The sequence below is a fragment of the Nomascus leucogenys genome, chromosome 4 (genome assembly GCF_006542625.1).
Source record: "Nomascus leucogenys isolate Asia chromosome 4, Asia_NLE_v1, whole genome shotgun sequence".
NCBI lineage: Eukaryota > Metazoa > Chordata > Mammalia > Primates > Hylobatidae > Nomascus > Nomascus leucogenys.
In genome coordinates this window covers 19,791,634-19,863,722 of record NC_044384.1, presented here as the reverse complement: position 1 = coordinate 19,863,722, position 72,089 = coordinate 19,791,634, and the positions used below count along the sequence as shown (strand labels likewise).

The 72,089-nt window shown below is 43.6% G+C and overlaps 1 protein-coding gene across 1 annotated transcript; it reads left to right on the top strand.

Annotated features, from left to right (window-relative positions):
* Positions 1 to 47,793: 47,793 nt before the first annotated feature.
* Positions 47,794 to 51,822, top strand: PMAIP1 (phorbol-12-myristate-13-acetate-induced protein 1). The gene is made up of 2 exons (XM_030810090.1): positions 47,794 to 48,031; positions 50,439 to 51,822. The coding sequence occupies exons 1-2, from the start codon at positions 47,974 to 47,976 to the stop codon at positions 50,543 to 50,545; spliced, it is 165 nt and encodes a 54-aa protein (XP_030665950.1). The 5' UTR covers positions 47,794 to 47,973; the 3' UTR covers positions 50,546 to 51,822.
* The last annotated feature ends 20,267 nt before the right edge of the window (positions 51,823 to 72,089 follow it).

Below are 72,089 nucleotides of genomic sequence, written 5' to 3'. Positions count from 1 at the left end.
TATTGGTCCTTAGTGGACCAATCATCAATAATGAAGGGTCAGGCAGGAAGGCTCTCGTCTTGTGTCCCTTGACCACCTGGGCTGTGTCAACCTTCAGCTCCCGTTACAGTGCTTCCCACTTCACGAGGCTGCCTCTCTAAGACACAATGTTCCCTAGGCCCTCCAAAAACTATCTTTGCAACTCCCAGAGAACTTTCTAAATTTAGCTAAAACAGCAACAGATACAGAAATGGACACCACATTGATCATTTCTGGTTACGACCACTCAGGCAAAATGTTAGTACAGTACAAGAAATGGCAGGAGGTGGTGTCACATAACAGCCACCATCGGGAAGGCCAACCCAGGGGTATCCTGAGCACTTGGCAGAGCACAGGATAGCTGAAGAGGAAGAGACTACTTGGGATTCCATATTATACATATTTATACTGCCTGCCGCCTGCTCCCCCTTCAGGTGAAAGTCAAACTGGAATATTTAGATCCGTTCCTTGAGACTGGGGGAAATTCAGGAAACTGCCAAGCCTCCATTTCTTCATCAATAAAGTGAAGCAGAATATTTGTTGCATGAGAAAACATCCCTAAAGTTCTTTAAGGATTGATCCCTCCCTCCCTTTCTCCTTCCTTCCTTCCTTCCCTCCCTTTCTTTCTTTCTCCCTTCTCTCCTCCCTCCCTCTTCCTCCCTCCCTTCCTTCCCTCCTCCTCTCTCCCTCCCTTCCTTCCCTTCCTTCCTCCTCCTCCTCTCTCCCTTCCTTCCTTCCTTCCTTCCTCCCTCCCTCCCTCCCTTCCTTTCCTTCCCTTTCTTTCCTTCTTTTCTCCCTTCCTTGGCCACTAGGTCTGGCGCTGAAAACTTTTTTGTGCCCTAGACCCAAAATTGAGTTCCTATCTGATCCCCAAGATCCAAACAGTGTTGCCTAGATGAACCACCCCCATTACTGAAAGAATAAACTCCAAGTTGTTTAAGGATTGATCCCAAGATGTGGTCCCTTCTTTTTTCTTCAGTCCTGGTAACTGGGTCTCCATCTTTCATTCTGTCTTGAATGTCCGGCCAGCACTCATCTAAAATTCCCTTGCTCTGCTCTTGTCATTCCCTGTTCTAGAAAGGAAGTCCTGTTTCTGACACCTGGATGGTGGCCCCGCTACCTGCCACACACTCCACATGTTGCTTGCCTGCCCTTTGGCCTCCTGAGTACTGATTGCTCTTCTTCAGCTATCCCTGTGCTCTGCCAAGTTCTCAGGATACCCCTGGGTTGGCCTTCCCAGTGGTGACGGTTATGTGACTCCACCTCCTGCTATCTCTTGTACTGTGCTAACATTTTGCTCTAGTGATCATAACAAGAATTGAGCAAGTGTTTCAGGATTCCTAGGTCATAAGCTCCTTCACGTCAGGAACAGACTGTCAATCAGCATTTTATATCCAGGGTCTGAGTACTGGGCTGACCCAAAATAGATGCATGAACTCTTGGCTTAGGGATGGAAGAGTGCTGTGATTATTGTGTTCTCCCCAGGGCCCACATCTGGGTCTTTCATGCAGGAGTTTCAATGGGGTTCTGTTGTTCTGCTTAAGTAGTGCTATAATCAGGCTTCTACATACCACTATCAAAGCACTCAGTAGACAGGAATAAAACTCAATGTGCTCATGGGCATTCGTTTATTTTACAAATATTTACTGAGTGTTTGTTGTTATTGTTTGTTTTGTTTTTGTTTTTGTTTTGAGATGGAGTCTGGTGGCCGGGCTCGGTGGCTCACACCTGTAATCCCAGCACTTTGGGAGGCAGAGGCAGGCGGATCACCTAAGGTCAGGAGTTCAAGACCAGCCTGACCAACATGGTGAAACCCCGTCTCTACTAAAAATACAAAATTAGCTGGTTGTGGTGGCACATGCCTGTAATCCCAGCTACTGGGGAGGCTGAGGCACGAGAATCGCTTCAACTCGGGAGGTGGGGGTTGCAGTGAGCCGAGATTGTGCCATTGCACTCCAGCCTGGGCAACAAGAGTGAAACTCTGTCTCAAAAAAAAAAAAGAGATGGAGTCTGCTCTACCACCTAGGCTGGAGTGCAGTAGTGTGATCATGGCTCACTGCATTCTTGACCTCCAGGGCTCAAGTGATCTGCCTGCCTTAGCCTCTCAAAGTGCTGGGATTACAGGCCTGAGCCACTGTGCCTGGCCTTGAGTGTTTTACCGTGTGTCAGGTTGTGCCAGGTATTACCTGTGTAAAATTATGTGTTCCCTGATAGCGGAATTGACTGGAGCAGGAGTTCTCAAACACCGGAATCAACGGGGGATCTTGTGAAAATCAGATTCTATTCTGCATCTCTGAGGTGGGGGCCAAAATTCTGCATTTCCCACAGATCCCTGCTGATGCTGAGGCTAACTGGCATAGACAGGATCAAAGTGCTCCTCATAGTATGCTCTCTGGAACCAGGAGCTCCCTGGACCACCCGGGAGCATGTTAGAAATGCAGATTCTTAGTTCCCATACCTGAACTACTGCACTAGAAACCTGGCTGTGGAGCCCAGCAAGCAACCTGTCCTGTGATTCTGATGCACACCGAGTGCGGGACCCCTGGTCTGGAGCCGAGATCCTCAACCGGGGCTGTGATGCACGCCGAGTGCAGGACCCTTGGTCTGGAGCCTGGTTCCTCAACCTGGGCTGTACATTAGCATCACCTGGGGGAGCTTTCAAATAATGCAGGCCTCTAACCCAGGCACAATGAATCACATCTCTGTAGGTGAGGTCTGCCGTCAGAAATTTTTTTTTAAAAGATAAGCTCTCCCTCTGTCCCGGGCAGGAGTGCAATGGTGAGATCAAAGTAGCTCACTGCAGCCTCAAACTCATGCACTCAAGCTCCTGCCTTGACCTCCCAAGGAGCTGGGACCAGAGGCGTGCCCCACGATGCCCGGCTAATTATTTGGTTTTTCTGTAGAGATGAGGTCTCACTATGTTGCCCAGGTTGGTCTTGAACTCTTGGGCTCAAGCAATCCTCCTGTCTTGGCCTCCCAAAGTGCTGGGGTTACAGGAGCGAGCCACCCCACCTGGCTGATACTCTATTGTTTAAGTTGCCTGGTTTGTGGCACTTTGTTGTGGCAGCCCCGGGAAACTGACACAGCACCCCTGTGTTTAATTCCCAGAGTGCCCTCTTGTCACTCTGTGTTACTGCCTGTTGCTGTCTGCTTCTCCCAGCCCCTTTCCTTCTTTCCTTCTTTCTCTTCTCTTCTCCTTCCTTCCTTCCTTCCTTCTTTCCCTGTCTCTTTCTCTCTCCTTCCTTCCTTCCTTCCCTCTCTCTTTCTTTCTTCTTTTTGTTTTTTTTGACAGAGTCTTGCTCTGTCACCCAGGCTGGAGTGCAATGGCGTGCTCTCAGCTCGCTGTAACCTCTGCCTCCTGGTTCGAGTGATTCTCCTGCTCAGTCTCCCGAGTAGCTGGGACTACAGGTGTACACCACCGTGCCTGGCTAATTTTGTTTTTTTGTTGTTTTGTTTTTTGTTTTTTAGTGGAGATGGGATTTCACCATGTTGGCCAGGCTGGTCTCGAACTCCTGGCCTCAGGTGATCTGCCTGCCTCAGCCTCCCAAAGTGCTGGGATTACAGGTGTGAGCCACCACACCCAGTCTAGCCCATTTCTTGAAAAGGGCTCCACCTTTCATTGCTACATCCCCAGCACCCAATTTAGGGCCCAGCAGCAGATAAACAGCTGCTGAGTAGCTAACGATTGGAAGGGGAAGAGGGTACCATTTTGAGGAAGAGAAATACAGTTATTCTGTGAGGCTTCAGCAGGTGCCGTCAGAACAACGTGGTGGATGTAGCGGAGACTGTTGAGTGCCGGCGAGTGCTCCATTTCACAGAGTCCTGACTCAGCTTACAAGCACCATGGCCCTGGGTAGATCCTATAGCCCTGCTGAGCCTCCGTTTCCTCATCTGTCAAATGAAGCAGATGATCATTGCATGACGAGTCACTGTTAAACTTGATGATTTGTCGCTACAGAAGATCATAGAGGATGTAACCAGAGGCTTAAAGGATGTAACTAGTGAACACATTCTGCATTGGACACTGTTTTGGACAAACTTGGATGTTCAGGTCCATTTAGGATGTTCCAATACTAGGGGATACACACACATTCATGCGTATACACACACACACACACACACACACACACACACACACACACTCCCCAAAAGGTGATCATTCTCTAAATATGTTTTGGCAACATTTTTAAGTTTATTGAGATAGAATTCGTATACCATTAAACTCACCCCTTTAAAGTGTGCAATTCAGCTAGGTGCAGTGGCTCATGCATGTAATCCCAGCACTTTGGGAGGCTGAAGTGGGCAGATCATGAGGTCAGGAGTTCGAGAACAGCCTGTTCCAACATGGAAAAACCCCGTCTCTGCTAAAAATACAAAAATTAGCTGGGCTTGGTGGCGCACGCCTGTAATCTCAGGTACTTGGGAGACTGAGGCAAGAGAATTGCTTGAACCTGGGAGGCAGAATTGCAGTTAGCTGAGATCGTACCATTGCACTCCAACCTGGGTGACAGAGCGAGACTCTATCTCAAAAAGAAACAAATTTTAAAAAGTGTACAATTCACTTTGTTGCTTTGTGTATACATACACACACACACAGACACACAACACATGGTTAGAAACAGTGTCCACGAGTAAGGGCTCTAAGGTGTAATAACAGCGATCTGAGTGTCTGAGAGGTGAAAGATTAGTGGTCTTATTTTTAATTTTATGCCTGCATTTTCCAGTTTTCTATGATGTAAATGTTCTGTTCATGTAATAACAAAGAAAGAGTTCTAAAAAATAACTCAGACGACTTAGGAAAATAATCATGATTTATGTTCTAAGATTGAAGTAAAGAAAAGTAATATATAAAACAGCACATGCAGAGTGAGATCGATTTGTAAAACACACATACACTCACACACATACACATAAATGCAAAGAAAAAAGGAAGGAGAACACAGCACTCGGTAAACTTAACAGGAAAGTTGAACAATGCAATTCCAGAAAGGAAAACATCACTGACTTCTTTCTTGAGCCAAATGGTTGAAATCTCCCAACAATTTTCTTATAACATGCATTTTTTTAATATACAAAAAAGACATCAAGTTTTGTTTTGTTTTACTACAGGATGGCAGGGTTAGGTGAGACTTATTTTCTTTTGACATCTTTCTGTATTTTCTGACTCAAGTGAGGATCTTTTATTTGATTTTTAAATGTATTTATTTATTACGTTTTAAAGACAGGATACTGCTCTGTCACCCAGGCTGGAGTGCAGTGGTGCCATCCTAGCTCACTACAGCTTGGAAATCCTGTGCTCAAGTGATCCTCCCACCTCAGCTTCCTGAGTAGCTGAGACTTCAGGTACGTTGTGCCCCTCTCCTGGCTAAAACTCCTCCTGCTTCAGGACTCCTGAGGCAACTGGTTTTGCGTATCGGAAGGGATCACCCTCACTAGTGTATGTCTTTCACCTTTCATCAGCCACTTCCCCTCTCTTGCCGACGCGATAGCAGAAACCATTTCTGTCCCTTTGAACTGGGCTCTTTTTTCCAGGTAGCCACGGATGAACATGAGTTGGACGAAACCAGGAATATAGCGTAGAGCCCTCTGTTGCAACTCCTCAGTGTCATCAAGACAGGGGTTGAAGCTGTCCCCACTTTGCAGTTTCCTCTTTCCCCTCATCACAGGGGACTGTGGCATCCGCAGGGGGTGACAGAAATCCCCTCAAGGAACAGAGTAAACCAGGTCAACCAAATCAGAGGGAAGGGTCTGTATGTGTACATTCCGGAAGGTTGACAGGGGAACTGTGAATTCAGGTTCCTTTCAAAGGCAGTGGTTTGGGTGAGGTGAGCCTGCAGGGATTTTGCAGCAAATAGTTCTAGTATATTGTTCCCAGCACCACAATCTTCAAAAAGCAATACCTGGCTCGATGTAGTGGCTCACGCCTGTAATCCCAGCACTTTGGGAGGCCAAGGCGGGCAGATCTCTTAAGGTCAGGAGTTCAAGACCAGCCTGGCCAACATGTTGAAACCCTGTCTCTACTAAAAATACAAAAATTAGCCAAGCCTAGTGGTGCACACCTGTAATCCCACCTACTTGGGAGGAAGAGGCGCGAGAATCACTTGAACCCAGGAGGTGGAGGCTTCAGTGAGCCGAGATCGTACCATTGCACTCCAACCTGGGCGACAGAGCAAGACTCCATTTCAAAAAAAAAAAAAAAAAAAATGTAATGGCTGACAGTTGCTTAATATGCAACATGCAACCATTGTGGAGAAGGTGACCTGGGTGAAGGGTACAGAGAAGCTCTCTGTTTTTTTTTTTTTTTTTTTGCAACTTCCTATGGATCCATAATTATTTCAAGATAGTTAAAAAATACTAGGTGGCTGGGTGCACTTTGCCAAACTCTGATATAGGTCATTATTTTGGACTCTATGCTGAAAACAAGAGAGACACAAAAGTGTCTGTGTGCACTGGGCATCTGGATATGCTTCTATCGTGCTCTTTTCACCCTATCTTCTGCCAGCATCTACCACCCTACAAGACAGCTGATTGATATAGGCCATGCTGTTAAGTTGCGGAGGATGCAGTCCTGCCACAGAAATAAAGAAGTCAAACTTTCTTTCTTTTCTGTTTTTTTTTTTGAGACGGAATCTCGCTGTGTCGCCAAGCTGGAGTGCAGTGGCACGATCTCGGCTCACTGCAACCATTGCCTCCCAGGTTCAAGTGATTCTCCTGCCTCAGACTCCCGAGTAGCTGGGACTACAGGTGCATGCCATCACGCCCGGCTAATTTTTGTATTTTTAGTAGAGATGAGGTTTCACCATGTTGGCCAGGATGGTCTCGATCTCTTGACTTCGTGATCCACCCACCTTGGCCTCCCAAAGTGTTGGGATTACAGGAGTGAGCCACTGCACCCGCCCAGAAGCCAAACTTTCTACAGTCCAGGAGAAGAAAAAAGAACAACTCCCCTGCCATTCTTTAATTCATATTTTTGCAGGTGTTTTTGTTTCCCAATTTTTTTATGGGGTTAATTTGTTTAGCAGCAAAGATTTTTTTTCAAAAAAAAAAAAGTGGGGGAGTAGGAGTTGCAGTGGCTCACACCTGTAATCCCAGCATGTTGGGAAGCTGAGGCTGGAGAATGGCTCGAGCCTATGAGTTCAAGACAAACCTGGGCAACATAGTGAGATCCCATCTCTCTTTTTTCCTTTTTTGAGATAGAGTCTTGCTCCGTTGCCCAGGCTGGAGTGCAGTGGTGCAATCTCGGTGCACTACAACCTCTGCCTCCTAGGTTCAATCCATTCTCCTGCCTCAGCCTCCTGAGTAGCTGGGACTATAAGCGCCCATCACCATGCCCGACTTTTCTATTTTTTTTTATAGAGACAGAGTTTCGCCATGTTGGCCAGGCTGGTCTCAAACTCCTGACTTCAGGTGATCTGCCTGCCTTGGCCTCACAACGTATTGGGATTACAGGCATGAGCCACCGTGCCCGGCCCAAGATCCCATCTCTAAAAAAAAAAAAAAAAAAAAAAAAAAAGTCAATAGCTGATTCTGGAGACTGAAGAAGCTCAGAGATGTGGCATCTAAACAGCAACTGGTTTAAATGACATTAACATTAGGCCCATGTTGTGGGTTGAGTTGTGTCCCATCTGAATGATGGTGAAGGCCTAACCCCCAGCACCTGTGAATTTGACCTTACTTGGAAATAGGGTCTTTGTAGATGATATTGTTCAGATGAGTTATCAGGGTGAGCCCTAATCCAAAGTGCCTGGTATCCTTATTAAAAGGGGTACTTTAGACAAAGAGACAGGCACACATGGGGAGAAAAGCAATGTGAGGAAGCAGACAGCTGTTGGAGTGATGCTATTAGAATCTAAGAACACCCAGGTTTGCCAGCAAAACACCAGAAGCTAGGAGAGAGGTATGAACAGGTTCTCCCTCACAACCCTCAGAAGGAAACAACCCTGCCAGTACCTTGATTTTGGACTTCTAGCCTCCAGAGCTCTGAGATAATGCATCTCTGTTACATGAAGCCACCCAATTGTAGCAGCCCTAGCATAAATGAATACAGCCTGGCCCACCTGGAAGCCCTTAGCAGCCTTCCTTCCTTTGTAAGACAGCACCATCATGATCTATGCCATCTGTCTTCCAGGACAGTGTGAAAAATAAAGTCTTTCTTAAGCATGTATCATTTGAGGCATTGAGATAGTGAATAAGAAAGTATTTAATAAGAATCAAAGAGCAGACCATAAGATATTACTATTTCCTTTTACCTCAACTGAGCCATAGCAGAGAATGGATGCAAGATGCAGATAAATTTAAAATTAGGAGGCCAAGCATGGTCGCTCACGCCTGTAATCCCAGCAATTTGGGATGCCAAGGTGGGCGGATCACCTGAGGTCAGGAGTTCAAGGCCAGACTGGCCAACATGGTGAAACCCTGCCTCCACTAAAAATACAAAAATTGGCTGGGTGTGGTGGCACACACTTGTAACCCCAGCTACTCGGGAGGCTGAGGCAGGAGAATCACTTGAACCTAGGAGGTAGTTTGCAGTGAGCTGAGATTGATTGTATCACTGCACTCCAGCCTGGGCGACAGAGCAAGAATGTTGCAAGAAAAAAAAAGAGATTAGACTTAGGGGCAAATTCCAGCAAATATTCTTTATAGGACAAGCATTTTCAAAGTACTCCCTGTAACAATGATAATCCCAGGGGCTCCCGAGCACATGTTATGTCCTAAGTGCTTTATGTACACTACGTGCATGATCTCAACACATACAGCTGCCCAGTGAGGTAAGTGCTGCTCTTATTCCTTCTTTAAGACAAAGGAAATCAGGATTAAGTAGTCTGTGCAAGGCTGCAGGGCTATGTCATGGTTGAGGCATGATTTGAACCCTTGCCTCTGAGGACATTCTATGAACCTCTGTGAGTCTTGTTTCTCCAGCAGCTTAACAGCTATAGTTAGAAGAAATATGCAGCAGTAGCAATACTCTAAAAGTGGAATTTAAAAAAACAATCTATACACATTGTTATCAGTTCATAAATTAATCAAGGTTCCTGTGACTACACAGAGGGTGAGGGGTAAAGCCTTCTTCCTAGAAAGAGAGGGTTTCCCTGGATTAAATTATCTACTCTGTTTCAGGAGTGAGTCACCCCAGGGTTAGGGATTTGAGGCTGAAGAGAGATAGCAGCTGAACATTTCTGGACTCTGGCAGAGACAGGTAGAAATGAGGTCATTCTAGATTCAAGATTATTTTAGATCTTTGTAGGGGCAGAGTTAAGAGACCAACACTCTTCTCAGGGATTCACTGAGGGAAGACCGAGGCCAGCCATGGGGTCTGATCCAAAATTTCTTACAGTTCTGCAGACTTTTGTTAGCAGCTGAGAGACTAAGGCAGAATTAGGGGGAACAACTGCTATCTCAGACAATTTCCGTATACCCTTCCTTTACCTGTCTCAGAAGGACAAACTTTGAATTTCAGTTTGGAAATGCATGATTTTTCCCCCAACTTGACATCAATACTTGATTGTTTCAACTGCTTTTTAGAATTCCAAGGCAAGAGGCAGGCGGGGTGGGCAGCCAGCAGCCTTCTGGGTCACTGGCCTTCAACATGGTGTCAAGGGTCCAATGTCCAGGCTAAGGGGAGACAGCCAACCAAGGACTTTGCTGCCACCCTGTAGGGCTGTGCAGGGACTTTAAGGACAAGAAATTCACCCTCCTCTCCTGAACTTTCCAGCACTGCCTGTTTTACTAGGTTATGCATTGACTGAGTTTTCCTGACTGCAACCTCATCTTGTGCATCTCTAGCAACTTCGGAAAGGTAGTGTGTAATCTAAGGAAAGCTCCAAGGGCTTTGGAGACAAACCTGTCTTAACAGGTTAGATAAACCTAACCCCAAGGGCTTAGGAGACAAACCTCACAGCCCTGTGCCCCTGCCACTCACAGCTATGTGGTTTTAGGCAAATTGCCTAATTTCTTTTTCTTTCTTTTTTTTTTTTTTTTTTGAGACAGAGTCCTGCTCTGTCGCCCAGGCTAGAGTGCAGTGGCATGATCTCGGCTCACTGCAAGCTCCGCCTATAAAGTGGTTGGTAAATAGGTTTCCAGGTCCCGCTCAAGCAGAGCCAAGGTCCTAAAGAGGCAGCCATTAATGAAACAAAGAGAGGGGCCTGGTTATCTTGAAGACCCAAAGACATCTGGCCGAAGTAGTCAAGAAGAAGCTGGGACTTCTCCAGTCCCTGAGGCACATTCGGCCTGAGCTGCACCCAGTGTAATTAGCCTCAGGACCAGGCCTTTCTGGCTATAACCACAGTGCTTATCGGTGACTCTGTTTATGTCTCCCCAGACAGTAGACACAAACTTTCATTTGGCAAAAGGCAACATTACCCCCAAATATACTAGTAAGAGTCTCCCCTTTGCATTGAGAAAGGATGCATCACCCACTTAAGTGCTCCCTTCCCAGTATCAAAAGGAAAGCGGTCAACAAGTGGTACTCTCCTTTCAAAAGTTTCAGACCTGGACCGGGGCAGTGGTTTAGGTCTGTAATCCCAGCACTTTGGGAGGCTCAGGCGGGAGGATCCCTTGAGCCCAGGAGTTAGAGACCAGCCTGGGTAACATCGAGATCCCATCTCTGCAAAAAATAAAAATTAAGGCCACGTGCAGTGGCTCATGCCTGTAATGCCAGCATTTTGGGAGGCCGAGGCAGATGGATCACTTATGGTCAGGAGTTCGAGACCAGCCTGGCCAACATGGTGAAACCCCGTCTCTACTAAAAATACAAAAATTAGCCGGGCGTGGTGGCACGCACCTCTAGTCCCAGCTACTCCAGAGGCTGAGCCAGGAGAATTGGTTGAACCCAGGAGGTGGAGATTGCAGTGAGCCAGGACTGTGCCAGTATACTCCAGCATGGGTGACAGAGCGAGACCGTGTCTCAAAAAAAAAAAAAAAAAATCTGGGTGTGGTGGTGTGTGCCTGTAGTCTCTCAGCTACTCAGGAGGCTGAGATGGGAGGACTGCTTGAGCCGGAAGGTTGAGGCTGCCATGAGCTATGATCATACCACTGCACTCCAGCCTGAGTGACAGAGTGAGACCCTGCCCTCCCCTCCGCCCCCCCAAAAAAAACCCAAACCCAAAAACCAGAACAACAAAACCGTTTCAGACCCACAGAGGATTTTTAGAACAGTGAATATAGTGTGTATACTACAATGGTGGATATATGCCATGATACATTTGTTCAAACCCATAGAATACACAACACCAAGAGTGGACCCTCATGTAAGCTATGGTATTTGGGTTTTGATAATGGCATGTGAATTCAGCCATTGTAATTGTAACAAACATGCCATGCTGGTGCCCATAGGGGAGGCTGCGCAGGTGGGGACAGAGGATGTGTGAAAGATCTCTGTACCTCCCTCTTAATTTTATGTTGAGCTTAAAACTGTTCTAAAAATATAATCTTTTTTTTTTTTTTGAGACGGAGTCTCGCTCTGTCACCCAGGCTGGAGTGCAGTGGTGGGATCTCCGTTCACTATCAGCTCTGCCCCCCAGGTTCATGCCATTTTCCTGCCTCAGCCTGCCAAGTAGCTGGGACCACAGGCACTCGCCACCACGCCTGGCTAATTTGTTTTTTTGTATTTTTAGTAGAGACGGAGTTTCACTGTGTTCGCCAGGATGGTCTCGATCTCCTGACCTAGTGATCCACCCACCTCGGCCTCCCAAAGTGCTGGGATTACAGGCATGAGCCACCGTGCCTGGCCTTAAAAATATGATCTTTAAAAAAAGCTTCAGACCTCCTCGAGGAAAGGAGGACAGATGTCAGTTTTGTCCCCAGTTGCTGAATAAATGCCCTTTGCTAACTGTCTAAATCAGCTGGAAGCGATTTACACAAAGCCAGGAGGTTTCTGCATATTCCAGGGACTCCTGGCTGCACCTGCAACCATCTTTAGCAAAAGTTCATCTACATAACAATGCACCAAGGCCCGGGGAAGCTTCTGAGACTGTCGTTGTTCTGTTGTGTATTCACCTTCAGTTGTATGGGAAGTGTTTTTCTATAAGGGCAAACACTTTGTTTACCACCTGGTAACAAACCTTCTGGTAAACAAAGTTTGCATCACAGATTGGATTACTCCCACTCCCTGCTTTTCAAAACCAGCTCAGAAATGGTGTACATTATCTAGCAATGACTAATTGACTTTATGATACAAGTCTGAACAAAAGCCAAAGCAAGAGTTAAAAAATAATATGTCTGGCCAGGCACGGTGGTTTATGCCTGTAATGCCAGCACTTTGGGAGGATGAAGTGAAAAAAAAAAAAGTCAGTAAGTTTTAAAAAAAAAGAGAAGGAGCAGGGAAAACACTCCATTTTAAAACAGTGCAAGTGAGATGTAAGGCAAGTGAAAAGCCTAACCATGTGCTATTTATAAAGTGATTATGTGGCTACACAGTTGACTATGAATAAAGAGAACTTGAGAAACTATTAGTAAACATAGTTATTATTACCTAATCTTGTTCCTAGAAAAGCCAATGGAAGTTTAGACTCAATATTCATGCTTAGGTATAGAATTAAGCATCATTAAAATTCTGAAATTATGGAGGGCGCCTGTAATCCTGGCTACTCAGGAGGCTGAGGCAGAAGAATCGCTTGAACCTGGGAGGTGGAGGTTGCAGTGAGCTGAGATCATGCCACTGCACTCCAGCCTGGGCGACAGAGTGAGACTCTACATAAATAAATAAATAAATAAATTCTGAAATTATAGAAGAAAACCTGAGATGAGATGGGGAAAGTTACACAAAATTTTACAGATTAAAAGTCATAAAAGATGGAATAGTGGTTTGCTGCTTTCTGTGTAAGACACTTATATCGGGGGATCGTCCAAGTTCAGCATGCATTAACTCTTGATTTTACACTGCTAGTCCAAAAAAAGTCTTTATCTTCAATAGTACAGACTTCCACAGTCGCTCCCCTCACCTGTCCTGGAGTGCCCAGCTTTATATCCCTGCAGCCCCCTAACTTCTCACCCCAGCTAGTGAGTCACTCAGGGTCAGGCAGGCGTAATTAAGTGTGGCTAGTGTTTCCCTACATGCACAGACTTAAGTCTCTGGATCCAGGGAGTTTAAGACTCTATCCTCAGAGTGGCTTAGTACTCACACTATGTAATTATGCTTTTCTATCCTAACTATGGCATAAAGAAATGAAGATGCCTTTCTCCTATGTTGCTTTGGAGAGAAATAGAGGTTTGTGCAGTGTTTCTAGAAGGTTCTACATGTCAACAGCAGCCAGTAGGCTTATCTGCTTTCCTACCATGCACCTCTGTCTGTTTCTCCTCATTCTCTTCCCCTCCTTCTGCACTATCTTTCTTCCCCTTGACTTAACCTCATTGTTAGATAAGACTGATCACATTTGAGCATCACGGAAAAAATAGGAGGTGAAACAGAGGCCACAAAGGTTTTCATCTACCATCTGGGAAGACATAAACAGAAGATATAAATGTGCTTCCCTCATAACGACATAGTGATGCCACCCACACTTTTCTACTACTTGATTTGGTGAGATTGCCCTGTACTTCCAAGGTGGTGGAAGATCACGAGTCTTCCCTGAAATGTTCCAAGCAGCATAGAGTGTTTTGTTTACCTAATTCTATTTAGCATATACTATGTAGACTACTAGTAATAGTTCTAAGGTTCAGGAATAAGAAAAAGACATCAGCCACGACCATTACACTCCAATCAATTTGCTGTTGCTGGTCACGGTTGTAGTGGGATTTGTAGTGGGGCTGTAGTGGGACTTGGAGTCACAGCAGGGATGCACCGAAATTCAGTAACTATAAACGTGAATGGATATACATTGATTGCCATTCAGAAAGTTTTCCAACCATTCTACTGTAATAATCAGATAATGTTAAGTAACAGTGTTACTGTATTTATTTATTTATTTATTTATTTTTGAGACAGAGTCTCGCTCTTGTCGCCCAGGCTGGAGGGCGGCACACGATCTCGGCTCACTGCAACCTCCACCTTCCGGGTTCAAGTGATTCTCTTGCCTCAGCCTCCTGAGTAGCTGGGATTACAGGCAGCTGCCACCACGCCCAGCTAATTTTTGTACTTTTAGTAGAGGCAGGGTTTCGCCATGTTGGCCAGGCTGGTCTTGAACTCCTGACCTCAGGTGATCCGCCACAACCCCCCCATCACCTCTGCCTCCTAAAGTGCTGGGATTACAGGTGTAGGCCACCGTGCTTGGCCAAGTAACAGTGTTATTAGTAGGCTCATAACAAACAAAAAGTTCAGCAAATAATGACAAAGGTCAAATAGGAAGACTTTATCTGGCATGAATATGTTGAGGCTATGTTCTTATAGCAAGTGTGAAAAGGAGCTATTTCCCGGTACAGCGGCCTAACATTGAGACAATGTGCCAACATCAATGGCAACGGGTACAGTGGGATGGGAAACATGTTCTTATTACCTATGTGTCCACATTCTAATAAAACATAGAAGTGCTGATGATGATGTCACACATAGCTAGGTGTCCCTGTGAGAGTCCAGACCTTGGAAACAGTGAGATGCAAAATCCCGAGTCTTGAGATTTTGAGCATTGTAGGCAAGGCTTACAGATGAAAACAATTTGTTTTCTGTTTTGCCCTGATTCCACGGTGAGTAGAATACACTGGTGTCCGATTGCTGGTGGTGGGGGTGAGAGGAGAGGGTGTAATTTGGAGCCAAAATATCTTTATGATCCTAGAGCTCTGGCTTAAGGGAAAAAAAAAAACCACATTTCTATGACATTGCACAGTATTTTATGTATATAATTCTCTGTTCTCATCCATGCGTCACATGGATAAATCAAAGCAGAAACACAATGCACTCTCTCAGTCTACAGCAATCTCCAACTGTGCCCCAAGAGCATGTTATAAAGTATCATAGGCTTGGAGAGCCCCCAAGACCTCTGGGTTCTCTCTCCTTCTTTCTAGCTCCTCTTCTCCTCGGTCTGTTTTCCCAGGCTGTTTTTGTCATGAGCCCACTGGACTCATACACCTGAAGACACCATCAATAGATGAATACTAACATGAGAATGAGTCATGCTTTGTGCTTGCGTGTTTTGCTGTTTGTGGACTTGCTTTGTCTTGCTATTTAGCATAAACTCCTTGGAGAGTTTTCTCTACCCAGCACCGCCCCCTCACGCCCCCTTCGTGTTTACCTCTGGGCAACAGCTAAAATTGCACAATCTCAGGGATTATCTCCAGACTATCACATACAGTTTGGAATACAATTCAAAATATTTGCAACAGATACAATTTAAAAAGGGTCCATATCCTTCACATTCTTCTGGATCTTGTTCTAAATGTATACGAAAATACGACAAACTCTTGCAAATTCATTTTTTTTAAAGCCCAGGAGATAAATAAACCAAGCATGTAATTAAATACTTTTCAAGAGAAAAAAATAATAATTGTAAATAAACATATCTTAAAAGGTTGGGCCAGGCATGTTGGCTCATATCTGTAATCCCACCACTTTGGGAGGTCAAGGTGGGTGGGTTGCTTGAGCCCAAGAATGTGAGACCAGGCTGGGCAACGTAGTGAGACCCCATTGTCTACAAAAATTAAAAAAAAAAAAAATTAGCCAGGCTTGATGGCATGCACCTGTTGTCCCAACTACTTGGGAGGTTGAGGCAGGAGGATTGTTCGAGCCTGAGAGGTAAAGCCTGCAGTGAGCTGTGATCGCATCACTGCACTCCAACCTGGGCAACAGAGAGTGACCTTGTCTCAAAAACAGAAACAAAAAACAAAGGATTGGTTTTGTGAAAAACAAAGAAGATGTAAAGTATAAGAAGAAGGAAAGTTTTTTTTTCTTTTCAAATTGACAAATAGTATAAAGAAAGACAGTATGCAGAATATTGGAGGACTGTGAGAATTGATATTGTCATTCACTGCTGGTGGGAGCCTTTCTGAAGGACAGTTTATTTCAAAGTGTTTTCCTCTGCAAAGAAAAAGAAAGAAGTAACTGCACAGATGACCTTAACAACTTAAACAGGTAACAAACATTTCATTTGTTATATAAAAATGTAACAAGTAAAAATGTAACAATGTAACAATATAGTGGTAGAAAACAGGCATTTGTGGGTTTTTTTGAGACAGTCCTCACTCTGTCACCCTGGCTAGAGTGCAGTGGCCAATCATAGCTTACTGCAGCCTCAACCTTCTGGGCTCAAGTGATCCAGCCCCACTCAGCCTCCTTAGTAGCTGAGACTACAGAAGAACACCACTACACCTGGCTAATTTTTTAATTTTGTAGAGATGAGATCTCACCATGTTGTCCAGGCTAACTTTAACTCCTGGCCTCAAGTGATCCTCCTGCCTTGGCCTCCCAAAGTGTTGGGATTACGGGCGTGAGCCACCATGCCCAGCCCAAAAGATTTTTACAGCTTGATAGAGGTAGGACCTGCTTAGAATAGCACCAAGGCTAAAACTTATAAATGGAAAGAGACAAATTTGACTACCTAAAAAACTCTAAATGGCAAAAATATGAAGTTAAACACAAACATCAAGTTAGAGAAAATAATTTTTGCAATGTGTATGAGAGACAAATGCTTAGAATTTATCTACACAGGCCAGGCACGGTGGCTCATGCCTGTAATCCCAGCACTTTGGGAGGCTGAGGTGGGTGGGTCACTGGAGGTCAGGAGTTCAAGACCAGCCTGGAGAACATGGAGAAACCATCTGTACTAAAAAATACAAAATTAGCCAGGCGTGGTGACACATGCCTGTAATCCCAGCTACTTGAGAGGCTGAGGCAGGAGAATCGCTTGAACCTGGGAGGCACAGGTTGCGGTGAGCTGAGATCGTACCACTGCACTCCAGCCTGGGCAACAAGAGCGAAACTCCGTCTCAAAAAAAAAAAAAAAAGAATTTATCTACCCAAATGTATGTACAGAAGTAGGTAACTAGGTTCTTAAGATAGGAACTAGGTTCTTTAGATATCTTAGGAACTTAAGATAACTAGGTTCAAGGATGTTCTTTGTAGAACGTATATAATGCGAAATACTGAACACAAAATGTTCATCACTAGTAGACTGGTTATTAATGATTGCATGTTCTGTTACGCCACTTAATGAAACAGACATATGGAAAAGATGTTAACATATATCTCTAAGTGTAAAAAAAGTCTACTAAACAAGATATGCAGAATAATCTATTCTATTAAATATATATGTATATGTGCATATATGTTTGTATATTAATATAAACAAGTCTAAAACTATATACTAAAAATAATAAGTTATCTTTGGTTGAATGGGATAACAGGGGATTTACTTCTCACTTCTTACATTTCTATGCTTTTGAGTTTTCTGAACAGACAATAAAATGGATTACATATATATGTAATATACATATAATTTCTTTAGAGATGGGGTCTTGCTATATTGCCCAGGCTGGACCTCAAACATCTGGGCTCAAGTGATCCTTCTGTCTCAGCCTCCCAAGTAGGTGGGACATTAAGCTTATATAATGAGAAAGTATATTTACATTTAATTTTTAAAAAATGCGAATATAGGATTCTGTCTTCCCCCTAGTCTTTCTTCTATTTTGTATTTTACAAATTCCTGTTATGCATCCAACAATAATGCAACATTAGCGGACACAGGAAATGGGTTTTTGTTTTGTTTGGTTCTTTTTTTTTTTTTGACGGAGTCTCCCTCTGTTGCCCAGGCTGGAGTGCAGTTGCGCGATCTCGGGTCACTGCAAGCTCCACCTGCCGGGTTCATGCCATTCTCCTGCCTCAGCTTCCCGAGTAGCTGGGACTACAGGCGCCCACCACCACGCCTGGCTAATTTTTTGTATTTTTAATAGAGACAGGGTTTCAGCCAGGATGGTCTCGATCTCCTGACCTTGTGATCTATCCGCCTCAGCCTCCCAAAGTGCTGGGATTACAGGCGTGAGCCACCACGCCTGGCCTTGTTTTGTTCTTTTTGAGACAGAATCTCACTCTGTTGCCCAGGCTGGAGTGCAGTGGTGCGATCACTGCTCACTGCAGCCTCAGCCTCCCAGACTCAAGGAATCCTTCCATCTCCAGCCTCCAGAGTAGCTGGAATTACAGGCATAGACCATCATGCCTGGCTAATTTTGGTATTTTTTGTAGAGAGAGAGTTTTACCATGTTACCTAGCCTGGTCTCGAACTCTTGGGCCCAAGTGATCCTCCCACCTCAGCCCCTCAAAGTGTTGGGATTATAAGTGTGAGCCACTGCACCTGACCAGTAAATGAGTTTCTCCAAATTTCATTTTAAAAGTGTAAGTTATGGCTGGGCGCGGTGGCTCACCCTTGTAATCCCAGCACTTTGGGAGGCCGAGGCTGGCGGATCACGAGGTCAGGAGATCGAGACCATCCTGGCTAACACGGTGAAACCCCGTCTCTACTAAAAAATACAAAAAATTAGCCGGGCGTGGTGGCAGGCGCCTGTAGTCCCAGCTACTCGGAGAAGCTGAGGCAGGAGAATGGCGTGAACCCGGGAGGTGGAGCTTGCAGTGAGCCGAGATCGCGCCACTGCACTCCAGCCTGGGGGACGGGGCGAGACTCCGTCTCAAATAAATAAATAAATAAATAAATAAAAGTGTAAGTTAGAGATCACAAATGAGAGGAGAAAGTTCATGTCACCAGCATCTTTAGTATTGAATGCATGCAACAGTCTTTAATTTTTTATTCAGTTTTTCTTAGTTTCATTTTTTGTTACATATTTTCATTTTTTAAAACCAACATTGTTGTTAAAGAAAGAACACACACTTTCAAGTAAAGAGAGCATGTGGAAATAAAAAGGAATTTCACTACTGTTGAACTTGGCTAAAAACATCTCAGTATTACTGAGTCATAGCTATTTTATGACATGAGAGTGGGGTGAGGTAATGAATACATGTCAAGAAAAGGGACTCCCTCCCTTTCCCTTCCCCTCTATATCCTCCTCTTCCAAAAAAAAAAGAAAAGAAAAGGAATTGCTTTAGCCCAGGAGTTTGAAACCAGCAGCCCTGGTAATACAGCTAGTCTGTCCCTACAAAAAATGTAAAAATAGCCAGGCATGGTGGTGCAAACTTGTAGTCCCAGCTACCTGAGAGTTGAGGCAAGAGGATTGCTTGAGCCAAGAAGTTAGAGGTTAAAGTGAGCTATAATTGCATCACTGCACTCTAGCCTGGGTGACAGAGCAAGACTCTGCCCCAAACAAGTAAATATAGTTCAAAAAATATTTAAAAAACAGTAGTTACATGGGCCCTTTTCTCACAGTAAATTTTGATGAAGACTTTTGCTGTATTGGAAATTGCTCTTAGGGCTGGGTGTGATGGCTCACGCCTGTGATTCTAGCACTATGGGAGGCCGAGGTGGGTGGATCGCTAGAGCCCAGGAGTTCGAGGCCAGTCTGGGCAACATATTGACACCCTGTCTCTATGAAAAAAATACAAAAATTAGCCATGCGTGGTGGCACTCGCCTGTAGTCCCAGCTACTCAGGAGGCTGAGGTGGGAGGATCACTTGAGCCTAGGAGGTTGAGGTTGCAGTGAGCGGTGATTGTGCCACTGCACTCCAGCCTGGGCTATAGAGTGAGACCCTGTCTTAAAAAAAAAAAAAAGAAAAGAAAAAGAAAAAGGAATTGCTCTTATTGTAACCTGCAACCTGAAGACTGAGAGTTCTATTTGCAAAACATTTTTGACTGTGAAGATGAGGAGTCTGATACTTTGAATAAACACAACTCAGGTCCTGGCAAATATGTATTCAACTAAGTGTTAAATCACCTGTAGTTCAGACACATCCCTTGCCTAAGATCACACGCTGAGTTAGAGTCGGGACTAGACTCTAAGGCTCTTCACCCTAGACTTGTTTCCCTTTACTCCCTTCAGTATTTTATGAAATGATTTTTTTTTTTTTTTTTTTTTGAGACAGTCTCCTTCTTTTGCCCATGCTAGAGTGCAGTGGTTATTCACAGGCTCCATTACTGCACACTGCAGCCCTGAACTCCTGGGCTCAAGCGTCCTCCCACCTCAGCCTATGGAGTGGCTGGGACTAAAAGCACACATCACTGCACCCGGCTGAAATGACTTTAAGCTTGGAATTCAATGCCTCTTTAAAACTTAAGTGCTAACCGGGCACTGTGGCTCACACCTGCAATCCTAGCACTTTGGGAGGCAGAGGCCTGAGGATTTCTTGAGCCCAGGAGTTGGAGACCAGCCTGGGCGACAGAGTGAGACTCCGTCTCAAACAAACAAACAAACAAACAAACAAAAAAACCACACACAAGTGTTTTTAGGTATAGCTTCTCACTATTTTCTTTTTTCTTTTCAAAGATTAATGAGTTATATACATTTTATATGAAGTTCTGAAATGTATAAAGGATGTAAAGGTTTATTTTTCTTGAAATTTTGAGAACTCCTTTTTATTGTATACCACTTAAAATGGTAAACAGGAGACTATTTGCTGAATAACAATGTAGAACTGAACCTTGTGACTTAAAAACAAATCCTCGGCTGAAAATAGCATCTAGGCGAGATTTCCCTGCACTGGAGAGTGACATCAGAAACTACAGCCACAAACAATTTTCTCAAGATAATGGAACTGATAGGGGGCAGGGGAGGTTCTAGAAATCTCACAAAGGAGAATCTCAGAAAGAGATTTGGGCTCATAAATGTCTATTTACAAACCTTGCGTTTGAAAAATACACTCAGTGAAAACATGTTGAATTTTGTAAAGGAAATCAGCCAATCATAAAGGATTTTGGCACAAAGCTGGCTTTTACCTTTTTTTTTCTTTTTTCTTTTTTTTTGAGATGAGTTTTGTTCTTGTTGCCCAGGCTGGAGTGCAGTGGTGCAATCTTGGCTCACTGCAACCTCCCTCTCCCGGGTTCACGCGATTGTCCTGCCTCAGCCTCCAGAGTAGCTGGAATTACAGGTGCGTGCCACCATGCACGGCTAAGTTTTGTATTTTTCGTGGAGACAGGGTTTCACCACGTTGGCCAGACTGGTCTCAAATTCCTGACCTCAGATGATCTGCCCGCCTCAGCCTCCCAAAGTGCTGGAATTACAGGTGTGAGCCACTGCACCTGGCCTGGCTTTTAGCTTTTAAAGCTAGATATTTGCATTTCTAAAATTCTTAATAATTTGCCTTATTTGAATAATTATGCTACTTCTTGCTATTTTGTTCAATGCCACTGTTAGTATTAAAACAGAGTTCAAGCCACTTGAACTGATAACTAATATCCAGCTAGTAGATCTATCCCAATATTGAGTGACACAGGGCCTTCACGATCAAACCTTTGGCTTTTGGCCAGGCGCGGCAGCTCATGCCTGTAATCCCAGCACTTTGGGAGACCGAGGTGGCCGAATTGCTTGGGCTCAGGAGTTCGAGACCAGCCTGGGCAACATGGCAAAACCCTGTCTCTACCAAAAATACAAAAAAATGGCCGGATGTGGTGGCATGTGCCTGTAGTTCCAGCCATTCAGGGTGCTGAGGTGGGAGGATCGCTAAACTCAGGAGACAGAGGTTGCAGTGAACCTAGATCACTCCATTGCAGTCCAGTCTGGTTGACAGAGTGAGATCTCATCTCAAAAAAAAAAACAAAAACAAACAAAAAAAATCTTTGGCTTTCACTCTTGATTCTTTTTTAAAATAGACAAGCACAAATTTCCAAGCTTCTTCTGTGCATCTGGGGCAGGAAATGATTATATCTGACGTTGATCTAAAAACAACTGGGTCACATCCTTATATGTATACAAACATTAGAAAGGAGTAGGCATTATGGAAAGTTCAGTCTGTTAGAATGAAAGTCCAGATTTTACTCCAAATTGTGTTCTGTATCTGCCACCAAGAATCCTAGAAAACAATGTGAAAAAGCCTGAAAATTTTCCAGATAAAGATGGAGGAAGCCACCAAAACACTTCCTACTTTAGAGGCTATTCAGAAAACTCTGCTATTGGGTGAGATAAATCCTTTTGGGACAAAACTCTAAATGGATATGATTCCATTAGAAAGTATTAGATTCTTTTAATTACAATATCTATTTGGAATGACACTTTTACAGAACAGCTCCAATTGAAGACTGAAGAAACAACAAGCAACTAAAACCAAAATATAACTGTAATAAATCCGTTTAATTTCATAAAATTGTCTTAGGGTTTACGAAGGGATTTTACACATATTTGGTCATTTGAGCGATCAAAGGAGAAATTACATCATGCTGGTTTGTTTTCAAATGGCCTGGACTTCATCTTCCTTGTTGGAATTCATAAACTACTGATGTGACTCATCATCAAAGGCTGACATGTCTCATGCACCCAGAACACACTGACCACTGTTGCACACTTTACTACTGATATTCAAGTTTAGAGGTAGATCACCTCTCTTTAAGAGTTGCCTGAGACAAATCCATGAAAACAGACTTGAGAGGTGGTATAGACCAGTGCAAAGAACGTCGGTGTCAGGAAATAGCCTGAATTTTTTTTTTTTTTTGAGATGGAGTCTTGCTCTGTCACCCAGGCTGGAGTGCAGTGGCACGATCTCGGCTCACTGCAAGCTCCGCCTCCCGGGTTCAAGCAATTCTCCTGCCTCAGCCTCTCTGAGTAGATGGGACTACAGGCACCCACCACCACGCCCGGCTAATTTTTTTGTATTTTTAGTAGAGACGGGGTTTCACCATGGTCTCGATCTCCTGCCCTCGTGATCCGCCCGCCTCGGCCTCCCAAAGTGCTGGGATTACAAGCGTGAGCCACTGCGCCCGGCCTTAGCCTGAATTTTAAAATGAAAACCTCTTATATTTATCTTGTTGGGTTTTGGTTTTACTCCCCCAGCTTTACTGAGGTAAAATTGACAAAAAAAAAAAATTATATATATTCATGGCCAGGCGTGGTGGCTCATGCCTGTAATCCCAAGAATTTGGGAGACTGAGGTGGGAAGATCACTTGAGATCAGGAGTTCGAGACCAGCTTGGCCAACATGGTGAAACCCTGTCTACTAAAAATACAAAAATTAGGCTGGGCATGGTGGCTCACACCTGTAATCTCAGCACTTTGGGAGGCCGAGGTAGGCAGATCACCTGAGGTCAGGAGTTTGAGACCAGCCTGCCCAACATGATGAAACTCTATCTGTACTAAAAGGACAAAAAATTAGCTGAGTGTGGTAGCGGGCGCCTGCAATCCCAGCTACTTGGGAGGCTGAGGCAGGAGAATCACTTGAACCCGGAAGGCGGAGGTTGCAGTGAGCCGAGATTGCGCCACTGTACTCCAGCCTGGGTGACAAGAACGAAACTCTATGTGGAAAAAAAAAAAATTAGCCTGGTGGGGTGGCACATGCCTTTAATCCCAGCTACTCGGAAGGCTGAGGCACAAGAATCGCTTGCACCCAGGAGGGAGAGGTTGCGGTGAGTTTGCACTCCAGCCTGGGTGACAGGGAAAGACTTTGTCTCAATTTAAAAAAATAAAAAATAAAATAAAAAAAATATATATATGGTTTACAACATAATGATTTGATATATGTATACATTGTGGAATGATTACCACAATCATATTAATTAATACATCCATCACCTCACCAAGTTACCATTTTCTGTGCATGTGAATGTGTGTGTGTGCGTGACAACACTTAAGCTTACTCTCTTAGCAAATTTCAAGTAATCAACACAGTATCCTTAACTATAGTCACTATGATATATAGAATGTATTTTTTTTTTTTTTTTTGAGACGTTGTCTTGCTGTCTCCCAGGCTGGAGTGCAGTGACGCAATCTCGGCTCACTGCAAGCTCTGCCTACTGGGTTCAAGCCATTCTCCTGCCTCAGCCTCCCAAGTGGCTGGGAATACAGGCGCCTGCCGCCAGGCCCGGCTAATTTTTTTTGTATTTTTTAGTAGAGACGGGGTTTCACCGTGTTAGCCAGGATGGTCTCGATCTCCTGACCTCATGATCCGCCTGCCTCGGCCTCCCAAAGTGCTGGGATTACAGGTGTGAGCCACCGCGCCCGGCCAAGAACATTTTGGTCTTGTAACTGAAAGTGTGTACTCTTTGGCTGTCTTCTCCCTATTTCTCTCACCATCCCCCTTGGCCCCTGGCAACCATCATTCTACTCTGCTTCTGTGAGTTGATTTTTTAAGATTCCACATAGAAGTGAGATCACACAGCATGTGTCTTTCTGTGTGTCTTATTTCACTTAGCATAAGGTCCTCCAGGTTGAACCTTGTTTATTTGAATCTCAACTCTGCCCTGCTTTTGCTAGCTATTTAGCCAAGGGCAGTTTTCATATCTTGTAAAATCGAAACAATTCTTACTTTACAGGGTGGCAGTGAAAGTTAAATAAGACACTGTATGAGATTTGTGCCCCTGAAATTACAGTCTAATCCATTTACATTATCTTAGTTATCCGGGAGCCTATAGGTATAAAAAGCAAAAACAGGAGACATATTTGGTGAATAACAATGTTGAACTGAAACTTGTGAGTTAAAAACAAATCCTCAGATGAAAATAGCACCTAGGAGAGATTACCCGGCATTGGAAAGTGACATCAGAAACCATAGCCACAAACAATTTTCTCAAGATATGGAACTGATAGAAATCTCACAAAAGACAGTCTCAAAAAATGGGTGTCTTTTATGCTAGCCGTCACTCTTCAGCCTCAACTGGTCAGAATTTTGTGCTCTAGTGCCAAAGTTATTTTCAGATAGTCTGCACCTCCACATTTATTCAAACAGTATTCGCAAGAGCCAAGATATGGAATCGTTGATTCCAATAAGAGATGAATGGATAAAGAAAATGTGGTACATATACACCTTGGAATACTATTCAGCCATAAAAAAGAATGAAATCCTGTCATTTGCAGCAACATGGATGGAACTGGAGGATACTATGTTAAGGGAAATAAACCTGGAACAGAAAGTTAAATACAACATGTTCTTACTCTTGTGGCAAAGCTAAAAATAGTTAATCTCATAGAAGTAAAAAGCAAAACAGGCCGGGCATGGTGGCTCACGCCTGTAATCCCAGCACTTTGGGGACCGAGGCAGGTGGATCGCCTGAGGTCAGGAGTTCAAGACCCGCCTGGCCAACATGGTGAAACCCGGTCTCTGCTAAAAATACAAAAAACTAGGTGGGTGTGGTGGCGACCACCTACAATTCCAGCTACTAGGGAGGCTGGGCAGGAGAATCGCTTGAACCTGGGAGGCAGAGGTTGCAGTGATCTGACATCTCGCCATTGCACTCCAGCCTGGGCAACAAGAGTGAAACTCTGTCTCAAACAAACAAACAAAAAAAGGTTACAAAATTACAACTAGATAGAAGGAATAAATTCTGGTATTCTATACCACTATAGCATTACCATAGCTAACAATAATATATAATTTCAAATAACCAAAAGGAGGATATTGAATGTTCCCAACAGAATAAATAATAAACGTTTGAGATAATGGACATTGCTAGTTAACTCCGGTCTGATCACAATATATTTATCAAAACATCACTATGGACCCCATAAATATGTGTAATTATTATTTATCAATCAAATTAATAGTTAACATATTATATATACAAGTTAAGACATTGCAGTAAAAAAAAAGAAAGACTGTAATCAGATAAATTATAGAAAGAACATATTTAATTTTATTGACTTGTCCTAAGGTAAAGTTAATGCTTTTGGGGGGCAGGAGTTTTTCCTTCCTCTTTTACATAGATGGATATCCAAGGAACTAAGAATAGATGACTTCCCCTTTTTTACTAGATCTTGCCCAATTAAGAAACCATTCCATTACACAAGCATTCCTTGGCTTCCCAGATGTCATTTTTCTGTTTGTAGTTTTCAGTGATGTTGGTTAGAAATATATTGATTTGTTTAAAATGATTTCTGGGCTTCTGAGAAAGCAGACATAGTTCCCTTTTATAACTATTTTCATTTGCCCTGTGCATGCCTCCGTGTGTGTGTGTGTGTGTGTGTGTCTATCAGTAATATCAGTAAAACAATCTTGGACCTTGTGACCAAATTACCATCGAAAGCCATAGCTCTATCCCTAAATCTAATTAGACACATTTTATCACTGAGTGTTACATAGTCCTGAGATTGGATGTTTATGAAAAGTATATTCAAGCCTGGGCACGGTGGCTCATGCCTATAATCTCAGCACTTGGGAGGTGGAGGTGGGTGGATCACTTGAGGTCAGGAGTTCAAGACCAGCCTGGCCAATATGGTAAAACCTCATCTCTATTAAAAATACAAAAATTAGCTGGTCATGGTGGCATATGCCTGTAATCCCAGCTACTTGGGTGACTCAGGAGACTCGCCTGAACCTGGGAGGCGGAGGTTGCAGTGAGCCAACATTCGCACGACGGCACTCCAGCCTGGACAACAGAGCCAGTCTCTGTCTCAAAAATTAAAAAAAAAAAAAAAAAAAAGCATATTCAGGTGAGATGAAAAGCCCATTTACATGTCTTAAGAACCAGTGAAATGCAAAATCAAGAGATCATTCAGGTGAGAATTGCAGAGCCCCACAGGTAGAAGAGCATGAAGTGAGAGGTCACAATAGGCTACAGACCCACAAATTATGAAGTCCCTGTTACAGACTATAAATAAGGCTCAGGATGCTCTGTCACCATGCCTGATGACAGTCCAACGAGCATACCAATCCCAAAAATTACATGGAAAGATAAACCCTAGATTTAGATAGTTTGAAAAGATAGGCGGCGCGGTGGCTCACGCTGAATCCCAGCATTTGGGAGGCGAGGGGGTGGATCACGAGGTCAGGAGATCGAGACAGGTGAAACCCGTCTTACTAAAATACAAAAATAGCGGGCGGGTGGGGGCGCTGTAGTCCAGCTATCAGAGAGGCTGAGGCAGGAGAATGGCGTGAACCGGGAGGCGGAGTCGCAGTGAGAGAAGGCACTGACTCCAGCCTGGGACAGAGCGAGACTCATCTCAAAAAAAAAAAAAAAAAAAAAAAAAAAAAAAAAGATAGTTTCCTTTGTATTATATTTTTCTACCAGGAGAAGAATGTGTATTAGGTATACAAATGTTTAAGAGAATAAAATCTTTAGGATTAATATACTGTGAGGAGAGTGTACCAGATCTGTTATTCTATGTATGTTTAAGAAAGTAGAATGTGTAAGAAATTTGGACCTATATGTTATTATATGTAGTTAGTGTTTACGAAAGTTGGGCCTAATTTTAAATTAGTTACTAAGGCAACTCCTCCTTACTCCACTTTGGCTCAGCAGACTCCAAAGCCCCTATTCCCCACCTCCACACACTCTTCAAATATGAAAGTGATCTACACACTGAGTCAGATCAGAACAGTTCAAGATCTAGTCAAAGGGTCCCCATTTAAGCCTGCACTGCATGACCATACAAGAGTGGTTGTCTGGACCAGGGGGCTCACACCTGTAATCCTAACACTTTGGGAGGCAAAGACAGGAGGATCCCTTGAGCTCAGAAGTTCAAGACCAGTCTGGGGAACAGAGAAAGACCCCATCTCCACAAAAAATATTTTAAAAAGTAGCTGAGTATGATGCCACATGCCTGTAGTTCATCCTAGTTACATGGGAGGCTGAGGCAGGAGGATGGTTTGAGCCTGAGAGGTCGAGGCTACAGTCAGTCATGATGATGCCACTGCAATCCAGCCTGGGCCACTGAGCTAGACCCTGTGTTAACAAAACAAAACAAAACAAAACAAAACAAAACAAAACAAAATAAAATGGTGGTCACCTGAAAGGTATCTTACTTCCACTGATGCCCATAGTTAACATGGGCCAGCTCTGGGCACTGCTCCCAGCCCCCAAATGCCCAATTAATCAGCAGTGCTATTCACAGAGGTAACTAATATTAAGTATCCTGTTTGTTAATTTACTTACTTAACAATAGCACTTAGAACATGTAACATTTATCAAAACTTTCTACCTCTGTGGATTTTGTTAGGACTGAGAGCAAATCATGTTTTCTACTCACTTTCTTAAATAAAAATGATAAAAGCCGGGCGCAGGGGCTCACGCCTGCAATCCCAGCACTTTGGGAGACTGAGGTGGGCGGATCACGAGGTCAGGAGATCGCGATCATCCTGGCTAACACGGTGAAACCCCATCTCTACCAAAAATACAAAAAATTAGCCGGGTGTGGTGGTGGGTGCCTGTAGTCCCAGCTACTCAGGAGGCTGAGGCAGGAGAATGGCATGAACCTGGGAGGTGGAGGTTGCAGTGAGCTGAGATTGTGCCACTGCACTCCAGCCTGGGTGACAGAGAGAGATTCTTTCTCAAAAAAAAAAAAAAAAAAAAAAAGATAAAAATAAGACAAAACCTAAATATTCCTTTAACAAATAAGCTCAAACAATACAATAAGAAAAGGACGAGAAAATAAAAGTTTGACACTATCCCAACAGGTATCAGAGGTTTTGTTTTGTTTTTTGTTTTGTTTTTGAGACAGGGTCTTGCTCTGTCACTCAGGCTGGAGTGGAGTGGCATGATCTGGGCTCACTGCAATTTCCACCTCCTGGGCTCAAGCAATCCTCCCACCTCTGCCTCCTGAGTAGCTGAGATTTCAAGTGCATTCCACCACACTGGGCTAATTTTTGTATTTTTTTTGTAGACACCGGGTCTCACCATGTTGCCTAGGCTGGTCTGGAACGCCTGGGCTCAAGCAATCTGCCCACCTTTGCCTCCCAAAGTGCTGGGATTACAGGTGTGAGCCACCACGCCTGCCAAGTTTTTTTTTTTTTTTTTTAACTGCTTTTGCATTTTCTTGTTTCCAGTTGCTCTGTAAATGCTCTGACCTAAGTATGTTATGAACACAACAATGCCACCTCAATTTTCTTAGATTGCATGACACTAGTTTAAAAGTTAATGGTGAGGTACTGGGCCCAGTGGCCCATGCCTATAATTCCAGCACTTTGGGAGGCTGAGGTGGGAGGATCACTTGGGGCCAGGTGTTTGAGTCCAGCCTGGACGAAATAGTGAGATCCCATTTCTACAAATAAATTTTTAAAGATTAGTTGGGCCTTGTGGTGCATGCTTGTAGTCCCAGCTACTTGGGAGGCTGAGGCAGGAGGACCCCTTGAGCCCGGGAGTTCAAGGTTGCAATGAGCTGTTATCCACCAGTGCACACCAGCCTGGCTGAGAGTGAGATCCTGTCTCAACAAAATTAAAATTTAAATAAAAAAATAAAATGAGAATTAACAGTGAAGGAGGCCAGAGGGGCTTCTTGAACTTTAAGGTGAATATGAATCCCATGAAAATCTTGTTAAAATGCAGATTCTGACTCAGCCAGCCTGGATCAGAGCCTGAGATTCTGCATTTTAATTCAGCTCCTAGAAGATGCAGACGTCCTTACACCCCTTCTCATACTGAGTGGCAAGGATGGTAGCAGTGAGTTAGACCAAGCCAGAACTAGAGTTTAATTTTGCTCTGGAGGCAAAAATGCGTAAGGCAAGATCTCATAAGAAAAGTAAAGGCATTCTGGATGTGGGATTTTCCTTTCCTAAAAACCATTCTGGGGTGGAGGTGTGTGCAAGTTTTTCCCAAGTCACACAACACTGATGAATCTCCTATATTGGAACTACCCCCTTTTCTTAGATCTCTGTCATTCAGTGTATTAATGGTGATTCCGCCGCAGATTGCCTGGATCCCTTGAAATTTGGGTAAAAGAAGGGGGCTCTGGCCGGGCATGGTAGCTCACGCTTGTAATCCCAGCACTTTGGGAGGCCGAAGAAGGTAGATTACCTGAACTCAGGGGTTCAAGACCAGCCTGGCCAACATAGTGAAACCCCTTCTCTACTAATAATACAAAAATTAGCCAGGTGTGCTCCTGTAATCCCGGCTACTCAGGAGGCTGAGGCAGGAGAATTGCTTGAACCTGGGAGGCGGAGGTTGCAGTGAGCTGAGATGACACCATTGCACTCCAGCCTGGGTGACAGAGTGCAACCTCATCTAAAAAAAAGGGGGATTATCTTCCCAAGGTGGGATCCAGTGAAGTTTGGCCTAGTAGTTGTTTATTTAAATAAACTCTTCTGGTAATAAACCTTCAGGGCAAGGAATTTTGAGGCTAAGATGAAAGAAAGCCCTGGCTGAAGAAACAATGACCAAAGCCACTCAATTGTCACTTCAGTGCTGGTGAGTGTGGATGCAGGTCCCCAGTAAGGCCTGACAGCAACATCCCTCAGGGTGAGTTATGAGCCAGGCATCAAAGGAGGCCACCTCAACGCCCAGCTGCCAGGAGGAACATGATAGTCAAAGGAAAAAACAAGGGTGGGGCCCCTGTGAAGAGGCAAAATATACTCTCACTTTCATCAGGAGCAAGGATCAGCTGGATGGATTACCCAGCCCTTGGCTAGAGTTCTGGAGGATTCAGATTAGAGATGTTGGATCAAAACAACGAAAGAAAAGGCTGCACAGAGCCATTCTGTAAACACAGGCCCAATTCTACTATTTGCTGCTCTACCTAGTGTTGTGATTACTACTGAGTGCTTCCTCTCTTTGTTTGTTCTTCTGAGCCAACCTTTGTCCTCTCTGCCTAGACACTCATTTTCCTGGTAGGACACTCTGAATTCCGGAAAGACGACAAGATGAATAATTAAGGCTCAGGGAGAGATAAATACTGCCCTGTCTGCAAAACCACAATGCCCAGCAACCTCCTAGAGCCCCACACTTGGAAACAGAAAGGAATCCTGGGGTTTCTAGAAACCAAACCCACGGGGACCATACAATTTCAGACAAAGCTGTGGCCTCACTTGAGCATAGCTTACAACTCTCTAACGTTGATCACAGCAGAAGCCCCATGGCCACGTGTACTGTAGCAGTTGGGGAGGGTGTGAGGTGGAAAAAAAAAGTTTAAAAAAAAAGTTTGCGCGGTGGCTCATGCTTGTAATCCCAGCACTTTGGGAGGCCGAGGCGGGCGGATCACGAGGTCAGGAGATCGAGACCATGGTGAAACCCTGTCTCTACTAAAAATACAAAAAATTAGCCGGGTGTGGTGGCGGGCGCCTGTAGTCCCATCTACTCGGAGAGGCTGAGGCAGGAGAATGGCGTGAACCTGGGAGGCGGAGCTTGCAGTGAGCTGAGATTGCGCCACTGCACTCCAGCCTGAGCGACAGAGCGAGACTCTGTCTCAAAAAAAAAAAAAAAAAAAAAAAAAGTTTCCATTCTTCTGAAGCCTGAGTTGAAATAAGGAGAGAGGAAGAAGCTGAGAAAAGCAGGAACTAATAGGGCAGCTGACTCACAGGGGCAGAATCTCAGGTTCATTTGCTCTCAGCAGAAAATTATCTCTCTCCAATCAGTTCCACTGTTTTCACTTACCAAGCTGATAGCCTAAAAATAGAGATTAATGTGGAACATTATCTTTTAAAAATGCACCTCCCTCTGGGAATGGTAATAAGCCATCAGCCATTCACACATTGTTGTGAATTAGTTTAATTTAGTGAGTGGGAATTAGAATGGAGGAAATTTAGAAAGTAAGTAATCAGCCTTTATTTTACATATGAGGAAAGCATGGTCCAGAGATGGGAGCTTCTTCCTTGAGATCACACAGAAGGTAAACAGCAGAGGTAAACGGCAACCACTACTTTCCCAGGTCTCCTCTGAGATCCGCCAATTCACATTCTCCTGGCACTCATTACGACATTTATTTATTTATTTGAGACCGAGTCTCACTCTGTCACCCAAGCTGGAGTGCAGTGGCGCGATCTCGGCTCACTGCACCCTCCGCCTCCCAAGTTCAAGCGATTCTCATGCCTCAGCCTCCTGAGTAGCTGGGATTACAGGCGTGAGCCACTACGCCTGGCCATGACTGACATTTAAAATAGTCATCTGTTGAGCATCCCTAGCATGCCAAGTGCAGGAGGAAGAGCTGGAGACACAATAGATGTGGCTGTCATCTCATGGAGCTTATAGTCCAGCTGGGAGACTGGTAAGTGAATACAGGATCAAGGACCACTCCCCAGTAAATGAAGCAACTCTGACTTCTGCTACGTTATGAAGAAAGAAAACAGGACATAGAGATAAAGAAGGAGAACGATTTCAGATTAGGTGGCAGAAGAGGCCTCAGGGCATTTCAGCTGGGATCTGGAGGATGAGAAGGTGCCAACCTCGACATGAGGGTGTGAATACTCATAGAAGTTTGAGGAAAGAAAGCTGCATTTGGTCCAGTAACTGACAAAAGGTCATGGTGCTTTACATTGGACTTTCAAGATCTGGGTTCAAACCCTGGCTCCATAACCTACCAGCTCTCTGGCCTATGTATCTCCTGAGCGCAGGGATTTTGAGGTCATAAGAGATAGTGGTTAGAGATATTGTCTTCATCTAATGGCCTTTGAGATTAGAATTCATCCATTTACATTTCACTTGACTTCTGTTTTGGATACTTATTGCTAAGTTTCCTACGTTATACAGTGACATTTTTCAGTTCTGAGGAATATAAAAATGTCTTTTACTCTCATACTGACTTTCCAAACTCTAATACTTGGACATTGCTAACTCTGTGACTTCATTTTAAGATCTTGACACGGTTCCAATTATACATTATATCTTTATTTCATTGTACTGTTGCTTGATAGTACTGAAAAAGATACTAATACACCTGACTCTGATTTTAACATCATCCTTTGCTCTATATTTTAATTTCTGCTGCCACTAACAAATGGTAGCCTCTGTGAATTTCTGAAACTGCCCCTTAGAGATGGAATGAAATGGATACCATTTGGAGATCACTGGAAAAGCTCAAAGCAAAATTTATTTTATTGTTCTGTTGTTTTATTGTGAGTCCCATTAGATGGTTCCTGCCCTATCCAATCTTTCTTATTTATTTATTTAAACCTTCAGTTGATGTGTAACATACAGAAAACAGTGTTATAAATTTTCACAAATTAAAGACACATATGCAAACAGCAGTGCCCCAGTTAAGAGATGGAATGTTATCAACACTCCAGAAGCCCTTCTTTGACCCCTTAAGTTACAAAACCTTGTAAGGTGGACCACTATTATGACTTCTAATGTCTTATAGTAGTTTTGCCTGCCTTTGAATCTTTTATAAATGAACCCACAAAGTATGTACTCTTTTGTGTCTGACTTCTTTCACTCCACATGTTTGTCATATTCATTCACATTGTTACCCATAGTTATAGATCACTTATTGTAGTTGCTATATAGTATTTCAATGTGGGAAAAGACTACAGTTTATGCATTTTATAGGGGTTGGGCGTTTAGACAGAGTTCCAGCTTGGGGCCACTACAATTAGGGCTGCTATGAATATTCTTGGACATGCCTTTTGGTGAACATCTATGTACATTTCTATTTATAACTGGGAAGGAAATAACTCAGACCACATAAATTTGAATTTTATTTGAATATTCTTCGAGCAATTAACACAAATATATGCTTTAAAATATTCAAAAGTTACAGAAGAGTGTACAATAGAAAATAGTTGTCCCTCCTACTCCTGACCACCAACCACTCCATTCTCCTTCTGAGAAGCTTACTGTCATCCTTTTCTCATGAAAAAAAAAAAAAAAAAAATATATATATATATATATATATATATGTAGCACTGGGCACAGTAGCTCACACCTGTGGCACTTTGAGAGGCTGGGGTGGGCAGATCACTTGAGCTCAGGAACTCGAGACCAGCCTGGCCAACATTACGAGACCCAGTCTCTACTAAAAATGCAAAAATCAGCCAGGTGTGTTGGCACATGACTGTAGTCCCAGCTACTTGGGAGGCAGAGGCACAAGAATCACTTGAATCCAGTCAGCGGAGGTTGCAGTGAGCCGTGATCACACCACTGAACTCCAGCCTAGGCAACACAGCGAGACTCTATCTCAAAAAAAAAAAAAATAAATAAATAAGTAAAAAAAAAAAAGCTTTTTTTTTTCATTTTTGGAACAATCACATTTTATCAGTTGCAATCACATCTTTATAAACACATCCTAATTGATTGAACTGCGGTCCTAATAATACTAATAAACCATGTATGACATTATAGTTTACAACATACTTTTATCTACTCTCACTATTTAATCTTCCCCCAAACTGAGGAGGTAGGCACAGAGTTAAGACAACCATTTAACAGATGGGATAACTAAGCCCCAGAGAAGTCAATCCTTTGCCTAAGAACATGTTGGGTTTCCAATGGCAGAATTAGGAGTAAATCCAGATTTCTGGCTAAAACTAAGTAACTAGTTTTAGTTACTTCCTGCATTAAGGAATCAGAGTTAATATCTGACAGCAACAATGTCAAAACTGACAGTGCCTGGTACCTAGGGCTCCTGTGTCTCTTGGGAGCCAAAGCTGCCCAGGGAATCTGTGCTGGACCCAAGCCTCCTTTAGCCCAAAGCTCCAGATCTCCAATAGGGCAGAGTTACCGGGACCCTGAAAGGAAAGGGGGAAACTCTCATGCCTCCCGACGAAAGTTGGAGATCCCATGCTCCTTTCCTGCCAGAAAGTCACTCAATCAGATAAATGTGGGTATGTGGTTTTTGCATATTCCCCAAGAGACAGCTTTAAAAAAATTACCTACTGATGATGACTGAGCTAACTCATCTCCACTCCCCAGCCTGTTTGTGCACTTGAGGTCTCATGTTCAGAAAGTGATTCATTTCCTCTTTTTTAGTTTCCTTTCTCTGTCACCTTTTTTTTTTTTTCTTCTCTGAAACAAAAATGCTTTTGTTTATAATCAAAGAATTCTGGTTGCAATTTGGCCTGTCATGTTTCCACCCAAGCACTGTGGCTTGCAAGGTTTCCCAGGAACGGCTTCTGTGTTTGAAATGAAGAATACGCCATTTTAAAATTTATTCCAGGGACTTTTGGGGTGGAACTGCCCCACTTACTTGCCCTATTCCCCTCATTTTAGGAATGGTCTTTTGACTTTTTTCATAGTGTTATTTTACTTGTTATATGTAAAATGTTTATTTGGAAACAGAATGCTTGTTCCCTGGTCCTGCAAAGAAATAGCACTTGAACATAAATTTAATTTTCTTAGTAAGGCCATTTTTACTTTCTGCAGAAAGGGTGCTCATCACAGATGGAACAATGGCAACGGCACATCCAAACAAAGGAGGGAAACAATTTTTATTCCTTACGCAGTTTGTCCCTGCTACTGTGTCCTGTCTCCATTGGCTGGAGCCACACAGCACAATCTAAACTAAAACCTGATTGGCTAACAGTTTGAAACTTTTTTAAATAGGTAAAAGTAATGGAAAGACAAACAAAAAGAGGAAGTTGCTTATGCCAAATAGGGAAGGGGCATAGGCTGCGAGCTGGAAGGTGCCTGTGAATATGTCCAGCACAAGTATCTTGGTTAAGGTACAAGGACATAGAATGTATTACGTGCCTGTGAGCATGTTTAACAGCTACCTAGGATAGGGCCCAACAAAGATTTATTAGCATAAAGTGAGGAGGCTTGAAGGAAGTTAGTCTTTAAAAGAAATTATTATTTTTATCATTTACGATTTATTTTTTAACAAGAAGGGAAACTTTGAAGAGGAAACTTTTTACTTTCTACATTACTGATCCAAACTTTTATATTCCTAGGAAGTCAAATGTGTCCTTGGGATTTAATCTTCACAGCAGGCTTTCAAAATCATGTCCAATCCTAAAATGATGAAAATACTCACCTATGATTTATTTAACGACATTTTAACGTGTTTGATATTTACATTTAAACATGTGAAATTTTGGAATTTGTTTTGATGCAGATAATGAGGTTGGAAACTGACATTAATTATTTTTTCTGAATGTATAATCAATCATCTCAAAACCACTTATGGAGGCCAGGCGCAGTGGCTCACACCTGTAATCCCAGCACTTTGGGAGGCCGAGGTGGGCAATCACGAGGTCAGGAAATCGAGACCATCCTGGCTAACATGGTGAAACCCCATCTCTACTAAAAATACAAAAAACCTTAGCCAGACGTGGTGGCAGGCGCCTGTAGTCCCAGCTACCTGGGAGGCTGAGGCAGGAGAATGGCGTGAACCCGGGAGGCGGAGCTTGCAGTGAGCCAAGATCATGCCACTGCACTCCAGCCTGGGTGACAGAGCGAGACTCCGTCTCAAAAAAAAAAAAGCTAATGTGAAATCTAGCCTGACTGAAATCTCATGATTTCTAAAGTCTTTCTCATTTTTCAACTCTCCTGACGGGTGTACCAGGGTGGTGGGGCTGTTAGTTATGTTCCTTAGGCCACCTCTCTTTCTCATTCTCCCGTTCTCCCTTTCTTCTCTCTCTTACTCACTTCCCATCTGTCCCCTTCTCCATTTCGATGGTTTGGGGCGTGTCCTCCTGGGCACTGGCCCCTCCCCCACCCTATCTGGACATAAGAACAAACTGTCACTCACTTTTTCCCTTTTGCTGTGGCAATTGGATTTGATGCTAGGGCAACTGGAGAACTCTGACAACATTTAAACAGAGAAGAGACTCTGTCTTTTAAAAATAAAAATCTGGTTCGGGCCTGGTGGCTCACGCCTGTGATCTCAGCACTTTGGGAGACTGAGATGGTAGGATTGCTTGAAGCCAGGAGTTTGAGACCAGCTAGGGCAACATAGCAAGATCCCATCTCTACGAGAAATAAAAAGTTAGCTGGGTGTCGTGGCATATGCTTGTAGTCCCAGCTACTCTGGAGGCTTAGGTGGGGAGGATCACGTGTGCCTAGGAGTTCGAGGCTGCAGTGAGCTATGATGGCACCACTGCCTCCATCCTTGGAAACAGAGTGAGACCCTGTCTCAAATAAATAAATAAATAAACAAAAATAATCAAAAACAAATTAAAAACAAAAATTGATCACTTTGAAGCCATGGAGAGAAGAGTTTTAAGAAGGGACCTGGGAACATTTGCATTAAAGAAAAGCACTCTGGCTGCAGCGAGAATAGATGAAAGAGGGGCAGGTTTGGAAGCGGGAAGGCCAAAAAGGAGGCACCTGCAGTGGTTCAGGCCAGAGGATGTGATGTCCTAGACTGTGGAAAGAAATGATCAGAGCCCAGGGATATTCAAGATGACTTCGCCCTGGTTGGCTGTGGGGTCAAAAAGAGGGAGGGGCGGAGAGGGAGACCTGGGTCTCCGGCTGGAACAGCTGGAGGGATGTCGAAGATGGTCCTGGGTGTGGAAACCACGAACCTACCTGGAGGATGAAGGAGGAAGGTGCTCAGTGTGTTTCAGAAAGAAGGCCGGGGGAGGTTGGATCAGATGTCTTGATCTCCCACTATCTTCCCAAGGTCTGCAGTTGCTCTGTTTATATTTTTTTATTTTATTTCATTATTATTTTTTGAGACAGGTTCTTGCTCTATCACCCAGGCTCTGAAACCCGGTCTCTACCAAATATACAAAAAGTAGCCAGGCATGGTGGCTCACGCCTATAATCCCAACTACTCGGGAGGCTGAGGTGGGAGAATGGTTTGAGCCTGGGAAGCAGAGGTTGTAGTGAGCCGAGATGGAGCCATTGCACTCCAGCTTGGGCAACAGAGCCATACCCCATCATAGAAAGACAGATAGAAAGATAGATAGATAGATAGATAGGATGCAGCCTCCCTCAACTTCCAAATCTATCTTCCATGGTGAAATTATACCTCTTACTTTTTCTTTTTCTTTTTTTTTTTGAGATGGAGTCTTGCTCTGTCACCCAGGCTGGAGTGCAGTGGAGCGATCTCGGCTCATTGCAAGCTCCGCATCCTGGGTTCACACCATTCTCCTTCCTCAGCCTCCGGCGTAGCTGGGACTACAGGCGCCCGCCACCACACCCGGCTAATTTTTCTGTGTTTTTAGTAGAGACGGGGTTTCACCGTGTTAGCCAGGATGGTCTCGATCTTCTGACCTCGTGATCTGCCCACCTCGGCCTCCCAAAGTGCTGGGATTACAGGCATGAGCCACCGCGCCCGGCCTATACCTCTTCCTAAAGGCAGCAATCACTGATTGTCTACACAGCTGGGTAATAATTCTGCATGTTAGTAATAACACTCAAAGCTTCTGCAAACTCAAAGCATCTTCCAATTATCCATTCCCTTCTCAACACGTGTATCTTGTCTTGTTCCTGCTGCCTCTTGTAAATCATGACTATCTTTTCCCTATTCCACGGGACAAATGCTATGGGGCAATTGTATTCGTGTGTGTGTGTGTATTATTACTGTTTTCATTCTTTTTGCCTAAGACTATTTATCCGCGAGGCCTAGGATTCTTTTGCCTCCTGATGATAATAAACAGGACTTTTTATTTTTCCTTTCCCTACATAGTTTGTTTAAATTGTAAAACAGGCCGGTGCGGTGGCTCACGCCTGTAATCCCAGCACTTTGGGAGACAGAGGTGGGCGGATCACTTGAGGCTAAGAGTTAGAGACCAGTCTGGCCAACATGGTGAAAGTCTGTTTCTACTAAAGATACAAAAATTAGTCAGGTGTAGTGGTGCACGCCTGTAGTCCCAGCTACTCGGGAGGCTGAGGCATGAGAATGGCTTGAACCAGGAGGTGGAGGTTGCAGTGAGCCAAGATCACGCCACTGTACTCTAGCCTGGGTGACAGTGCAAGACTTTGTCACCAAAAAAAAAAAACAAAAAAACAAAAACAACTGTAAAACATAACACTAAACCAGAAAAGCACATAAGGTATAAATATGCAGATTGGTAATTCATTTTACATTATTTGTTACTATTAATAAATCATTATAAATTTTTTCACTTAACTGTTTTGTAAAAATATTTCCATGTCACATAATTTCACCCCAAAATTATAATCTATTTTCTATTATCTGCTGCTAATTCACAGGTACTGTCTTTCTGTGAGCCACTTGAGGTCAGGTATCATTTCTTAAGTGCCTTTTCATTCTCTCCATTAGTGTCTCTATGTAACCCGAGAAGCTTTTTAAAGTGAAAATACCAAGTCTGAGGAAAGGTCTGTATTTTAAATAACGTCATCAATTAGTTCTGAGGCTGTACAGGAGCTACACTTAGACACTCATTGCTTTCTACTCTCCCATAAGAATAAATCACATAACTAGTAGTTCTTCAGTAACTACCTAAAAATCATTTTATCACCAGACATTAACGGTTCTGATAAACACAGCACTTACTAAGTCTCTTCAATTAAATCTTCTAAACTAATTGGATTTATTTCATTGCTAAAAGTCAGTAATTAAGCTAATTTAAATATTCAGGCAGTACTGACAAGCTCCCTTCATTCCACGGGCAGCTTCTGAAACATACCTCTGCCTGCTTCTCTTCTGAAATCTTTGCAGAAAAAAACAAAAGCACAAACATGCTCAATAGTCATCGTCTGCAATAATCCAGAAGGCCGGGTAAAAGTTAATAACAAGAGAGAATAAAATGAAGAAGAGAGACTTTGGGTGCTGAATGTACTGAATTATCCAAAGAGAAAAGTAGAAGAGGCAATGAAAAGCAAGACAGGGCCAGCCTGAGGGGGTCAACTTTTAGTACTTTTTCTCTCCCTCAGAAGCATACATACAACTAAGTTGTATCTAGATTTCAAAAGGAATTAAACTGAAATTAATCTGCAAGTAACAAAGAGAAAGGAGGAAGGGCTGGATGTGGTGGCTCACACCTATAATCCCAGCACTTTAGGAGGCTAAGTGGGGAGGACTGCTTGAGCCTAGGAGTTCAAGACCAGCCTGGGCAACATGGCAAGAACCCTGTCCCTACAAAAAATTTTTTTTTTTGGCTGGGGACAGTGGCTCATGCCTGTAATCTCAGCACTTTGGGAGGCCCAGAGGGGGCAGATTGCCTGAGGTCACGAGTTCGAGACCAGCCTGTCCAACATGGCAAAACCCTGTCTCTACTAAAAATACAAAAATTAGCTGGGTGTGGTGGCAGGCACCTATAATCCCAGCTACTCGGGAGGCTGAGGCACTAGAATCCCTTGAACCCGGGAGGCGGAGGTTGCAGTGAGCCAAGATCATGCCACTGCACTCCAGCCTGGACCACAGAACGAGACTTCATCTCAAAAAAAAAATTTTTTTTTTAATTAGCCAGACGTTGTGTGCAACTGTGATCTTAGCTACTTGGGAGGCTGAGGTGGGAGGATCACTTGAGCCCATGAGGTTGAGGCTGCCATGAGCTATGATCTTGCCAATGCACTTCAACCTGGGTGACAGAGCAAGGGCCTGTCTCAAAATAAATAAATAAATAATAAAAAAGGAGAGAGAAAGGAAGTAAGGGGGCAGGGTGGGGACGTCCAGGAGAGAAGAGAAAGAGACAAACCCCAGAGTACTACAAACGAGTGAATGTGCCAAGTAGTAAGCTGTGTGCTGTCTACTTGATCACACTATTAGGAAGCAAGAAAAATGGTGCACATGAAGGCCAGCAAATAACATTTGATATAATGTAAGTGAGAAACAGAATACAGAATCTTACATGCACTGCATGCAATTATGATTTTTAGAAACACTCATTGAAGATAAGACCAGAAGTATATACTGAAATCCTTTCTTTTCTGTCTGGTTTTGAGACAGAGTCTCACTCTGTCGCCCAGGCTAGATGTGGTGGCACAATCATGGCTCACTGCAGCCTCAGCCTCCCCAGGTTTAGGTGGTTCTTCCACCTCAGCCTCCCCAGTAGCTGGACCACCGGCATGCACCATCACACTCAGCTAATTTTTGTATTTTTGATAGAGATGGGGGTTTCGCCATGTTGCCTAGGCTGGTTTCAAACTCCTGGGCTCAAGAAGTCCTCCCACCTCGGCCTCCCAAAGTGCTGGGATTACAGGAGTGAGCCACTGTGCCTGGCTGAAATTCTTTTTTTTTATTTTTTATTTTTTAATGTTTCTTAAACAATACATTTAAAACCACAGTCAGGGTCTTTTCTTGCTATTTTTCCCAGACTGGTTGGTCTCAAACTGCTGGCCTCAAGTGATCATGCCTCATCAGCCTCCCAAAGCTCTGAGATTTCAGGCACGAGCCATTACACCCCATCTCCAAATCCTCATAATGGTTGTGTTAAGGTGCTGAGATGAAAAGAGATGTAAAAGTTTTTTTCTCTGTTACCCACATTTTATAATGTACTTATATGTTGTGCTAATAGAAATTAAATTTACTTTCAAGCTCTTTCAGGGAATTTATTGAAAACTTGCTTGGCCTTGTAAGTGGGAAGCCCGGGTGTGGGCGGAGGGTGGAGTCACACCATAACTTCCAACTAAGAATATGTAGGACACATACTTTCTTGGCTGACAGAGGTTCTAAGCCTACTCCCTCAGAAGTCCTCTTACTCCTTATCTTGTCTATACTGCGCTTGAGTATTTCAGGCTGCTTTAAATTCATTGTCAAGTATACTAAGGGCCTTATGATTTGCAAAATGTGCAGTTTGGTTTTGTTTGTTTGTTTTTGGAGCTGGAGTCTTGTTCTGTCACCAGGCTGGAGTGCAGTAGCATAATCTCGGCTCACTACAACCTCTGCCTCCCAGGTTTGAGCGATTCTCCTGCCTCAGCCTCCCGACTAGCTGGGATGACAGGTGTGCACCACCATGCTCAGCTAATTTTTGTATTTTTAGTAAAGATGGGGCTTTACCATATTGGCCAGGCTGGTCTCGAACTCCTGGCCTCAGATGATCTGCCCACCTCGGCCTCCCAAAGAGCTAGGATTACACGCATGAGCCACCACACCGGCCCAAATTGTAAGGAGGATGAAAAATGTATGTGCCAACAGCATGGGAAATGAAAATACCTATGATGATGTAAATGTAAAAATAACTGAAGAAAAAAAGAAAAAAATGTACATATAGAACTTTTTTTAAAAGGCAGTTCATACAAGGAGGTGTTAAGGCTTAAATTGCGTCCCCCCAAAAAGATATGTTGAAGTCCTAGATCCCCCCCACAACAAATTATAAATGTGAGTTCTTTGGAAATAGGGTCTTTACATATGTAATCAAGTTAAAGTGAGGTTTTACTAATTTGCGGTGAACCCTAGTCCTAGAGGGCTAATGTTTTTATAAGAGGGAAATTTGGACACAGGCACACAGGGGAGAAGGTCATATGAAGACAGGCAGAGTGCAGTGACACACCTACAAGTTAAGGAATGCAGGCCAGACGCGGTGGCTCACACCTGTAATCCCAGCACTTTGGGAGGCCTAGGTAGGGGGGATCACCTGAGGTCAGGAGTTCGAGACCAGCCTGGCCAACATGGCGAAACTCCACCCCTACTAAAATTATAAGAATTAGCCAGGTGTGATGGCAGGTACCTGCAATCCCCGCTACTCAGGAGGCTGAGGCAGGAGAATCACTTGAACCCAGGAGGCGGAGGTTGCAGTGAGCCGAGATTGTGCCACTGCACTCCAGCCTGGGTGACAGAGCGAGACTCCATCTAAAAAAAAAAAACAAAGAAAGAAAAAAAAAGAAAAGAAGAAAAGAAATACCAGGACTGTAGGCACCCACCAGAAGCTAGGAGAGGGAGGGAAGGATTCTCCCCTGGAGGCTTCAGAAAGAGCATGCCCTGAAGGCACCTTGATTTTGGACTTCTGGAGTGCAGTGGCATGATCTTGGCTCACTGCAACCTGATCTCGGCTCACTGCAACCTCTGCCTCCTGGGTTCAAGTGATTCTCCTACCTCAGCCTCCCAAGTAGCTGGGACTACAGGCGTGCACCACCGCCTGGCTAATTTTTGTATTTTTAGTAGAGACGGGGTTTCACCATGTAGGTCAGGCTGGTCTCGAACTCCTGATTTTAAGTGATCCGCCCACCTTGGCCTCCCAAAGTGCTGGGATCACAGGCATGAGCCACCATTCCTGGCCTGACGGAATACATTTCTATTGTTTTAAACCACCCAGTGTGTGGTACTTTGTTACAGCAGCCCTAGGAAGCTAGCATAGGATAAAATGTCAATTACAATGATGCTGAAACAAAAAATCAAGACATGTTCTACCACAATGTGGTTCTACCCTAGTCAGGAAATATGGGAGTTTTAATAAGATAGGTTGAAACAGTGACTGTCTTTGCTGACACTGCCATTTTATACTAGAATTACCATAATATTTTTACAAGTCACACTGTCTTGGGTCTTAGCTTGGTTAATCTACTCACACTGCAGTCAGAGTGACTTTCTAGAATTTTATTACATCAACTACCTGCTAAAAACCTTCTGTAATTCCCTATTGCCCCCACGATAATATCCAAACTCCTCCAGTGGCTTTTCTCCCCATCACTTCTCGCCACTCTTGGCCTCACACTGCTGTCAGTCTCTGCTGAGAATGTCCTTCTTCCCTTTGGTTGGTGTGATTGCTTGGCCAACTTCTATTCGAGCCTCAGGTCCCTATGTTGATGCCCTTTCCTACTGATTGCTCTCCCAGGCAGCCCTGTAATCTGCTCTAATTTCCCTGGCTCAGGACTGACACACATCTTATTGCACCTGCTGCATTACTGTCTGTATCACCCTCTGGCCTTGCTACTCAAAGTTGTCCACAGAGCAGAAGCAGCAACATCGCCAGAGTTCATGAAAGATGCAGAATCTCAGGTCCGAGCAGAGCACCAGAATCAGATGCACATTTTAAGAAGATACTCAAGTGATTCTTATGCACATGAAATTTCTGAGTTACTGGTCTCTCCACCAAAGATTGCATAGGGGCTGGCAGCAATGCCTTCCCTTGGCCTAGCTCAGTGTCTGTCTTTTTGTTTTTTTTTTTTTTGAGACGGAGTCTCGCTCTGTCGCCCAGGCTGGAGTGCAGTGGCGCAATCTCAGGTCACTGCAAGCTCCGCCTCCCAGGTTCACGCCATTCTCCTCCCTCAGCCTCCTGAGTAGCTGGGACTACAGGCACCCGCCACCATGCCCAGCTAATTTTTTGTATTTTTAGTAGAGACGGGGTTTCACCGTGTTAGCCAGGATGGTCTCGATCTCCTGACCTCATGATCCGCCCGCCCCGGCCTCCGAAAGTGCTGGGATTACAGACGTGAGCCACTGCGCCTGGCCTGATTTTTGTTTTTTTTTTTTTTTTTTTGAGATGGAGTTTTGCTCTTGTTGCCTAGGCTGGAGTGCAATGGTGTAATCTCAGCTCACTGCAACCTCCACCTCCCGTGTTCAAACAGTTCTCCTGCCTCAGCCTCCTGAGTAGCTGGGATTACAGGCATGTGCCACCACACCCGGCTAATTTTGTATTTTTAGTAGAGATGGGTTTTCACCATGTTGGTCAGGCTGGTCTCGAACTCCTGACCTCAGGTGATCCACCCACCTCGGCCTCCCAAAGTGCTGGGATTACAAGCGTGAGCCACACTGTGCCTTGCCTCAGTGTCTGTCTTAAAGAGAGATTTTTTTTTCTTTTGTTTGACACAGAGTCTCACTCTGTTGCCCAGGCTGGAGTGCAGTGGTGCCATCTCGGCTCAATGCAACCTCCGCCTGGGTTCAAGCAATTCTCCTGTCTCAGCCCAGCCTCCTGAATAGCTGGGATTACAGGATTACAGGCATGCACCATCACGCCCAGCTAATTTTTGTATTTTTAGTAGAGATGGGGTTCTGCCACATTGGCCAGGCTGGCAGACTCCTGACCTCAAGTGATCTGCCGGCCTCGGCCTCCCAAAGCGCTGGGATTACAGGCGTGAGAGATATAATCCATCAAATACTCTGGCTAATTTCCTGTTAACAAACATGCTATACAGGAAAAGAACAACAACAACAAACACTTTTATTAGAACAAACACAATCAGATCTACAGCCTGTTTATTTTATCCCAGGTTGACTCTAAATATGCCTCGTTTATATCTCATGTCCTCTTGTTTAACTGTCAAATCCTATTTTCTGCAAGAAATATATGAATGACTATTCTATTACTAATCATGCTTATCTTGTTTTGTCATTGTGGTTCATATATATATATACATACATATACATTTTTCTTTTTTTTTAAACACTGACATCGAAATGATCAGATGTGCACTGTCATTTTTGACAGTGTTTTACGAGAAAGGATTATCTAATAGTTTTTTAAAATGTCATTTTCACCAGTCCTACTTAAAAAAAAATAGTAGGGAATTCTAACGCTTCATGATACATTTTTATTAATTATTTCGTTTGGTCAAATATCTCCATGTTTATATTTGTTGCAAGCCCAACATTAAATGATACCTCCCTTTTCCAGAGGATATACAGTTAAAAGAAGCTATTCACTCTGCTTCTAGCTCTTTTTTTTTTTTTTTTTTTTTGAGACACGGTTCTCCCTTTGTCGCTTGTCGCTCAGGCTAGAGTGGAGTGGCTGGATCATAGCTCACTGCAACCTCCTCCTCCTTGGCTCAAGCAATCCTCCCACCTCAGGCTCCCGAGTAGCTGACACTGCAGGTTGTACTTGTATTATCTGCAGAGTCGGGGTTTCACCATGTTCCCCAGGTTGGTCATCAACTCCTGGACTCAAGCGATCCCCCTGCCTCCACCTCCCACAGTGCTGAGATTACAGGCATGAGCCACCATGCCCGGCCAATTCTCTTTAGAGAATGTTAGATCTGCCAAAGAGTTTATGGACCATCTCAAATCCCAAATCTTTAAAAGTCCTCTATAAACCAGCTGAATTTGACCCATGTCCAAAACCCCCCTCCCCTGACTTCTTTCCGCTCTTTTCCTCCTTGCAAGCTGAATTTGCAATTCCCTAAAAAACAGAGTTGCCTAAGGTTTGTATCCAGTATGGGTCACGTGACCAATTCTTTTCTAATGAAAATGTTAGAGGATGGGATTAACATACCTTTTGTAGGTAAACAATGTTATGATTCACTTTTTTTTTTTTTTGGTGGTTGTTGAGTATATTCTCTGCATTTCAGGGTGCGTATTTGAACGACAGAAATTTAATAATTGATGCAACCAAAAAATTAACGGTGTTCCTTATGTATTAAGTAAGTCAAAATGAGCCTGGAGCGGTTTTGAATTACCACTTGGGGATAATAGATTTCAAGGCAGCATCTCCACTGTGTTTCCTGCGTCTTTTGATGATTTCTAAATTCTGTCCACTCTTACCCGTTTGTATATACCCCACTCAAAAACAGCCAACATCAGCCTCGAAACTATGTTGTTTAAACTCAAGAGCAGTTTTGTTCCATGCTTATATTGTTGTCCATACCTTCAGCAGGGCCAAGCCATAAATAAATATTTGCTGGTTTGTGTTGACTGAATGATTTAAGATAAATAAACAACCTCAAATGCCTACTGAGGCCAGATAATGTAAATGGGAAAAGCAAACAGCAGGGAGTGTGGTGAACAGGAGCACCCTAGGTTCCTCTAAAGGTTGTGGTTTCGACCACACTTCAAGCCTATTTTGCACTTTTGGAAAACGGATCCCAGGTTGTCAGAGCTTCTGGTTTTCCAAGAGATGCTGGAATCTGGGTTTTTCATGCAATCCCTCAATGTTTAAGATGTTGGTAATCAATTCAAATTTTTACAATACATTTTGAAGGCCAATACTGTAAACCAAACTAAGCACTTCTAGGGAGCCCATGCAACGAATTTGCAATCTTTTCATTAAACAGCACAGCTAAGATGAAAACACGCTTTTTTTTTCTTTTTCTTTTTTGAGACAGAGTCTTATTCTGTCACCCAGGCTGGAATGCAGTGGCGCGATCTTGGCTCACTGCAACCTCCGCCTCCCAGGTTCAAGCGATTCTCGTGCCTCAGCCGCCCAAGCAACCGGGACGACAGGCGTGCACCACCAAAGCCGGCTAATCTTTTGTATTTCAGTAGAGACGGGGTTTCACCATATCGGCAAGACTGGTCTCGAACTCTTGGTCTCAAACGAACCACCCGCCTCCGCCTCCTAAAGAGCTAGGATTACAGACGTGAGCCACCGCGTTGGGCGGAAACACACATTTTCTAAGAAACTGATTGCTGGGAAGGCTACAGTGGGTAAGAGGTCTTGCTCTCTGTGGGCCCGCCTGGGTCGGGATCAGGGCAGTGCTCTCTGCCTAAGTGAACTTGGGAATTTTCTACAAAGCTCAGTTTCTGCACCTGTAAAGTAGCAACGGTTGTTCTGAGGCCGGAATGAGAAAATGCATGCCAAAGCCCTTAGCATGAAGCGGCTCTCAGTAACCGTTAACCACTCCTAATTACTCCTCTTCATAATAGAATTACTCATGGCCTCGCCAAATATTGTGCAAATAATTTCACGTTCCCAGGTAGCTCATCCCTCCTACAAAAGATTTGAACGTTTTCCATATGATAACGATCCACTCGTTTTTGCTAAACATCCAGAATGGGCGATATCGACCTATCTGGAAGGACACACACGAATCCCTTCCCAACTCAAACACGATGTTCTTTCTGGCTGGCACCAGGGCTTCTGTTTGCAGTGACTTCCTGGGACCCGGCGCTTTCTCACAGGGCCTCTGGCATCTCCTCTGCGGTGATTAAGGTTCTTCTCATTTCCCTTCCCTGTTACTACCCATACTCTTCAAGTTCGAAAAGTTTCCTTTTCTAATCTCTTTTCCGGGCTTGTTTACCCAAGTCTCTAATTGCCAAGGCCTCTGGTCTCTCCCCACCCACAACTTTCCTCCTGGTTAAACCCTTCCCCTCCCGCCACTCCCAGCTCCCGCCACCACTGCAGCTGACGACGTCCAGTGTTTGCAGATGGTCAAAGCCGACCCCCTTCTCCTCCCATCCCATTTTGTAAGGAAGTAATTTCGGGGCCGAGCGCTCTGCGCCCCCCGCCGCGGGTCGGCGCCACAGCGGGTCGGGAACGTGTCCAGGCGGGTCGCGCTCAGCGGGGGACTTCCCCGCCCGCCTGGGTCCCGCGTCAGCTCACCTAACGCCGTCTGCGGGGCGGGGACAGGGGCGGGCCCGGCGTCTAGTTTCCCTACGTCACCAGGGAAGTTCTCATTGGACAAAAGCGTGGTCTCTGGCGCGGGGACCTCAGAGAGGCGCGGGGACCTCAGAGTTGCGCGGGGACCTCACAGTTTCCCGGGCACTCACCGAGTGTAGTTGGCATCTCCGCGCGTCCGGACACCCGATCCCGGTACCCCTGCCTGCGGCACTGTTCGTGTTCAGCTCGCGTCCTGCAGACGTCCGAGGTGCTCCAGTTGGAGGCTGAGGTTCCCGGGCTCTGTAGCTGAGTGGGCGGCGGCACCCGCGGAGATGCCTGGGAAGAAAGCGCGCAGGAACGCTCAACCGAGCCCCGCGCCGGCTCCAGCAGGTACCGACCCGCTGGGGCCAGCGAAGACTCAGGCCGGGCGAGGTCGGGGCCGGGGTGGAGGTCTCGGTTGGGGCGGGCTCAGGTCGTCGGGGCTCAAGCACAGACTGCACGGGGGCTCAAGGTCGGGCCAGGTCTGTGCCCTGGCGCGAGCCTTAGGGGCGCCTCCAGAAAGTTCTTCGGGGGTTTTCCCCAGGACGGCGGGGACGGCGAGGAACCAAGCCGGATTTGGGATTGGGATGCAGCTGCGTTTCACCAGGGGCAAAAAGCTCCTCTCCTCCTCTCTTTCCTCCTCGCCACTTGCCCTTCCCCGGGGCCACGAGGAACAAGTGCAAGTGTAGGCGGCTGCCTCTAGGAGAACGTCATTATCGCGGCAGAAGGGGCAGGAGAGAGCCCCGGGGACCGCCTGGACTCCCAGTGCTTCCAGAGACGGCCCCATAAGGGCCCCTGTGTTCAGGAGCCTAGAAAATCTTCTAACATTTAATAATCGATATTGTGGGAGGTGGAGATAGGAGAATAGGAGTTAGTCCGCTCCTTTTTTTCATTCATTCCTTCCCACTCCCCACCCCGATACATACAACTCCATCATAACTTTTCAGGCCTGCCCCCCGGCCCCATCCTTTTTCTAAATCTAAACAGAGAACCCAGTCACTTCCCAGAGCCCGAAATCTGTGTGGGCCATACTGCTGTTGCATCAGACGATTATACGTCCCCCCATCTTTTAAGTTACTTTCATTTCATAGAGCTCCTGGGGCGTGCGAAGGAAGTGGTGCATTGCAAATGTGACCATGCCTAAGATGGTAACAACAGGCTGCTGTCTCTGGCGCTTGTGTAGGATGGAAAAAGCTTTGTCTACCTTTTGTGATGTCTTAGGATTCTGACCTTGTTTCTTTCTGAAGGATCTTACCTGTGCACAGCACTTTCTGGTCCGACTTAATTCCCAAGAACAGGAAGCAGCACAAAGTCCTTCTTAAACTTGATTTGATTGATACTAATACATTTATAGGTGTGTAACTGCAATTTTTAAAAAATTAAGGAAATGACCGGGAAGTATTTTCTGCCTTGTTTTCTACATTTTTGGTGAAAGGGATAACTTTTCCACTTAGAATTCAGGGCTTCCAGTGTCGGATGCTGAGTGGTATTTGGTTTTTCTTTTAGAACTGTATATTAATATATCTCAATCTCTGCAGACAACATGTCTATGTAAATACTTCCCAACATGTTTGATCCTGTAGCCCATAAAGAATAACATCTTAAGAGATTTATTAGGTCTCTTGGTGTAGGAGTTAGGAAAGATTTCACTCACCTCTTGTAGAGAGAAATTGGTTGAAATATAGGTTTAAGATTTTGCTTTACTATATATTGACAGCTTTGATTCATTTTGAGCCTAAATACGGTATTTTCAGGGTCGATTTATAAAATAGACCAGATTTTAATTTGTAATCATGATTTTTAATGTTTGTAATCATGCAGTGTACCCGAAAGACCTCAAGCTGCTCTTTGAAATATTCAAGAAAATTGAAATTATAGTCAGTATAGATACGATATTATAGTCAGTATAGTATTAACTGCACTTACTGAAAAAAGTGTACTTGGAAATTATATTATAAGCATTATTTTTCTTAATATTCAGTTAGAATAACTCAATTCCAAAAAGTAGTAAACATGTGAATTAAACATTGCTTATTTTCTGCTCCTCTCATTTCCATAAAGGCAATGGATTGGTACATAACGGTGTTATAGGAAGAAGTGGGTTTACATTAAAATAGAAATGTTTAAATTATTTTAGAGAATGTGGACTTAATTTTAGAATAAGATTTTATGAGTCTTCTGTGAAAAAATATCAGAATTTTTTAATGAGAAAAAGAATACCTCTAGATTTGCCTATATAATGAGAGTATAACCTAAGCTGTAAATTATTGCCATTTGAAAATCAAATCCTACTTGAAAGCCACACAGAACTTGACTTCTGTTTCCTAGCCAACCTTAAATGAAACAGAAAAAGATGACATCATCTAAGGCTGGTGACTTATGCTACTCTTTGTAGCATTGCTTTTAAAATAAAGTGGTTTTATAATGTTCTCACATCTCAAAGAATGATAATGCTACTCTTCGTAGTATTTGACATAAAGAAAGGTAACACTTGCCTCATCCAGGATGCGTTTTTAAAAACCTCAAAGTAAATGTCTTTATTCTTACCTTAACGATTGCTTTCGGTGAGTCACAATGTGTGTAAGTGTGTGTGTGTGTGTGTGTGTCACATTTGGAAAACAGGTGCACATAAAGCCAAAGTTAAGAGAAATGCTTCCTGGGATCCTCAATTTGTCACTAGTGTGGGCGTATTAGGTCTTGCTGGTTACAGTTTGTGATATCATCAATGTTCATGTCCTCGTTTTGCTTTCCTTCTCAGAGCTGGAAGTTGAGTGTGCTACTCAACTCAGGAGATTTGGAGACAAACTGAACTTCCGGCAGAAACTTCTGAATCTGATATCCAAACTCTTCTGCTCAGGAACCTGACTGCATCAAAAACTTGCATGAGGGGACTCCTTCAAAAGAGTTTTCTCAGGAGGCGCACATTTCATCAATTTGAAGAAAGATTGCATTGTAATTGGGAGGAATGTGAAGGCGCATTCACGGGTGCCCTTGGAAACGGAAGATGGAATACATCAAAGTGAATTTCTGTTCAAGATTTCCCAGATTATCATTCTTTGGGATGAGAGAACATTATAAAACCACTTTGCTTATTTTAAAGCAGGAATGGTAGATCCTTGAAAATAAGGAAGTAATTATTGACACATTTCTTTTTTACTTAGAGAATTGTTCTAGTGTTTTTGCGGAAGATTACTGCTGGCCTACTGTGAAGGGAGATGACCCATCATTAGACTGGGCAGCTGGGGACAAACAGTTCAGTGCTTTGTCGTTGTTGCTGTTTTTGGTGTTCTGCTTTTCAGTGTCAACTCAGCACAATGTATATGATTTGGTTTATACATATTACCTTGTTATAATGAAAAAATTCATTCTGAGAACACTGAAATGTTATAGTCGATGTTGATTTCTTCAGTCACTACACAACGTAAAATCATCTGTTTCTTTTGACTCAAATTGTATTGCTTCTGTTCAGATGATCTTTCATTCAATGTGTTCCTGTTGGGCATTACTAGAAACTATGGAAAACTGGAAAATAACTTTGAAAAAATTGGATAGAAGTATAGGAGGGTTACTTGGGGCCAGTAAATCAGTAGACTGAACATTCAATATAATAAAAGAACATGGGGATTTTGTATAACCAGGGATAATAAAAAGAAAAAAGAAGTTGATTTTTAATTGATGTTTTTGAAACTTAGTAAAACAAATATTCAGAAGTAACTTGATAAGAAATGAATGTTTCTAAAGAAGTTTCTAAAGATTTGGAAAATGCTCCTTGTCACGTTAGTTAGTGTGCATCCTACAAAAAGTGATCTCTTAATGTAAATTAAGGATATTTTCATAATTGGAATATACTTTTCTTAAAAAAAAGGAACAGTTAGTTCTCATCTAGAATGAAAGTTCCACATATGCATTGGTGAATATATATGTCTACACATACTTACATACTTATGTGGGTATCTGTATAGATAATTTGTATTATAGTATTATATAGATTCTTAGTAGGGTCTCAAGTAAGTTTCATTGTTTTTATCTGAGCTATATACAGTCCTCAAATAACATAAATAATGTCTTGATTTTATTTCAGCAGAAATAATTTTATTTATTTTGCTTATTTATAATTAAAGTATTTTTCTTTAGTTTGAAAATGTGTATTAAAGTTACATTTTTGAGTTCCAAGAGTCTTATAACTACTTGAATTTTTAGCTGAAATGTCTTAATGTAGGTTGTAGTCACTTTAGATGTAAGATTACCTCACATCTGTTTTCTTCAGTATTACTTAAGATTGTTTATTTAGTGGTAGAGAGTTTTTTTTTTTTCAGCCTAGAGGCAGATATCTTACCATCTGGTATTTATGGTCTAACTTGTATTTAAACATATGTACACATATAAAAGTTGATACTGTGGCAGTAAACTATTAAAAGTTTTCACTGTTCTTTTCTGTGTGTTAATTTTGTCTTCATCTTGTAAACTACTAACTACTAAGTGTTCATTATCAAGCCAAAGTATTTTAACTGATTTCCATCAGCAGACATCCTCTGACCTTCTGACCACACTGTCTCCTCCCAGTAGTTGGAGTAGAAAATATAGGAGAATTTGCATGATTTCTGCTGTCAAGGGACTTACACTTTAATTGGGAGGGGAAATAGTGAAAAATAGGAAATGAATGCCCGACATAGGTCCTTTTTTTTTTTTTTTTTCTGAGACAGAGTCTTGCTCTGTAGTCCAGGATGGAGTGCATTGGCACAATTTTGGCTCACTGCAACCTCTGCCTCCTGGGTCTAAGTGATTCTCATGCGAAAGCCTCCCCCACACGCCACCACACTGGGTAATTTTTGTGTTTTTAGTAGAGACGGGGATTTCACCATGTTGACCAGGCTGGTCTTGAACTCCTGGCCTCAAGTCATCTGCCCACCTTGGCATCCCAAAGTGCTGGGATTACAGCCTATAGAGATTCGTGATCTAATTAGAGGTGTTTTGTGAGCTGGCACCCTTGACTTCTCCTGGGTCTGTCTGGCAAGAGGAGCTGCAGTGCAGTTTCCTTTTTGGCGACCTCACACTTCTTCCTCTGCTTCCAGCCCTAGAGTAGCAAAGATTGCTTCATCTGAGGTTAGTCATGTGCAAAAGTAGGTGTAACTCAATGGCCTTCCTGTTTGAGTGTGAGAACTAAAAGATACCCCTAGTTTTTAGCTTCAATCTGGGAGCCACATCTTCACCCCAGCTCTGCCCAGGGAGTCAGCTGACACCTTAGAATGTAAATTGCCTTCCTAAAATGGGAAACGTGAGGGAAGAAGGAGGAGTTATAGAGGAAAAGAAGAACCAGAGAGCTGAAGGATGCAGGGTTATGGACAAGATACACGACAATGCCTGGAGGGAAAGGCTTTTGTCTGGGAAAGTGGGGTGGAGGTGGGAGCTTGCCTTCAGAAAGGGTGGGGACAAACTGCATGATTTGATTTGAGAATCACTGGAAGAGTAACTCCTGTCTCTAAGCCTGTTCGCATAGCCAGAATTGTTTTGCTAAAAGTGCGCCTTATTAGTTCTTGCCACCACTAGAAAACAAATAAGGAAAAAAAGTGTACCTCAGTCTCTTCTTTTATATAAAGAGTAACACATGAAGGCTTAGGCACAGATTCACGATCTTCAGGTATTAGAGCTATATATTTTTTTGAGAACCATATTTTAACGTTAGAAAATGTCCAAGATGTTCAGGCAATTCTAATTATATCTGTTGACTGACAAAAACTGCTAGCTTTTAAATTTGCATTTATATTATAAAAGAAAATACCTATCAGCGAATAAGTTTTCCTTCAGTTTAAAGAACTGTGTGCTGTGATTTGGGTTTTGGAATCCATTGCAATAACTCTGCAAACTCCTCCCTGCCCCACTTCCTGTCCTCAATCATGGAGCAGAAACCACCTAAAGGGTCAAAAATCCTGTAAATCTCATTGTCAATCATCAAAGGGGATGATCCATCATCATCAGGAAGAGAACCAACACCTTAAAAATAGAATAGTGACTGGAAGTGCTGTGATACAAGGAGTATCCCACTTTAGAATCTTGAAGCTGGACTTTCAAGGCAAAATCATGAATGAGCTGTGTGATCTTGGGCAAGACAAACTCTCTGAGCTACAGTTAATCTGAAATTGGGACTTAGATCATCTTTAAGGTCCCCTGAAGTTTGAATCATAAAATGGGATGGCAGAGGAGTCTGAAGAAAGTCTCCCACCACAGTTCCAAGTCTGTTGGCCCCCACTCCTGAGCTCATTTCAGTCACTGTAAGAGGAAAGTTAAGGGTTTGCAAAAAGAAGTAGGGGAGTGGGATTTTAAAAGACCCCCCAAAATTTCTGTTTTCTGGATTCTTCTCCCAAACATTGATTCTAAATCTTAGAGGAGGTTGAGTGGGAACCTCTTGGGCTTGTATTTTCTTAGAAAGGAGAGTTTGCTATGCATGCAAGCTTTCCCAGTGATGGTATCACTGCCAGAATTCCTTCTTATGTGGAGCTGAAAATAGATAGGGTCACCTGATAGACACACCTTGCGGTGTCATCACATGAATTTTCTCAAGTAATAGTTCATGGTTAAAAAGCAAAACATTTGTCAATACGGCCCAGGCACTAACTTTAGTTTCTCTTTTAAAAACTTTCAGAAATCTGTTTAGCCAATTCAGGGTGAAACATTCATGCTCATGATTTATTCCCTTATGGTTTTCTTCCAAATAATACCATTCTTCAAATCACCAGAGAAACAGGAGAGTTGATAAGAGTTATAGATGGGGATTTTGGATTCTTTAATTTAGCAAGTAATTAACCACATGCTCTGGGCACCTCCCAACCACCCCCCGCCCCGATACAGTCCATGTAATCTATGCTCTCTGCCATTAGACATTGCTCAGTGCGAGAAGGCTCAGCTTGGATTTACACTGTGCAATAAGATAGAATAGAACAATAAAGAATGTGCAAATAACTCCTTGATATTTCTTGTGTTTTATGAAAAGGCCTCTATTGTTCTTCTCATGCTCTCTCACTATGATCTCTAGCAGAGCCTATGACATTTGCCCATTTCCAAATTCACATCTTTACTCAGCCATTTTCAAAACGACTATGTCCCTCTCCCACAACTGTCATTGTCATTCCCTCTGGCTTCAGAATTGTCATTTTGCCACTTTGTGCAACTCTGGATAAATATTGGATCTCTGTTTTCTTATAAACTGGTCTAAAATATATCTATTTCAAAGCATCATTGAAAATCAAATTAGATGAGATGAATATAGTGCCTGGTTCACAGTCAGTGTCTAGTAAGTGTGAGTTAACTTTCCTGACCAGGTGGAGGGAAGGTTAGAGATTAGCTTTCTTACAAAGCTATGGAAGATCTTACCCAATCAAGGTTGTTAGACTGAAACGAAACCTTTCAAAGGAAAGACGGGTAGGGCAGTGGTGTAGCTGGAGGGGAAGTGGCAGTTTTTCCCTTGATGAGGCCATCTGCTTTTAATTTATAAACTCTTAGTAATGTTAAACCGTTTTTTTTTTTCACCTGGTATACGACAGCTTTCACAAGCACTATTGAATTGTCCAAAGCCCCTTGCATGTATTCATATAAAAATTCAGGTCCTGATTTACATAATAACATCTCAAGAAGTAGAAAGAAAGTTCCGGTCTAGTTATTTTTGACTGGGGTAAGGCTAGATTTGGGTACAGTAATTTTTCAAGAGGGAATCTTGAAATGCTCTCCTTGAGATAAGACAAAAAAAAAGTGTTAATTTGGAAAACACAGGTCAAACCCCAGCTGCCTTTGTTTTTGGCTTTAGGGAGTCAGTTGCACACATCCACAGGGGTGCAACACTGCTACGTTAACACTATACTCATATGACTCATATATACTTACATATACATGTATGTACATATATACACATATGAGTATATACTAATAGGAACAAAACTTCCACTAGATAAATACTACTCACTGACATACCCATCATGTGCCAAATACTTTCGAAACATAACTTTATTAATCCATCTGGTGCTCAGACACTCCTATTCGGAAGGTATGATTATCTTTTTCATTCTAGGAAGCAGCTTCAGAGAATCAGTAGTGTCCTCAAGGTCCCAAAGTAGTCAATTGGCAAATGAGGAGAAGTTACAGGATTTGAATTGGGCTTTTCTTTCTTTCTTTTTTTTTTTTTGAGACAATCTAGCTCTATTGCCCAGGCTGGAGTGCAGTGGTGCAATCTCAGCTCATTGCAGCCTCCATCTCCTTGATTCAAGCAATTCTCGTGCCTCAGCCTCCTGAGTAGCTGGGATTATAGGCTCACACCACCATGCCTGGCTAATTTTTGCATTTTTAGTAGAGACAGGGTTTTGCCATGTTGGCCAAGCTGGTCTTGAACTCCTGATCTCAAGTGATCCGTTCTCCTCGGCCTTCCAAAGTGCTGGGATTACAGGCGTGAGCCATCTCGCCTGGCCTGAACTTGTGTCTTTCTGAACGCAAAATTCTTTTATCTTCCTACCACAACGCGACTGCTTCCCAGTGTGGGGCTGGAGGCAGGATCCCCATCCCAGAGCAACGCTAGTTTGTTTTCCATCCTGCATCTCATTAATTACAACCAAGGTTTACACCTCTGGGTGTTCCAAGGAAGGCTGATGATTAAGCCAACTGATAGGCAAAAAAAAGACTGATCATTGCAGCCCCTATTTGCACTCATCTGGTATAGGGGCTTTCCAAACTGCAGCAATAAATGAGACTAACCCTATAAACTGTCTCACGTTAATCCAAGAAGGTAGGTAGAGCAAGCCAGTCAGCCACAGTCATGCGGCATCTCACTCCCAGAGGGATTTTATGGTGGAGGAGAATAGAATTAATTCTGAAAGAAACGGCATTCATGGGCTTGCTTTTTATCAACTTAAGCCAAAACAGACCTGCGCGAGCTATTTGTAAATGGAAAGAAAGTTATTAAAAGAAGCCTGTCAAAACAGCAACGGGTGTGTTTTTTCGGCTCCCCTGCGGTATCCACCCTATTTCAGCAAGTCTAGGCAGAAGTCAGGAAGGAAGAATAAACGGCTGCCACTACTTTAACAAAAGTCAAACAACAGAGAATATCTAGACTAACCAGTGTATGTTTGTGATGATTCATTTTGGACAAGTGTTGGGAACCCGTCAGAAATCAACGGGTGGTTATATTGTGAAATCCTCTGGTTTTACAAAGCCTGCATTTTTAGTAAGAGATTCCCAAATGCTGTTTTTGAGAAACACGCATTTATTGATTCATCGGGAAAACACTCCCCTTTTCCTATCTGAATACAAATGACACAATACAGTGCTGGCCACTGAAGTAAGAAAACAGCTCCTTCACCCCTTTCGAAATCTTCACTGATGTTATATTAAAATGAACAGGTTTCTGAGAACTAGCAAGTCAAGACTAGAACTTTAACTTTCAAAATGTCATTATAGAGGAATAGAAGGAAGTCAGGCTAATAACTTATCAATGACTCCTGGGCTACCCTGGTATTCAGTGACCCTTCCTGGAGTCTTGGAAAGCACCTAGTCTGGATGATAAATCTAGGCTTTTTTTCTGAACTTTAGATTAACGTAAACAAGGACAAAGGGCAGTAACAAGGCATCAGTGTGTTACTTGCCAACCATACTATTTTTAGAATAAATTGGCTAGCTTAAAAAGTATATATACTTGCTTAAAACATACTGTCCTGTAAGTTATCTTACACTTACACTGAAATTTTTTCTTTAAAAATATTGTGGGAGGCCACAGATATTGGCCCTTTTCTTTATGAAAGCTTTTTATTGTTTCATCCTTTGGCTTGCCTCTGACTGTCTCGCTTTTAAAACTGAAAGTCCCTTGGCCAGGTGCCTGTGGCTCATACCTGAAATCCCAGCATTTTGGAAGGCCAAGGCGGGTGGGTCACAAGAGCTCAGGAGTTCAAGACCAGCCTGGGCAAAGTGGTGAAACTCTATCTCTACTAAAAATCCAAAAATTAGCCAGGCGTGGTGGCACATGCCTGTAATCCCGGCTACTTGGGAGGCTGAGGCACCAGAATTGATTGAACCCGGGAGGCAGAGGTTGCAGTGAGCAGAGACCAAGCCACTGTACTTCAGCCTGGGTGACAGAGCAAGAGTCCGTCTCAAAAATAAATAAAATAAATAAAAACAGGCTGGGTGTGGTGGCTCATGCCTGTAATCCCAAAACTTTGGGAGGCTGATGTGGGTGGATCACCTGAGGTCGGGAGTTTGAGACCAGCCTGGCCAATATGGTGAAACCCTGTCTCTACTGAAAATACAAAAATTAGCCAGGCATGGTGGTGCTGCACCTGTGGTTCCAGCTACTCGGGAGGCTGAGGAAGGAGAATTGCTTGAACCCGGGAGGTGGAGGTTGCAGTGAGCCGAGATCATGCCACTGCACTCCAGCCTGGGAGACAGAGCGAGATTTCATTTCATAAAATAAAATAAATAAAATAAAATAAAATATAAATAAATAAAATAAAACTGAAAGTACCATGTCCTGGAAATGCTCTCACTTCCAGGCAAATCAGGTGAGTCACCCTTGTAAGGTTGTAATGTGATTCCATGTGAAATGTTAGTAGATTTAACCCTAAGAATCTACATCTAAGTAGCTATATCCTACTAACTTTTTTTTTTTTTTTTTTTTTGAGACAAGGTCTTGCTCTGTTACACAGGATGGAGTGCAGTGGCACAATCTCAGCTCACTGTAACCTCTAGACTCTTGGGTTCAAGGGTTCTCCTGCCTTGGCTTCTCTAGTAACTGGGATTACAGGTGCGTGCCAGCACACCTGGCTAATTTTTGTATGTTAAGTAGAGATGGGGTTTCACCCTGTTGGCCAAACTGGTCTCAAACTCCTGACCTCCGCCCATTTCGGCCTCCCAAAGTGCTGAGATACAAGCGTGAGCCACCACACCCGGCCCCCACTTACTTTTTTTCACCACTTTTGACTCAGTTGTGAGAAGGATATAATCATTATTCCCTGCCTATCACAAGTTTCACTAGGGGATTAAAAGACACCACAGAGTCAAAGCTCTCAGCCCACGGCATGACTATTCATAAGCCACCAGTAAATGGCTAAAAAAAATATTCTGTAGGATTACAGAGAGTTTACAAAAGCCAGATGTTATCATAGTTGTTGGAATTATTAAGTACAAAATGAGTGAAGAGATAAAGGCATTCCTCCTGATTTATGGACTTTACAGTTGAGAAGACAGATGAACCCAACCAGATGAAATATCTGCAAATGGTTCAGAACTCAAAGTTATAAGCCAAGAAAGTATTCACTAGAAAAAAGAAAAAATGGCTGGGTGCAGTGACTCACTGCTGCAATCCCAGCAATTTCAGAGGCCAAGGTCGGGGGATCGCTGGAGCCCAGGAGTTTAAGACCAGCTTGGGCAACAGGAGGAAACCTTGTCTCTACAAAAAATAAAAATTAAAAATAATTAGCCAGCATGGTGGAGTGTGCCTGTAGCCCCAGCTACTTGGTGGGATGAGGCTGGAGGATGGCCAGGGTCCAGTAGGTCTAGGCTACAGTGAGCTGAGAACGTGCCACCACACTGTAGCCTGGGCCATAGAGCAAGACTGTCTCAAAATAAGAAAAAAAAAAAGTCAGGTAATATCAGTTACTTTTTATTTCAGGTAAAGAAAGGTGTTTATTTCATAATCAGATAAGTTATTTTATTGTCAAAATCACTAGTGACTTAATTAATGAGTAGGTCTACCAAGTTATTATTGGGACTGCTTTCCCAAAAACTAGTTGCTTTGTTGACTTCCTCAAATATACTGTACTTTTGCCATGTTGTAATCTGTCTTCCATCTCCATTTTTTTTTCCACAGTTACTGGTTTTCCTAAAGGTCACTAGTGGTCTAATTGCCACATCCAAAGGCCTCTTTTTACATTGCATCATGCTAAACCTCTGAGAGTCATCTCCTCCTTCAAACTCATGTAAAGTGATTGGCTCTTGTCTCCATGCACCTCGAGCCCTCTTAACTCTACTTAGCAAGTTCCTCTTCCCTTTTGTTCCTTAAGTTTCACAAGGTTCATCTTACAACCATATTATCTAAGAGTAATGACCTCATGTGCCCTCTTTAAGCTGACTGATTTCCAGTTTTCATCTTTCATCTGGCTTCTCTCCCCCTCTCCCAAGCTCTGTCTCTCTGTTTCCCTTTTAAGGATTTGTTTATGCTTTTAATCAGCTCTCGATTTCTTTCTTTTCTCATTTTTGCTGCTCAAAGCTCTGTCATCATTCAAGGTCCATGTCAAAATCCATTTCCTCTGAGAATTCTTTTCAGATTGATCAGAACAGAAAGGACATTTTATCTTTTAGATTCCCATAGCACATTTTTCTTTTCCAGATCCTTACTTCATTGTTGATTCATTATGGACAAGTATTGGGCACCTGGCAGGGACAAATGGGTGGTTATATTATGAAATTCTTTGATTTCACGAAGGTTACTTTTTAGTAGGAGGCTCCCACGTGCTCTGTCTTCAAGAAACACACATTCATTAATTTGTCAGAAAAATACCCCTCTTTTCCCATTTGAAAAAAAAGACTTGTACAATACAATAAAGCACATGAAATTATAGGCATAATAGGTTTTGTCTGCCTCTTCAACTTGATTATATGTTCCTGTAGTTACAACATAGATCTAATTTATTTTTCCCCCACTTCACTTAGCAAAATGACTATTATTCATTTGTTCACTCATTCATTCATTCATCCATAAAATAATTTTTGACCAGATGTGCCAAGAACTGTTTGACATAGAGATACTGAGATAGAATAGCCAGGAGGACATACTACAGCCTCAAATGTCTCAAAGTCTAGTGGGAACAATTCAAAAATTAATTAAAGGCTTAATTATAATTAAACCTTTAAATACAGTGTCAGGAGGTGAGTAGAAAGCACTGCCGAAGCTCTGAAGAGGCTCACAAAATGTGTGTATGTGTGTGTGAGTCTGGCAGGAGGGATTGAAGTCTTCATGGAATAGAGGTTACCTGAAATGATTGTTTTAGTTACATATTACTGTAACAATTTACTCAGAAATTTAGCAGCCTAAAACAGCATGCATTTATTGTCTCATAGTTTCTGTAGATCAAAATTCTGGGAATGGATTAGCTGGATCTTCTCCTTCAGAGTCTCTGACAAAGCTGCAATCAAGTTGTTGGCTAGGGCTGTGGTCTCAACTGAAGGCTCCAATGGAGAAGGATTCATTCTAAGCTCTCTTGTGGTTGTTGGAAGGACTTGATTTTGACACTGTTGTTGCCTGAAGGCCTCAGTTCCTAACTGGCAGTTGTCAAGAGGCCATCCTCTATTTTTTGCCACCTAGGCCTCTCCAGCCTGCTTCCTCAACACAAACATTTGAGGAGAACCAGAGAGAAAAAGTACAAACAAGATGGAAGTCACAGTCATGTATAATCTAATCATGGAAGTGACCTCTCATCCCTTTCATTATATTCTATTTCCTAGAAATAAGTCACCAGGTCAGACCTATACTTGAGGAAAAGGGATCACACAGGATGTGAAAAGTAGGAGTTGGGGATTCTTGAGTTTTTTTTTTTTTTCTTTTGGCAGGGTTTTGCTTTTTCACCCAGGTTGGAGTTTAGTGGCACAATCATAGCTTACTGTAGCCTTGACCTCCTGGGCTCAAGGATCCTCTCACCTCAGCCTCCTAAGTAGCAGGGACCACAGATGTGTGCCACCATGTCTGGCTAAGTTTTTAAAATTTTATTCTTATTTATTCATTTTTCTGACATAGGGTCTTACTCTGTTACCCAAGCTGGAGTGCAGTGTTTTGATCACGGCTCGCTGCAGTCTTGACTTCCTGGGCTCAAGTGATGCTCCTACCTCAGTCTCCCATGGAGCTGGGACCATAGGTGCATGCCACTACTCCCTGCTAATATTTTTTTAAAATTCTGGTAGAGATGGGATCTCTCTCTGTTTCCCAGGCTGGTCTCAAACTACTGGCCTCAAGCTTTCTTCCTTCCTTGGCCTTTCAAAGTTCTGGGATTACAGGTGTGAGCCACTGTGCCTGGCCAAGGATCCATTATTAAAGGCTGTCTCCCACCACAGTGAGTCTTAAAGAATAAGAAGTTAACTCAGTACATCTTGCTCAGGCAAATGCATGATGAAGAGAATACATATGGCAACATGCATAGGAGACACTTTGGTGCTGCTGGGTTTTAAAGTTTAAAGTAGGAGATGAAGGATTCAAGGCTGGAGAGTTAAGCAGGGCCTGGTTTGTCATATGAAGGGGCTTGGACTTTATCTTGTAAGTTGATTGGGCTAGTATAAGAAGGAGTAACTGGAAAGTTGACATTTTAGATATCTCAATCTGGTGCCTAGATAGAAGATAGATTTGAGAAGGATAAATCTAGAATCTGAGAAGCCAAAAGGGGATTGTTGCAGAAACATGATGAAGACCTCAGTGTTGGCAGTCTTTTAGGGTAGGAGAAGAGGAAATAGGCTTGAGATATTAAAAAGGGTAAAGTGGGTTGAATTTTATTTGTTACATCTGGGGACACTTAGGGAGAAACGTCTTTCAGACTGCGTGGATATATATCTATGAAGTTCAGGAAAGAACTTAGCCCCAAGTTTGCGAGTCATATAAATATCAGTGGTGGGTACAACTAGAAGAGTTGAACAGAGAATGAGATGAAAATGAATCTGAGTAATAGAAGGATGTAAAAAATGTACAGAGAAAGAGAGACCTGAAAGAATAAGAAGGAATAATCAGAAATGAAAACCTAGAGAAAATATTGGCCAGGTACAGTGGCTCACACCTTTAATCCCAGAAATTTGAAAAGCCAAGGAAAGAGGAAAGCTTCAGCCCAGGAGTTTGAGGCCAGTCTGGGAAACATAGAAAGATCCCATCATTCAAGTCAAAGGATGAGAGGTGGCCAGATGCAGCAGAGAAATCCAACAGGATAAAGATTGAATGCCACTTTCACATTCATTCATTCACTCAATTCTTTATTTACTGGGCACTGAGCTGGGTATGGTCCATGAACAAGACAGACATTTTTCCTTCCCCTAGGGAAGTTATAGTCCAGTGGGTAAGATGGACCTTGGAGATAGTTAACAAGTACCCAAAGTGAATGCAGAAAGTGCCATGAGCAAAACTAAGAGGGCACAAAATATTCAAGTGGAATTTTTTTAAAAAGCAGAGCAGGGGAACAGTTTTAGAGGTTCCATCAAGGAGATCTCTTTTACCAAGCCAGGCAGGAAGGCTGGGGTGCAGATTCCTAGCAGCTCTCCTCTGTGGCTTAGGTGTCCCAGCTTGCTTGGAACAATTAATAGGTCTATCATTTGCCTTTTTTTTTTTCTTTTGAGATAGAGTCTCACTCTGTTGCCCAGGCTGGAGTGCACTGGCATGATCTCGGCTCACTGCAACCTACTGCAACCTCCACCTCCCGGATTCAAGTGATTCTCCTGCCTCAGCCTCCTGAGTAGCTGGGATTACAGGCACGTGCCACCACGCCTGGCTAATTTTTGTATTTTTAGTAGAGATGGGGTTTTACTATGTTGGTCAGGCTGGTCTCGAACTCCTGACTTTGTGATCCTCCCGCCTTAGCCTCCCAAAGTGTTGGGATTACAGGTGTGAGCCACCGTGCCTGGCCCAAGGTCTATCATTTCCTAAGGTAACTGTACAAAGTACCACAGATTGGGTGGGTTAAAGCAGCAGGAGTTTCTTCTTTCACACAGTATTGCAGCCTAGAGTCCAAAATCAAGGTGTCAGCAGGGCCATGCTCCCTCTGACACCTGAAAAGGAGAATCCTTCCTTGCCTCTTCCTAGCGTCTGGTGGTTTCTGCAATCCTTGGCGTTCCTTGGCTTGTAAATGCATCACTCCAACCTCTGCCTCTGTTGCCACATGGCATTTCCCCTGTGTGTCTCGGCCTTCCATTGGCTTTGTCGTCTTCTTATAAGGACACCAGTCATACTGGATTAGGACTCATCCTAATGAACTCATGTTAACTTGATTATATATACAGACTTGATATCCAAATAAGGCCGTATTTACAAGGACTGGGAGTTAGGACTTCAACATATCTTTTGGGGGGACACATTTCAACCCATAACAGGGGTTGTTTAAAATTTATTAGTAAAACTTCACTAAGGACAGTTTCAGTAGATGGATGAATTTTAGTATTATTACAGGATTCGCCTGACATCTGCTCAATAAATGAATTGGATAAGATAGATGGTAATCGTTGCTTTTCTCCGTATCTATGGTGCCATGTTGGGTCAGAGAAAACTGTTTCTTACAAGTGCTCATCACTGAGAAAGGAGAAAACATATTGGCCTGGCCTTGGCCTTTGCTAGCTCACAGGCCTTATTGGCTGGGCTGAGGCTTTTTTTCTTTTCTTTTCTTTTCTTTTTTTGAGACAGGGTCTGGACTGCAGTGGCATGATCACCGCTAACTGCCGCCTCAAATTCTTGGGCTCAAGTGATACTCCTGTCTCAGTCTCCCAAGTAGGTGGAACTACAGGCATGCACTACCATGGTTGGCTAATTTTAAACATTTTGTAGAGATAGGGTCTCACTATGTTGCCTAGGCTGGTCTCAAACTCTCGGGCTCAAGAGATCTGCCCGCTTCAACTTCCCAAAGTGTTGGGATTATAGGTGTGAGTCACCATACCTGGCCTAGGGCTGTGGTTTCTTTCTTTTTTTTTTTTTTTTTGAGACGGAGTCTCACTCTGTCGCCCAGGCTGGAGTGCAGTGCTGCTATCTCGGCTCACTGCAACCTCTGCCCTCCGAGTTCAAGTGATTTTCCTGCCTCAGCCTCCCGAGTAGCTGGGATTACAGGCGTCTGCCACTGCACCTGGCTAATTTTTTGTGTTTTTAGTAGAGATGGGGTTTCACCATCTTGGCCAGGCTGGTCTTGAACTACTGACCTGGTGATCCGCCCGCCTTGGCCTCCTAAAGTGCTGGGATTACAGGTGTGAGCCACCACGAAGGGCTGAGGTTTCTTAACTGTCCTTGGCCTCACTCATCATTTGCCCAAAGAAAAGTCTGACCTGATAGGGGAGCCTCAGGATGTCAGTGTGTCCCTGAAATTGTGTATAAAAGAGTTGTTTGTTTTTTTTTCTTCTAGATGAAATCTATTGTACTTGTCACAGGAGTTTGTGACTCAGTAACACTTAAGAGCCACTGGACTGGATTTCCTACATTTAACTGCACATTAGAGTCACCTGCAGAGATTGCAAATGCCCCATCTGAATCCCAGAGACTCTTATTCAATTGGTCTGGGAGAAGGCTTATCCGTCGGTATTTTTTAAGTTCCTCTAGTAATCTTGGTGTGCAGCTGAGTTGGGTACCACAGCACCAGACAATTCCTACACCCACCCTTTTGGCACTAATATTCAGATTCTGATGCTCTCTATTCTTTACATAAATAATATGGCATACCCCATCAAAACTGCCATTGCCCTGGGGAGAGGGCTTGTTTAGGGCCTGAGTATTAGGACTTAATATACTTCTGGTATGCATTTCAAGACATTCTCTTAGGCTTCTGCCGTACTCCTCTGCTGCACTGGGGTGGGGAGCTGGCTCCTGGGGCATCTCTCCCTTGCTTCCCATACCACTGTGCATTCAGGGAGAATCAGCTCTACAGAGGAATTCACTGTGGAGCTTCAAAGGGGATGCACTGAGAGGGCCAAAGGGGCTGCCAAGCGAGCTTCCAGAGTGGGAGGGGGAATGTCAAAGAGAAAGCGGGTGGCAAGCAAGAGGTGCTGGGGATGGCGTTATGCAGTGCGAATCGGAAAAGTGAGCCAGCTCCCGAGCACAGGTCATAGTTGTCTTTGGAGGGTGACTCAGCAGGTTACTTTTCAGGAAGTGTTTTTTCTTCATTTTTTTGTTTCTTTTTAATAAGCCAGTGAAGGGCATCAAATGAACAGACAAGTTACTAAGACTGAAAAATATTTCAGTTTCTTTTTCTTTTTTATTTTTTTTAAATAGAGACAGGAGGCCAGGTGCGGTGGCTCATGCCTGCAATCCCAGCACTTTGGGAGGCTGAGGCGGGCGGATCACCTGCGGTTACGAGTTCAATACCAGCCTGACCAACATGGAGAAACCCTGTCTCTACTAAAAACACAAAAATTAGTTGGACGTGGTGGCGTGTGCCTGTAATCAGCTACGCAGGAGGCTGAGGCGGGAGAATCGCTTGAACCCCGGAGGTGGAGGTTGGAGTGAGCTGAGAGGGTGCCACTGCATTCCAGCCTGTGCGACAGAGTGAGACTCCATCTTAAAAAAAAAAAAAAATAGAGTCTCCCTATGTTGCCCAGGCTGGTCTTGAACTCCTCGGCTCAAGTGATCTTCCTGCCTTGGCCTCCCAAATTGCTGGGATTACAGGCATTAGCCATTGCCCCCAGCCTTTTCAGTTTCTTATGCTAGATATGGAGATTGGCATTAATTGCTTAATTAGCTATCCACAAAAATAATCTAGTGATTCGCATTTCTCTACTGTTGTCTGCAGACTGACCTTGTATAATCCAGGTGTCTCTCCGACACCGATACACAAACTGATAAGGCTGATAGACGCTCAACTAAAATGGCCATTCCACAGTTGATGGCCCAGATACCGAGAAAGACACATGGCCTCCCCCATTTGCCATTTATCTCTGCAGACAGGAAAGCTAGGTGTGGCTGTACTGTGGATCGGGTGACGGACATGGCCCCTTGGGACTTAAAATTGCCCTGCCGGCAGCTGGCATGACTCAGCTTGTGTGCTGCAGCCAACATAGCGAGGCCAGGCAGGGTGGGGCTGAGGGCAATGGAGCAGAAGAGATCTTCCCCAGTTGCTCTATTTTAAGTTACAGGGTCTTCTAACAGGTTTGGTAGGAACTGAAGTACTGGCTGAGGAGTGAGGAGGGATTGCATAGTCTCGAGGTCGTCGGTTTAATAATAGTTTACACTTTCGGATTCCTTGATGTGTGCCAACTTCTATAGCTAGTGCTTTGCAAATATAATTTCATCTAATCCTTCCACCAACTCTGAGGGCTAAGTATCATTATCTTCATTTCTTTCTTCTCTCTCTCTTTTTTTTTTTTTAAGTAAAAAACAAGAGAGAACACTGAAGATTAGGAGGTTTAAAAGCCTGCTCAAAGTCAGAGGACTGAATGCAGAGGTAGTGACAAATATTAGAACGGTCTGATTCTAATGCGTGTCCTCAAGCCTCACAATGTAGCCACCCGTGGCCTCTCCCCATGGGGAGTTAATTCAGTGAGCATTTGTTGAGGGCCTACGGCATGCCAGGTGCTTTGCTGGGCATGGTGGAGAATGCAGGGCTGAAACATGTGGCCCGTTATCAAGGGCTCAGTATCCTCTAGGGGGACCACCCAGGGAAATTGCGACCTGTTTGTTTTAGTCTCCATTTTATCCTTTACTGGTGGTGTGATCACGGCTGATTTATGTAGTCTGGGATAACATTTTATTTTTCAGCTATTAAAAGACTATTGTGAGTCCAGACGAGAGAAAGGATGGGGACGGTGTGTTGAAAAGTAACAGGTGCTCAAAAAGTGAAGCTTCATTCATCTTTCACAAGCTACCTGGATTTTGGGTGGACTGGTTCTGAAGCAAAGGAGGCTCAGGCCAAGCTCAGGCCTCTTGCCTCATCCAAAACCCTTTCTTTCTATAGACCTCACATTCTGTCACTCCTTCAGCAAATCCTGACAGCTATGTCTTCTGAGTATGGACAGAGTATGACCCTTCTCTATTCCCCAGGACACAGAGCCACTATCATTCCATACCTGGGTGCTATAGAGGCCTCCTAACTGGTCTCCAGCTTCTGCCCTTACTCCTCTTTGATCTCTGCTCAAATGGCATTTTATCAGAGAACGCTTGAGTACCTGTTGAAAGACTATGCCCCCTACCATCACTCACTGTATCCCAACCTGCTTTTTTCTTCTTCACCACTTGATATAGACCTGCTCATTTGCTGGTCATCTGATGCCCTCTCTTGAATGTAGGACCCTGAGGGCCAAAGCCTGGGCTCTTCCATGCACTGCTGTATCCCCCAGATCAAGAACCTGGCAGGCAAGGCAATAGGGGCTACCACGCTTGACCTCTTTCAGTTCGTTCTCAAACTGGTTTGCCCTTTATTTTTATTTTTATTTTTTTTAATGAGACAGAGGAGTCTCCGTCTGTCACCCAGGCTGGAGTGCAGTGGCACGATCTTGGTTCACTGCAACCTCCACTTCCCTGGTTCAAGCAATGCTCTTTCCTCAGACTCCCGAGTAGCTGGGATTATAGGCGTGTGCCACCACACACCCAGCTAATTTTTGTATGTTTAGTAGAGAAGGGGTTTCACCATGTTGGCCAGGCTGGTCTGGAGCTCCTGACCTCAAGTGATCCACCTACCTCAGCCTTCCAAAGTGCTGAGACTACAGGCATGAGCTCCAAGCCCTGCCTGCCCTTTTAGATCTTTTTCTTTTTCTTTTTCTTTTTTTTTTAAATACAGAGTCTCGCTCTGTCACCCAGGCTGGAGTGCAGTGGCGCCATCTCCGCTCACTGCAAGCTCCGCCTCCTGGGTTCACGTCATTCTCCTGCCTCAGCCTCCCGAGTAGCTGGGACTACAGGCGCCTGCCCCCAAGCCCGGCTACTTTTTTTTTTTTGTATTTTTAGTAGAGACAGGCTTTCACTATGTTAGCCAGGATGGTCTTGATCTCCTGACCTCGTGATACACCTGCTTCGGTCTCCCAAAGTGCTGGGATTACAGGCATGAGCCACTGCGTCCAGCCCTAAATCTTATTTTTAATATTACAAAATTCAGCATATAGAGAAAGGTAAAAAAAAGGGAGGAGAAATACGTCCCTAATGGCAGTCCCAGCAACAACCACGAATACATTTAAAACCGTTTTGATTTTTAATATCATTTTTGCTTGTTTGTTTTGAGAGAAAGTCTGGCTCTGTTGCTCAGGCTGGAGTGCAATGGTGCCATCTCGGCTCACTGCAACCTCCATCTCCAGGGTTCAAGCGATTCTTCTGCCTCAGCCTCCCCAGTAGCTGAGACTACAGTTGCCCACCACTACACGTGGCTAACTTTTGTATTTTTAGTAGAAATGGGGTTCTCCATGTTGGCCAGGCTGGTCTCTAACTCCTGCCCTCAGGTTATCTGCCCACCTTGGCCTCCCAAAGTGCTGGGATTACAGGAGTAAACCATGGTGCCTGGCCTGATTTTTAATATAATTTTAAGAGTATTTTAATTACAAAGACTAACCAAGCCTTATTGCATCCCAGATGTTCTGAATTTTGACGTTTTACTTAAAGCATTTGAACAGTGGAGTGAGCCTAATTTGAAGTCTATACTTACCGTTATGAATGTTTAGCATTATCAGGTAACCCTTATCCAAATATTTTGAGAAATAAACCCTAACAGGAAGCCCATTACACACTGTAAGCTGCTCTCATTATGTGTCTAATGCCCTGACAATACACCAACTTTATTCACATGATCGCTCATTAATTTATTAATAAACTATTTATTCACCACCTACTACATGCTGTACATCCAGTTTCTGTCTCAGTTTGAACCTTGAACTTCCATGCTGTTGTTCTCCTGAGTTTTCATCATGATGATATAGTAGGGCTGTCAAGCAGAAGCTGTGGTTTGTGGTTGTGGTGGGGGTGAGGGAAGACGGCTAGGCTCAGAGCTGGTAGGTAGATTTTTATGATGAAGCCCATGATCACTTTTGAAGTGGGAACAGTCTTGGACTCAGAGATAGAACAGGGTTCTTGTTCCAAGTGTTGCAACTAAGTTGCTAAGGGATGGTGGAAAGTCACTCCTTCTCCAGATGTCAATTTCTATGTCTAGAAAATGTTAGGTTGGGCGGGGGTAATTCCTTAACTCTCATGAATGATTCATCATCTTGGCCAATTTTCTTGTCATTTGCCACCTAATTTATAAGTTGAATGCAGGGGAAAGAACCAAACCAAACCACCTGCCTACCCAACCAACCCAACCAGTGAAGCCATGTCCTGGCAACACTTCTTGTCTCCTGCTCAGATTTTCTGGTATTCCAGCAGTAGAAAACAGTTCTTCATGCTGCTTTGTGTTTGTTTGTGCTGATCTTTGGCTATTTCTGAATTGGAGGAAGATTCTCTGTTCATTTTTAGAGCCTCCCACTGGCAAGGAAGGGTAAAAAAATCTGAGGATATAACCTACCCCAAACAATACTCAGAGTTGGGGTCAAAATATTGATAGTCACTTGGTGGCTTCCTGATGTCTCAAATCCAGTTTTTTTTTGTTTGTTTGAGACAGGGTCTGTCTCTATTGCCCAGCCTGGAGTGCAGTGGCACAATCTTGACTCACTACAACCTCCACCTCAGCAATTCTACTGCCTTAGGCTCCCAAGCAGCTGGAATTACAGGTGTGTGCCACATGCCTGGCTAATTTTCGTAGTTTTAGTAGAGACGAGCTTTCACCATGTTGGCCAGGCTGGTCTTGAACTCCAGATCTCAAGTGATCCACCTGCCTCGGCCTCCTCCCAAAGTGTTGGGATTATAGGAGTGAGCCACCACCCCTGGCCCAAAATGTCTTAAAATAAGAGCATTTTAGGCTATTTTGTCCTTGAAGCTTGGTCAGTTACTGCTACTTGTACATCATTTCAAGTTTTTAATTATTTAAACACAAACCATGAGTTTGACTTTTATCTAGATCAACTTTCTATGAAACAGAGGGAAATAAGCCACTCTGAATTGGCTCATAGTTTAATTCTATGTCAAATGTAGAATTTCTTTCCTTTTTTTTTTTTTTTTTGAGATGGTGTTTCGCTCTTCTTGCCCATGCTGGAGTGCAATGGCGTGATCTTGGCTCACCACAACCTCTGCTTCCTGGGTTCAAGCGATTCTCCTGCCTCAGCCTGCTGAGTAGCTGGGATTACAGGCATGCACTACCACACCCAGCTAATTTTGTATTTTTAGTAGAGACGGGGTTTCTCCATGTTGGTCAGGCTGGTCTCGAACTCCCAACCTCAGGTGATCCACCTGCCTCAGCCTCCCAAAGTGCTGGGATTACAGGCGTGAGCCACCATGTCCGGCCTCTTTTTTTTTTTTTTTTTGAGATGGAGTCTCCGTCTGTCATCCTGGCTGGAGTACAGTGGCGCGATCTTGGCTCACTGCTACCTCCGCCTCCCAGGTTCAAGCAATTCTCGTGCCTCAGCCTCCTGAGTAGCTAGGATTACAGGCACATGCCACCATGCGTGGCTAAGTTTTGTATTTTTAGTAGAGACGGGTGTCACCATGTTGGCCAGGCTTGCAAATGTAGAATTTCTAAGCTGTGCTTGATATTGTTTTGTCATCTAAACAGGAGGTTTCTCCACAACGGTAGCTTCAACCTGAACACCCAAGATGACATGCGCCTTTGGAATGTCACCTGACAAGACCACACTTTGTAAGAGAACACCAGTGTCTGGTAACCCACAAACCTTGTTTGGCCTCTGTGAGGAGTTCTGTTTCACCCGATAGCCGCAGCCTCTCTGTAGAGTACAGTGTGACCACATCAGTCATTGGATTTTGTGCCAGCGATTCCCATGAGAGAACAGATTGCATTTGTCTGTAAATGTTTCCTTAGATAATGTGCAGTCTCTTTGGTTGTTTTTTCCCCAGAAACAAACATAAAAGGGGTAAAATTTTTCTGGCTCTTTATTTTGATGTTTGGCAGGCATATGCTTTGATATATTAAGAGAGGTTTTGGTGTGTGTGATATTCTCTGTTACTCCATGAACCTCCTGCTGCTGGGCAGAGAGAAACCAAGCTCTGTTGCCTCAAGGGACAGTTGTCATAGCAGAATCCGAGAAATAAGAATCAAACTCTTGGCTTTTAGTTTTAAAAGCTAACAGCCAGGTGGAAGATGCAAAAGATTGAGAAGAATAGGTGGCCAAGGCGAGTCAGTTTTTCCATCGCTGAAGATTAGATAAATCTACTAGTCCAAGACAGAAAAGACTTGAAGAGGGGAACAGTTTAGTGAGGCTGGGGACAAGGGGACCAGTTGAAGCAGGCGCTGTCTGTCTTCACCACCAGGAAGCTGTGATGAGCCTCCATGGATCCTCTACAGACCCCACGCTCTATTTTGAAGCATTCTTCACCTTCCACATAACTTAGGGTCCTTCTCCTCCGTGGGCTACTTGTGAGCAACACTTGCCTGCACCCCATCTTTTTTCAGCATCTCACTGCTCACTGTGGAGGATTCCCCTTTCAGCAGCCTAGGAAATTTAAGCTGCCAAGAAGCTGCCTTTCCAATTCCTTTTTTCTTCCCTTAAAATCCTAATTTACTGTCTCTGAACAGAAGAATAGTGGGTGCTGGCAGGCCTCTGCTTCTGGTAGTCACTCTTCAACTGACCTCATAGAGATCATAAAGCTCTCAGAATTTGGAGCTTTTTCTTTTTCTTTCTTTTTCTCTCCAGAAAT

Coding starts and splice junctions, on each gene's coding strand:
- PMAIP1 (XM_030810090.1), top strand. CDS start 47,974: ATGCCTGGGAAGAAAGCGCGCAGGAACGCTCAACCGAGCCCCGCGCCG. Junction 48,032..50,438: donor CCCCGCGCCGGCTCCAGCAG/GTACCGACCCGC, acceptor TTTCCTTCTCAG/AGCTGGAAGTTGAGTGTGCT.